At 39.7% G+C, this 66,790-nt stretch overlaps 3 protein-coding genes across 8 annotated transcripts; 1 reads left to right on the forward strand and 2 right to left on the reverse strand.

Annotated features, from left to right (window-relative positions):
- Positions 1-5,910: 5,910 nt before the first annotated feature.
- LOC133744460 (WAT1-related protein At1g25270-like) lies at positions 5,911-8,005 on the forward strand. Its single transcript, XM_062172565.1, has 7 exons — positions 5,911-6,105; positions 6,200-6,262; positions 6,364-6,480; positions 6,572-6,836; positions 6,904-7,077; positions 7,411-7,562; positions 7,701-8,005. The coding sequence occupies exons 1-7, from the start codon at positions 5,942-5,944 to the stop codon at positions 7,801-7,803; spliced, it is 1,038 nt and encodes a 345-aa protein (XP_062028549.1). The 5' UTR covers positions 5,911-5,941; the 3' UTR covers positions 7,804-8,005.
- Positions 8,006-10,445: 2,440 nt separating this feature from the next.
- Positions 10,446-14,326, reverse strand: LOC133745366 (uncharacterized). 6 transcript variants are annotated; one of them, XR_009863560.1, is made up of 7 exons: positions 13,688-14,069; positions 13,494-13,585; positions 12,531-12,682; positions 12,366-12,411; positions 11,971-12,017; positions 11,364-11,605; positions 10,446-11,137 (listed from the first exon to the last, which is right to left on the reverse strand). XR_009863560.1 is itself a non-coding variant. In XM_062173426.1 (7 exons), exons 1-6 carry the CDS (start codon positions 13,741-13,743, stop codon positions 11,544-11,546), a joined length of 450 nt encoding a protein of 149 aa, XP_062029410.1. In that variant the 5' UTR covers positions 13,744-14,072; the 3' UTR covers positions 10,446-11,137; positions 11,364-11,543. The 6 variants fall into 6 exon arrangements, 4 of the variants coding, with proteins under 4 accessions (XP_062029410.1, XP_062029411.1, XP_062029412.1 ...); XR_009863559.1 differs by having other exon boundaries at positions 11,364-11,602; positions 13,688-14,064; XM_062173426.1 differs by having other exon boundaries at positions 12,371-12,411; positions 13,688-14,072.
- A 12,355-nt stretch (positions 14,327-26,681) lies between these two features.
- LOC133744461 (uncharacterized) lies at positions 26,682-33,591 on the reverse strand. Its single transcript, XM_062172566.1, has 4 exons — positions 30,346-33,591; positions 29,187-30,234; positions 28,462-28,660; positions 26,682-27,201 (listed from the first exon to the last, which is right to left on the reverse strand). Exons 1-4 carry the CDS (start codon positions 33,589-33,591, stop codon positions 26,682-26,684), a joined length of 5,013 nt encoding a protein of 1,670 aa, XP_062028550.1.
- Between the last annotated feature and the right edge of the window lie 33,199 nt (positions 33,592-66,790).

Consider the following 66,790-nt stretch of genomic DNA (forward strand, 5'->3'; position numbering starts at 1 on the left):
TTAGGAAGCTTCAGAAGATGGGCCTCTATCCAAATCCCATCTTGGAGAGAGTAGGCCCACGGATGAGAACGAAGGTGGGGTGGCCGGCCTTTGCGTTGGCCTCGACTATGAACTTACCAATGTAGCCAGTCCGTCCAATGAGGAGAATCTTGGACTTGGTTTGCGCTATTGGATCCGGGAATGGGAGTCGTCAGAGAAAGAAAGCGAGAGAAAGCGTTGCAAATCAAAGGAGGACTAGACGAGTGGATGATACTAATACCATGGCTTGGGTTGCAGTGGAGAATTGTGGTGGCAGAAGGATGATGAGGATTTGGGGTCGGAGAGGAAGAAGAGGAAGAACATGAACTAGCAAAGTCGAAGGGAGAAGATGAATATTGAAAGGACAAAAATACCCTTCAAAAGTTAACGGGGTTAACGTTTTTACTGTTGCTAGGTACGAAAATTGGGTCGGGCTTAAATAGCCAGGTACCATTTTGATATTTGAAAAAACATAGGTACAAAAGTTAATAGTCGAGCAAAGTTCAGGTGCTGTTTGGACGTTTCCCTTCTTTTCTTGCACAAGCTATTTTCTACTCATATTGCATCATTTGGTTGCTTTTAGAACAAATTGCTGGACACAGTTATGTATTTCACTATTCAATTTCACCTTCCTTTTTATATTCAGTGCATCCATTTAGTCATTATTCTTCATATGATAAAATAATGAAGTATCGGACTTTCCTATCTATCTAATTGTGTGCATTTTTTTTTTCCTTTGTTAAGAAGTTCAAGCCCCATTGAGCTTGTAATCTTGGATCCGCCTCTGATACATACCGTTTGACAAGCTAAAGATTTGAGTTTCTGAGAATTTGCTGTCATACCAACTTGTATGAAAGGCTGAAAGAAAAGAAAAAAGAAAGGCTTAATAATCAAATCTAGACCCATAAGACATAAGACATTAATATTCTATTTACATATGTTTCTTCTTTATTGGTGAAGATTAAGCCTTTTTGAGTGCAAAAATTCTAGAAGGAATAGGATATAGTCTCAAATGCTTTTAAGAGGTCTAGCATTCCAATATATCATCACAAGTACAGCACACAAAGCTTTATACTGTTCATTGATAGGTAGTAATTAAATCCTAATCAAATTCAGTAAAACCCCGGTATCCTTTTCCACAAGAAAGTAAGTTGAATAATCATAAGCGATTAGCAATTAGATGAACATGAAATTGTCTTTGCTAGTCCCAAATTGAACACAAAATTGAAACAAACAAGATTAATTGAATGTTAGATATATATGAGCTCCGTCAGGCCTCAGTCATGGAGCGATCATCATACATATATCTATATATATATATAGGCCCTTTCAGCAATGTTGCTAAAGTGCGGACGTCAATGCTTCTGCAGCAATCAAGCCTCGACGGCGGTGCGAATCATGCCGGACGGAGGCTAGAGGCATCCCAGACCGCTTCTGGGCAGCGATTGAGGTCGAAGGTTCTGGGCAGTGACCTCACCTGCAACTTCAAGGTTCTGGGTAACGACTGCAAACTAGTAGCCGGAAACTCCACCTGACTGTAGACTTGTCCGGGATGCCCCTGGACTCTGTCCGGCAAGAGGCGTAGTGCCATCGGCGCTTGAACGAAGAGAAATCCCTAACGTCTGCACTTTAGCGACAGTGCGGACGTCCTCTTTAGAACGCCTATATATATATATACAAGACCGATCAAAAGCGGACATCCGCAACCCAGAAAAAGTGTGGACGTCGTTCCTCCGGCCTCGATCAGGTGTCGATGGCTGCGTTTCTGTTGCCGGACAAAGGCTCTGGACATCCCGGAAGGCATAGCCATCAAAACGAAGACGAAGGTGATCAAATTCTCAGCGATGCGCGGCAAGCTCACCTGAAACCATGAAAGCACCATCAAGGTCGACTTCGAACCCTTCATCGACGAGTCCAACAGCAAGAAGAGGGTCGACATGGTGGCCTGGTTTCTTCAGGCACGAGCAGCGCTGCCCGGAGGAGCGACATCCGCACTTTTTCTGGGTTGCAGACGTCCACTTCTGAAGGGCTCTTTATATATATATATATATATATATATATATATATATATATATATATATATATATATATATATATATATATATATATATGAGTTCCGTCTCTCCAATCTCATTCAAAGAAGTTGGTGACGGGCAGAGTCATAAGTTTCTTCCCAGTTTCAACTTACCTAGTGTTCTATACTGATTAGCTACTTTTCATTATAAGTTTCTTCCCAGTTTCAATCTTGATTATAAGGTTAGCTAGTGTCATTAAAGAGAAACAAGAATCATGGTTGGAGCACTACGATGGACTCAAATTTTATAAAATTGAATATAGAAATCGTGGTTGCATGGTGATATGGTGGGAAATTGAACATGAAATTGAAGCAAAAAAGGTTATTTGAGGATGACAGGAAGCAAATAAGGTTAATTGAAGAAAAATTACTAGTGTGTTGTGACATATCCTTCCTCAACGCTCTTCCTCTTCCAAACTTTAGGGTTTTTTCTTAGAACAAAACTAGACAAAACTGGACAAGTTCCTTTCGCTAAAGGGTTTTTCCCGGTGGTGCATCTTGCTTTGTTCGTTTTCTTGTTTTGTACCAGAACAAAACTGGACAAGTTTCTTCCTCTTTTCTTCTCTTCATCTTCTCCTTTTCAATTTAGGGTTTTCTAAATTTTATTGTGAATATGTAATTGAGAATTTTGGAGAAAAAAAAAAGTTTATACATGTTAACGAGTAAACAGGTTACCACTATTGAAAGAGTAGTCAACAAGCCTTTTGTAAAATCTGGAAAAAAACCCTAGCGGCGCTATATATGCAAAGCGCCGAATCCTACGAGCACGGCCGTGGCCGCCGCTCCTCTACCCTCCATAACTGCACACGCATTTGCTTGCCTTCGCTGTTGGCTCATAGGAGGATGCCTCTTGACTTCCTTGTCTCGAGAGATGATCGTTGTTTTGTGGCAAAAGCAATCTTGTACCTCTCCTCAGCAATTTCACTTTGCTTCCACCTGATTTCAGGGATCTTGCCAAGATATGGATGCAGATCATGTTGGTTATTGCTCCAAGAGGCTTGTGGGATCCAGGTCCAAGCAATTTTGCGGTGACTTTCGCTGATAGTACTGGGATTGTCCTGCTACTATTGGTATCAGTGGTGATGTCGGGCGGCGGATTTGGAGTTTTTCTATTGATGGCGTCGTTGCCAGAACTGCAGAAGTCTCCAGAGGAGGAGGCGGTCAGACGTGGCATCTGGGTGTCTGGGTTTGGGTGTTTAGATTGTTGATGTTGCTTGAGTGGGCAAAGACCCGCGGCCACGACGACAATGACAGAATCTCTGGGTTACAATCGACGTTGAAGTGGCAACGGTCACGGCTGGTGTTAGCGTGGAGACGCCGTGTTTGGGTGTGTAATAAAGGTTGGGTGTCTATATCAAATCAGACCACCTCCTTGGGCTGCTTTCGGGCCTAAATCAGGATCCCTCTATTGGGCTTAACTTCTCCAAGGGGCTAGATTTGAGATCCCAGAGAAATGTTGAGTGACATTCTGTTCAATTTTTCTATTATCTCTTCCTTTGGGTGTGCTTATGTTGATTTCAGGTAGATTATTTATTTCTACACTCTATAAAGAGTCCCAGTATAATAGCGCTGTGAGTACCATAATTGCGTGCCTTGGCAAGTAGTGTGCTTTAGGCTGGGACTAGTTTAGATATGATTGGTTTGCCAACTTCTTGCATGCCCGGACTGCAGATTCTGATGGTTTGATCTACAAATCTCAAGGTCGTGACAGTGGTCATATTGTTGGTAATTACCTTGAGGAGGCTGAAGATTTACCTTCAGTTTTTGCTAGTTTTTCTACAAGTGTTTCAGAGCAGGGTTTTATTGTACATGGACAACTTGCTAGTGTAGTACATATTCTGATTTGTGCTATCTTAGGTCTAGGATCTGGCCAGTTTTGGCCTTTGTATGCTCCCCATTGGGATGCCCTTTTAAGCGATTTCTATCGCTAATTCAATGACTTTTCCTTTCAAAAGGTTTCCACTATTGTATATTCTGGACTATCAGATATATTTACATTTTAATTATATTCAACGGTATAAAATATTCAAAAAATGTTGATGTATGACATACATTAACATACACTAGAATTTTCCTTTCAAAAATCCTAATTGAATACCCCTAGATTTTGGTAGAATTTATGAAGTCTTTAAATATCCTAATTGAATACCCTAAGACTTTCATGGACTGCTAAAAGTCTATATTGAATACACCCAAACTTTTAAATTCCATAGATTTCTTTAAAACTTCCACTAATTCTATATACAATACACTCTCCTAAGGTATTTCAACAAACATCAGAAAGTATGGTAAGAAAGAATTAAGGGTAGCCTAAAGTATTTTTTCTGTGAGAACCCTATTGGGGGCTCCAACTTTCACTACCCTCCTCTTTATTCTCGTCCGGCGCCTCCCACACCGAGCTAGGCCTTTGGCCTTGTTGGAGTGCGGTGAGTGTAGATTCGGTTCATCCATTGATTTAATTTAGTTCGATACCTTAACGATCATCAATTTGGCTGAAAATTTGCAGAAATGATCTATGTATTAGGACCTAAAAACTGAACGGTTGAGATGCCGAAATACGATTGAAAAGTGAGTCCCACAAGGACTCCCTTAGTAGAAGGGCCCTATATAAAAATTTGATCTCTTGTTCTACATCCCGTTCTAATTAACTGCCAATTAATAAAAACCTGCATTCTAGAAGGAAGATGAAATTTTCACATAAGAGTGAGAAGCTTACTATAGCCATGGGCAATAACATTAATTCTTACACTGCAATGGGACGTACAATTGAATTAGAACGGAAAGTTTTCATTATTTGTTGGACCCCAAACAAATTCATCCTTTCTTAAAAGAGGAAAAAGGTCTTTCTCAAAAAAAAAAAAAAAAAAAAAAAAAAAAAAAAGAAGAGGAAAAAGGTCTAGGCAAGGAGATAGATCGAATAGATTCTATTATCAATGTCTGAAAACACAATATCATCCAATTTATGTATCATCGGAGCTTTATCAGAAATGAAATCACTAACCAAGTAACCAAAGCATTCATTTATATTTTTAAGAGCAGAGAAAGTAATCTAAACTCATGCTGAAGCATGACATAGACAAAGAGTTACTAAAAGGTAGCAAGTTTTTAGTACTACAATGTCGTCATTCACATATGTTTTATACGTAGATATCTTCTTTAGCAGCTCCACCACATCAAACATTAACTACAAGCTCGATGATCACACACAAAAAATGAATGCAAGATAAAACACTTAAAAAACCTACCTTTATTCTGACGAAGAATATATGATGTGTGAGAAGAGAAGGAACGCCCTAAACTCGGAATTGTCGTCAATTGGTATTAGAGTATGTGTGAGAAAAGAAGAAAACCCAAATGGAACTTTGAGTGGCGTATGCAACCATCTAACTTGAAGCTTCCATATGGTTTCTCAAAATTGATTTACAGAAAAAGAAACCTTTCTTCATTCATAGACATTAATCAGCATTATTAATTAAGAATCTCTCTACATTAATCAATCGTGACCAAACTCCAACAACAATTAATAGAGATAAATATAACATTATAGCTTTCTCAAAATTGATTTACATAAAAGAAACCTTTCTTCATACTACGTACGATACATGACATCGACATTAATAAGTATAATTAATTTGTCCAAAAAAATCAGCGTAATTAATTAAGAATCTTTCTACGGCAATTAACTGTGACCAAAATTTAACAACTCTATGATTTATGACAAATATGAAAAAATTTCAGGTTGAAGGGTATCTCTCTCTCTCTCTCTGCATTTTGAAGCCAGTAATACAAATGGGGCAGCAGGGTGGTATTGAGATTTCTAGCAGTCCTAGAAGTGTAGTGGATGGATTAATGAAGCCAGTGATAACGATGGTGGCAGCTCAGATTGCATATGCAGCAACGGGTATTTTCTACAAACTTGCAGCAGACTCTGGAATGAACCTCAATATTCTCGTTGCCTACCGTCTCATGTTTTCCTCTGCCATTATCGTTCCTCTTGCTCTTATACTCGAAAGGTAAATTTTTTTAATCATATTTTTTTTTTCCGTTTCTTACAATTATCTGATTCAAGAAAAGAAAAGTTCTCTTGCAATTTATATATATTTACAGGAACAGCAGGCCCAAACTTACTCTAGTCGTACTCTTTCAAGCTTTTCTCTGCGGATTATTTGGGTACTGATTCATAATTTCATGACTTGATTAGTAATCTAGCTAGCTAGAACTAATCGACATAACTTGTCGAAGTTAATATTGCACGTCGACCAATATTGCAGGGGATCATTGTCACAAAATTTATTCATAGAGGGACTGGCCTTAACATCACCGACATTTGTTGCAGCCACTGCAAATCTGATTCCGGCGGTTACCTTGATCATGGCCATCTGTTTTAGGTTGGTAAATGGATTACGTTTCCATTTATTTTCATTTTTAATGAATTGATTTGGAAGTATACGTGTGGTTAATTAATGAATTATGTCACAGGTTGGAGAAGTTGACACTAGGAAGCCATGCAGGGAAGGCAAAGCTTGTGGGGACAGTGGTAGGTATTGGTGGTGCTATGATCTTTACCTTCTTCAAAGGACCAGAGCTCTCCATCTGGTCAACTCACGTTGACCTTCTTCGAGGACACCACGCGGCACCATCACCGTCATCGGTCTCTTTACACAGAAGCACCGGTAGTCACTTGCTGGGCTCCTTCTCGGCTATCGGCAGCGCCGTTTCCTATGGAATGTGGCTCACAGTTCAGGTGAGCTTGTTTATGTTGTAATTTTGTGTGGTGTGTTTGCTTTTCGAAATAATGGTTTTGCACAACTTGGATGGAGTTTCAGGCAAAAATGAGCAAGAGATATCCATGCCCTTACTCGAGCACAGCTCTAATGTCAGTGATGGGATCGATTCAGTCGGTAGCTTTTGCACTCTGCGTGGAGAGGGATTGGAGCCGGTGGAACTTGGGTTGGAACATCAAGCTTCTCACAGCTGCATATACGGTAAAATCATCAATCATTAAAAAGAATAACTACATGGGTTTTATATTCGATCTACCTCGTAGGGCTCCCGCTCTGAGCCGTAAACTAAGCAAGTCTATCTACACCGTCCACCATGCGTCAAATAACAAATCTTCAGATACACCGCATTATAGATACTGTCGCACGGTGTATCCGATTGATATAAAGACTAAATATCATAGCTTGATTGGGTAGAAATTCCGTCATTTATGACAATCTACGACAGTTTTGATAGTACTGAGCAATAATGAAAGATTAACAATGTTTATACATTTGTACGAATATAAATTATTGTCATGTGATCAATCGATGTAGGGAATTGTGTCTTCGGGGCTGGTGGTGGTTCTTATCTCGTGGTGTATACGCAAGAGAGGTCCATTGTTCGTGTCAGCTTTCACTCCGCTTTGCCTAGTGATTGTGGCCATTGCTAGTTCTTTGTTGCTCAATGAAAAGTTAAGCCTAGGAAGGTAAGCAGCAAGTTTTTCCATATTGCATATTATGCGTGCATGCCTCAAATAGAAGTAGCTAATGTATGTAAAACCAATTTAAGTAATAAACATGTATTAATGTGTTCTTGCTTGGTTATTGCTGATGATCTATGACAGCATATTAGGAGGGATTCTAATTGTATGTGGGTTATATATGCTGCTATGGGGAAAGAGCAAGGAGATGAAGTCGATTAATAATTTAGACAGTGATCAAGAATAACCAGCTGCATGCAGGCATGCAGCCTCAGTACTACCATCTTGAACAAGACCCCAAGATCCCCAACTCATCGAAATCGTCGCAACAACTCGAGCATTAGACACTAATACCTCCAGGATTAATAAGAAAAACACAAATCTTGGGTCCAGTTAATGCAACTTTAGTATCTACTATTAATTGTATTTGGTAGTTTATCGAAAGAAATATTAGGAGATCATATGAGAGGGAGTGAGAGATCAAGAAGACTGTTCCTGTTTTCTTTCTTTTTTGTTAGGTGATAATCAACTCTGAAATACATGATCCGATTGCTGAAAGTCTATCTCTTTGGTGCGATTTACACTGACGGATTATAGTCATTTTTGTTCTTAATGGATATATATATATATATATATATATATATATATATATATATATATATATATATATATATATATATATATATTGAAAATTACAATTGTGGGTAAAAAGGTTTTCATAAGCAAAAACCACAGTCATTATTCTCATAACCATATCGACATCGAGGTTTTCTTAATGGCTTACAGTACGTCATTTTTGTTCTTAACGGATCTAGGAGTTTGGCTCTATTTTAGAGCAGCGAAATACCGGTTCGATTACGTCATTAATTATTTTCATAACCATATCGACATCGAGGTTGGAGCTCTTGGTTCTGATGAAGTCTGGAGGTTCACGGGTATCTATGGCTTTGGCTCCAATGGAGATCGAGTCCGTACCTGGGATTTACTGAGGGTTTTGGCTGCACAATCCTCTCTTCCAAGGTTGGTAGTCCCAAAATTGTTACCTCTGTTTTGTCCAGAGGATGTGCTAGCTATGCAGTCTCTTCCGTTAGGCTCCCGATTCCCCTCAGATTTTAGATCATTCACCTCAAAAAGTAATTTTTTCAGTGAATAGTGCTTATACTGTGGCTCGACATTTTGTGGTTCAGTGGTTAACCCTTCTACCTCTGCTTGTTCCAATGGATCTCCTATGTTGGATAATTTCTTTGGGAAACGTGCCAAGCAAAGTGAAGATTTGTATGTGGAAGGCACTGAAGAGTTTTATGCCTAGCCGACTCTACCTTATTCAACGTCAAGTCGATATTCAACACACTTGTGTTCTATGTGAGGGAGAAGATGAATCCATTTGTCACCTATTTCGGGATTGCACGGTCGCTCAAGCTAGCTATTCTTACTTCACTTTTGGGTTCTCTAGCTACTGTAAAATATTATTTAGACCTAATATTATCTACATTAAGTAAATAACAAACTGATTAAACTTATTACAATAAATGAGAAATATATGAATTATCTACCTAGACACCTAATGGGCTTTGGTATGTCACTCATATGGTTAGGAATCCATTTATCAAAATGATAAATATCTAATTAGTTGATATGATAATTATAGCATCTTTCAGAAATAACTCATTGGCTAGAATCAATGATTCTTTTATGGGAAGACCTATCTAGCTTGTATATATAGGTGCTTGAAGTCCCTATTCACTATGTGACAAAAACATTCAGTCCTGTCCCATAGAGATGAGTTAAACACATAGTTGAGTAGAAGATTTCTTGCGTGTGGCTGCTTGAAGTTTTGGAGCTCGGGTTATTTGTGTTGAATAGCTGTGTTGCTGCTACTGCTTTTGAAGGAATGGCTGTTGTGCATGAAGCAAGTGATGCAACTCCTCTTGTTGTATTCTAGTTCATATGGTTGTGTTTATGCATTTTGTGAAACGATCTTGGTTTGCTCATTAAGTTAACAAATGGTATCAGAGCCAAATTTCACAATTCATAAATCATTTTTAGAAGATCAATTCATTGTATTTTGAACTGGAGTTTTGTGTTATGTTGAATTGCAAAACGTTTTGGGAAATTAGGGTTTTGGTTAACAGGCCAAGAAAAAAAAAAAAATTCGGATTAAGATCGCTTTTGGGAATTATTGCTTCCGCTAAAATTGTTGCAGAATTGCAGTCGCAAATGTTAGGCCTCACTATGCCAAAAAAGCCTTCAGACGACAGATCATATCTGTCGTCTGATGAAGTAAAAATCTGTTGTCTAAGTGGCTGCCGTCTCTTAGCCACTCAGACGACAGATATTCTCCGTCGTTGATAATGCACTCAGACGACAGATTCAGTTTAAGGTACTGTCGTCTGAAGTACCTAATATTGAAGAATCGGGGTCTTTCTGTCGTCTGAAACACCATACCACTACATATTTATGTTGTTTCTGTCGTCTGATTTGAAGAACAATGACAGTTATATGTCGACTGATTTCGTATGTAACAACATTTATATCGTGAGTTATGTTGTTTGAGATTTCTTTGGACTACAGATAATTGTGATTCTTGTGGTTAGATTTGATTTCCAACTACAGTTTTAGTTTTTTTATGTTGTTTGAATGTCACTTGGAGTATAGTCTTACTCAAATTTCTGTTGTCTGAAGTAGTATTCAATCTCATTTTTCTGTTGTTTGTTTGGACTTTAAACCATTGTTTTAGTTATGTTCTGTTGTTTGAGAATGATTAGAAATATAGTTTTATGTTGTTTGAAGTTGGTAGAAACAACATATCAACCACCTACTTCTGTTGTCTGAGAGCTCTTTGAACTCTACTTTTCTGTTGTTTGAACGTGGTAGAAACAACAGATGATCACTAGAAAGCGTACCCACGCTTTGCTGCGGGAATATAGTCGTTCAAGAAACGATAGAAGAATAATCAAACCCATCAAACAAAATCAGAAACACATGAAGAAGTTAGCCAAAAAATTCAACCAAACTTCAGTTGGAAATGCTGCTCTCTGTATACAAATAATAGAAGTGTTTAGTAATCTATCGAGGGATTAGGTGTCTTGTTGGTCCTGTGGCTTGGGCCAGAAGGGGGGATTTTAGGACGCTTTGACATGAGCATAATCCTGAGAAGCTGCTTCCACCTCGATGGTGCTACAAATCAAATAGCAGCAGTCTGTTCTTCACAGTTGGTGCATTCTTTTGTAAAGCATCTAGGCTTAGTGTTCTGTGATCATTTGGTGCCACCAGGCAAGTTCTAGTTGTTGATGTTATGGCTGCCAAAACTGAGAGAAATCAAAACTTTGATGGTATATAGTGAGGGCAGTAGGACACCATAAATCGAAGTTGTGTGTAAAATAGCATGCATTATGAACATGTGGTTATACTGAAATAAAGCATCACATATATTTGGGAGGGATCAAACCACAAATGAAATTTCATCTCTTTTCCAATAATTTTTTTTTACCTCGACTTCCTTTGATGTAAACACTGGCCTGTAAAGTATTAGAGTTTTCCCAAATGTAATCTTCAGAAACTTGATGAACACTGTTTGGAAGCTGCAACAAATTCAATCAGTTCATGATGAACACAATTATTTGATGCTTATAATCATATGAAATGTTACAGAACAGAGCTATTGGAATTGAGGAAAAAGGAAGATAAACATACCAAGTAAACCAGAACAAAAATGAGGGTTTTTTTCACTATATGTTTCAAGTAAAACATAACAATTACTTGTGCTGCTTAAACTTAACATTGCAATGATCAGCATAGGCTTTGTACCTCTCAAATTAATCTTCGCTCCAAAGTAGAAGTACTGCTGTTTAGCCCTAACCTCTCAAGTTCAGCTTCAAACATTGCCTCTATTTTACTCATCGACTCTGAACTCGTAGAACTCTACGATCATACTTGTCCTTATTCTGTTCAGGAAATTTGTTCTAAATCCAACATCAGTAACTATCATCATGTGATCTTCCAGTGTGCTTTCAGTCTGTAGTGTTTATTTGTTCCAAACAAATAACCTACTAACATGAAAGAAAAAAAATCAGAATTACAGGAGAAACTGAAAATGAATTTAAAAAGCATTTAGCTAATGTTTCCTCTTGAAAACCACTACACATTGGTAAAACTAAATATGTAGTAAAGCACCTGAAATTCAAAATTTGAAGGGGGCAAAAAAGAGCCTGAAATTCAAAAAATTTGAAGAATTTCTGTTTTCCTCTTTGCATATTCACAATATTTGTTTAAACGAAACTTTAAGATAACATCACTTGCCTCAAACTCAGCATGTCCATGCAGCACAACCTTACATGCTACAATGTGGTGCACAACATGCTTCCAATAGACATTGTCTACAACATGTTCTTATATGAAATGAGTTACAACTTACCACTGATGTTGAAGATCTCCATCAGCAAAATTACATAGACAAAGTAGCTGCACACAGATAAATGAAGACAGGTCTCACTAAAAAGGAAGAAAAACCAGAGACCAAAAGTTACATGGCAGCTGGGAAAAGAAGTGACAAATCAGAAAAGCAGGAAGCAATACTTGGGATAAATGGCCAACCGCGTCTATCCTAATTATATCGGAAAAAAAAAATGATAACTATTAACTACTATGATTCATTCCTTATTATTGTCCCAAGCCAACAAAGTAATTTGCCTTTTCGATTTTTGCAAGCTTTATTTGATCCAAATACAAAGACAACAAATTGATATGTAAATCAGATGAATAGTGACTAATAAAACATGGATATGCCTAGCAGTAATAAAGTAAACTGACCCGACCTTCTTGTTAAAAACTGGAGCTGTTTAAAACGCAAAAAGTACTGGATACAAAGCAAACGAAAGACCGATTAGGATAGCTAGAAAACTGCATACAAATAACTAATTCAAGGAAATCAGTTTAAAGTATGTTGGTATTGACTCTACTAAACCAAAATCTTACCAATCTAAGCAAGAGCTTCCCGTCTCTCTCTTCTCCTTCTTTTCGTTCTTGCCTGTTCTCTTGTCTCTCTCTCTCTCTCTCTCTTTTTGTTTCGTCTCGTCCCTTTCTCTGTGTTGGGGGAATAACTAAATCCCAAAAGAAAATACTAATCTCTGCAACCAAAACCCAGAATTAGAAAATCAAATAAAATGCTACTTGTCTTAAACTCAATTTATATTTAACCATTTTCAGTTTATACTCTGATCCTACCTATTCTTTCTGAAACAGAGCGAGAAAATCATAAGGAAAAAAGATTCAAGTCAAGCTCAAATTTTTTAAACAACTATAAGCACTCAGGAAATATATCATGGTAAATATTCACAGTATCAACATAGTTAACAATAACTGAGCAGGCACGCCTGAAGAATTGGATGCATTCCTACAAAATAAAATGATTAAATTCAACTTGGATCCTAGAGAAACAAATAACTTTAGAAAAGTTTCTTTATGTAACAAAGTTTAGATTTTTCAATAGAACTATGGTATGAAGACGGTATCTGCTATGAGTAAAGTACCTAACACCAGTGGTACCAACTCTCCAAGTTTTAGACGGAAGAGCAGATACAGGGGTTAGAATTGGAAACAGAGCAGTGTGTGCGCCTGAACAATTTACAATACACAGATTGAAAAGCATACAGAGCAAGAAGAAGACGATTGCAAATCCCAGATGATGTTAAGGACTACCCAAAATCAAATTTCAAACAGAAACTACAACTATCCATCCACCAATTGAAATCTAATCGCTATATTGCATGGCTGTAGCTTCTGGCTTCCCTCAAAAACCAACTTGTTGTGCTAAATAACCCAATTGAATAAAATTTACAGGAATCAAAGAATAAAAACAAAAGTACCCAATTGAAATCAAGGCTGAAACTTTAGTGTAGAAACCAATGCAAATTTGAAAGGAGAAGAGTGGGTACTGACTCTCTTGGTCCAATTCAATGGCCTTGTACTGGACTCCCAATTTTAGAACGAAGAGCTGCTTCACACAAACACAGTAAGGACAAAGCTTGTTGCTGCGAAACAAAATCTCATTGTCAAATTTCCATATTGGTTCAAAACGATCGACAATTCTATATATATAGACACACAGAAGAAGATGAAATGGTAGAGAGAACCTGAAGATGACTACCGGATTGGACGAGACGAGCTCCTTCACCTTGCCCAACGCCATTTCGAAAACGACGACGCTTTCGATTTCGAAACCCTAAATCCCCAAATCGCTCCCGATTCTGTGATCTCTGTTGGGTGTAGATCCGGACTCGCAGTCGGAAGCATGTGGTGCTGACTTTCGATATCGTTGGATGACGCAGCCTGGGTCAACTAATTGGAGGCCGAAGAGTCCATTGGTAGTGGCGATGTCGCCGGATGATGCTCGGAGGTAGAAGATGGAGAATTGAGAAACCAGATCTACTTTCTCTCTCTTCGTACTGTCTTCTCTCATCTCTACTCTCCAATTTCTATTTCCTTGAAGAACTTGACTTGACCCGGCCGGCTTTGGTTGTTGGTTTGTAGACCGATATGAGAGAGCAACGAGGATGGAAGAGCATCGAAGAAGAGGTGCTACTAGGTTTGGGAGACGGAAAATGAGTTTTCTGATTTTTTTTCACCAAGTGTGGGAAAGCACGGGGCCGGGTCTAGGTCTATTAAAAGATCTGTTTTAGTTCAGCCAAAAATAGGTTTTTGTCCACACAAGAAGAAATAATTTCTTCATTTACTCAGACAACAGAATTCTGTTGTCTGAGTTTTCTAAATTACAACAAACTTGAAAAAATTGATCTAGTATTGATTTTGATACTATTTAGACAACAAAAATAGTTAAAACTGTCGTCTGAAGACGTTCAAAAAAATCAGACAACAGAAAAAACCTCTTCTGTCGTCTGAGGGGTATGGTCTGAAGCATTTTATGGCATAATGCCTTCTAAGAACCATGTTTCGATTCAAAGCTTTAATTCGTTTTCTGTTGAATTACAAGAACACTAGAAGCATTCCCGGCGTGCACCTAGGCTAGAGTAGATGGTGACCGGATGAAATTTAAGTTTTGGTGTGCTTGTGTCTCTGAATTGAATTGAGTTGAATTGAACCGATTTTGTGCTTTCTCTGTGATTGCTTATGGATGGTTGTGCTTAATATTTTGCATTCTGCTAATATATATCTGTGATTGAACATGATTATATGATAAATTGATGAATGTTTGAGTTAAATGTTGTCATATTTTCATTGAGAAAATTGCAGATTGAGTAAAGTTTATTTTCAAGTGCCTTGATGTCTTGAATTGAATTTAGTTAAACTTTATTTAGGTCACAGGTTGTTGCAAATAAAAATGGGCATGTTGCACAAAGCAATTTCTGTTATTATTTACATTTGATCATTAAGATAAAAATGACCTGGAAACTTGTGTTAATTGTTTTCAAACTGTGCTTACTCGTGTCTTCCAAAGAAGTGTTAATATAGCATAGTTTGGTGACAAACAGCTTCACACATGATTTTGAATTCATATTTTGATACTTAAAGACTCTTCTACTGTCATAAGATGTTAATTGTCTTTTTGGATAACTTGAGTTCTCTAATTATGGGGTGAAGATTCAGAAACTTAAGTACATTATGTCTACTGCTACAAAAGTGTTGCCTAATGTGAAATTCAGATTTGGGGTATTTTCATTGACATAGTATCTTGTGGTACTTGTTGCCATTATGGTTGATATTTTTTTTTGGTGTTTTATGTGTTTTTGAACTACTTTTGGAACTAACACATAAATCTGCAGAAATATTGCTAAATTGAAACTTTATATTTTTGCGTTTTGAAACTGAAACTTATAGAATTTTTCTTTTTGACTTTGCTCATTAGGAAGTATTTACATGAACCTCAACAATGTTTTGATGCTCACTGGAACAAACTTTAGAGCCTGGAGAGATTCGGTAGAGCGTTATATGATGATGCATGAGAATATAGACCTAGTCTTTCATGAAGATGAACCTGAGGCATTAACTAAAGATAGTTCAGCTGAGGAGGTTAAGGCATTTAAAGCCTGGCACAGGTCAAATAGAATGACCAAGAACACCATTAGGAACACTATGTTTGACACTATAAGAGGTAGTAGTGTAGAAGAACCTGACTTGGCTACTGACTATATGGAGGCCATTGAGAGAAAATTTAAAGAGAGTAAGAAAGTAGAGGCTGCAAGATTGTCTAAGGCTTTCCATGAGCTGAAGTATGAAGGATCTGGGGGAGTTAGAGAGCACATAATGAAGCTGATCCACATTAATGCTAGGCTCAGGGAGTTACTGATGGGAGTGAATGATAGCCAAGTGGTGCATGTTGCACTGCATTCCTTTTCAAATACCTTCAGTGGGCTTAGAACTAGCTACAATGCTCTAAACGGTACCTGGACCATAGATGAGCTCATATCTATCTATGCTGATGAAGAAGATAGAATTAAGAAAGAGAGAGAGCCTGCAACCTCTGTGAACCTGGTGGAAAAGCCAAAGAAAAAGAAGCTTAAGGTCACCAAAACCACACTAAGCCATCTAGAAACACTGCAGCACCTAACACCACCAAAGCTTTTAAGTTCAAGTGCTATCTTACGAATTCTTTACAGGGATTCACAAAGAAGAGGGCACCAAGAAGTGAGGAAACCAATGTCTGTGTGGGAAATGGCATGAGGGTTGCAGTGAAGGCTATAGGAACCTTAAGACTAGATCTAGGTTTTGGAATTTTTTTAGTTTTGGATGATGTTTATTACATTCCCTCGATTAAGAGGAATTTGCTTTCTATGTCTCTTTTGGTTAAGACTGGTTGCTATTTTTACATTGATTTGGATGGAATAAAAATTTCTAAAGGTTCCTTGTTATATGGTTCTGGTGTTATTTTGGATAATTATATGAAATTGAATTGTTCAATACCTCAACAAGTAATCTCACTTGTTGAAGATAGAAATAACACATTAAGTAACAACACCATCACAGGTTTTAAAAGGACCTTGTTCAATGATAAATCAGCTTACTTGTGGCATAGGAGACTAGGCCACATTTCAAAAGAAAGACTGCAAATATTAGTAAAGAACAAAACACTTCCAGAACTAGACTTTTCAGACCTAGCAGACTGCATTGAATGTTTTAAGGGTAAAATGACAAACTTAAGAAAAAAGATTGCTAGCAGAAGTGAAAAACTGCTAGAGTTAATTCATACAGATATATATGGTCCCTTCAGGCATAGAACAATATGTGGAAATGTTTATTTCATTACATTCATAGATGACTATTCAAGGTACTGTTACATCTACCTATTGTCAAAAAAATCACAGTCACTTGAGGCATTTAAAATTTTCAAAACTGAAGTTGAACATCAACTAGAAATGAAAATTAAGACTGTGAGGTCTGATAGGGGGGGTGAATTTTATGGTAAATATACTGAGCAAGGACAACAAAAGGGTCCATTTGCTTTATATCTGCAGGATGTAGGTATAAAAGCTCAATATACAACAACATACAATCCCCAACAGAATGGTGTTGCAGAGAGAAAGAATAGAACTTGATTTGTTGAATATGGTAAGAAGTATGATGTGTACTTCTGGGTTGCCAAAAATGTTTTGGGGAGAACCTTTAAGAACTGCAAACTATCTTTGCAATAGGTCCCCAAGCAAGTCTGTGGATAAAACACCATTTGAGTCTTGGTGTGGTAGGCAACCTAGTCTGCATCATTGCCATGTATGGGGTTGTAAAGCTGAGGCAAGAATTTACAATCCCAATTTAGGAAAACTTGACCCTAAATCTGTAACTTGTCATTTTATAGGCTATTGTGAAAAATCTAAAGGTTATAAACTCTATGCACCTCACTACTCACCTAGAATTTTTGAAACTCATCAGGTTAAATTTCTGGGGGAGAGTATTTGCAATACAAAATTTGAAGATTTAACTGATGATTTTGAGGAAATTGCAGAAAGTGAGGATACAGAAATAGAAATGCCAAACTTTAAAAATAATGCAGAAACTGAAAGTGAAGTTCACAATGAAGCAGATGGTGACTTAGAACTTGAAAACCAAATGTTGAAGTGGCTGAACCTATACCAGATCAAAATGTTCCTAAACCTCAACAAAATGTAGCTGAACCTAGAAGATCACAAAAAACTAGGAAGCCAACTTTTGGTGGTCAAAATGATATTTATGTTATCTGCAAGAAGTTGAGAGCACTTTAGCAGATGATAATGACCCTGTAAATTTTAAGCAAGCTGCATAAAGTAATGAGTCAAAACAATGGAAGAAAGCCATGGATGCAGAGCTTGAATCCATGTATAATAATGAAGTGTGGGAGCTTGTGAAGCCAGATCCAAATCACAAGCCTATAGGCAGCAAGTGGGTGTTCAAAACTAAGAGAGATGCCAAGGGAAATATTGAGAGACATAAAGCAAGGCTTGTGGCTAAAGGGTTCACACAAAAGGAGGGTATAGATTTTACAGAAACATTTTCACCAGTTTCAACTAAGGACTCTTTTAGAATCATAATGGCTCTTGTAGCTCACTATGATATGGAGTTACATCAAATGGATGTAAAAAACAGCCTTCTTGAATGGTGAATTGGAAGAAGTGATATACATGTCACAACCAGAGGGCTATATTGAAACTGGAAAAGAAAACTTAGTCTGTAAGCTTAAGAAATCTATATATGGACTTAAACAGGCATCTAGGCAATGGTATAGAAAATTTGATTTTGTGGTTGCATCTTTTGGTTTTACTGAAAACCTTGTTGATGAATGTGTTTATCTTAAAATTGTTGGAAACCAGTTTGTCTTTCTTATCCTATATGTAGATGACATTCTCCTTGCTAGCAGTAACATTAAGTTGCTGAAAGATACCAAAATATTTCTGTCGAAAATTTTTGATATGAAGGATCTAGGAGAGGCTTCTTATGTATTAGGAATTGAGATAAAGAGAGACAGAGCACAAGGTTTATTGGGATTATCTCAACAAGCCTACATTTCAAAAATACTTCAGAGATTTGATATGGCTACTTGTGCTCATGGGGAGGTTCCAATATCTAAGGGAGATAAATTAAATAAGGATCAATGCCCTAAAACAAGTGTTGAGAAAAGGGAAATGGAGTCCGTACCATATGCTAGATTAGTTGGCAGTCTCATGTATGGACAAGTGTGCACTAGGCCAGATTTATCCTTTGCAGTTGGCATGTTTGAAGGAATTGTGTCCTAAAACAATCATTTTGATATAATTATTATTGTAATTATTATTAATCAAAAGGGCAAGTTTATTGTTCATTACTTATATTTAATATTTGATTGAACAAGGTCCAAGGAATATGAGTTAAAGAGAAAGTAATCTAAAGAGTTAGATGTGTGAGACCTTTACTCTTTCACACTCTTATCCTAAAAGGTTCCTAGTCATAGGATTATCACTTGGACATTGATAATCCGGAAAGACTAGCACATACTATGTATGCTCAATATGGAGGATGATATGTCTCTTGTCATTTGTGTAGAGACACTAATACAAGTATGTGGGTGCTCTTAACTTAAAGAGTACACTGAACGCGATCATTAGAGTTCTTGTATGGAGTCTTACTTATATGTCAAACTTGAACTCTAAATTGCAATAATACAAATTAGTCCTTTGACCTGAGACACCATAGTTGTCTTATGAGTGAATTGATTATCTCTTGATGATGCAATAATATTGTGTCCCTTAATGGATATAATAGATGCATTCATTGGTATAATCAATTCGGTCATGGAGACATGTGAGTGTACAACAAGGAATCTCTATCCTTAAGTAAATAAGGTGTATGTTCAAAGATGTGATTCAATGAGTCTTTGGCCAAAGCATTGAATGAGATTTAAAAAGGAGTTTTTAATCACATTCTAAGAATCACATAAGAATGAAAATCACATTAGGGGATTGACATATCAATTCCATACCCCGATGATGTGATTTAGAACATCGTGTTAGAGAAGGACCGTATTGTATTGTAATTCCAATTGAATAGGTTCTTTGTCATTCTACATTAACTAGGGTAGTCATGATATGTTGCAAGACGTCACTCATGACTTGTGAAGTCCCCGAGGATTAATAAACATTTATTATCCTAATAACAAGGGAGAATCAAAAATGGAGTTTTTGATTCGTAAACAAAATAGAATGGTTTCTATAAACTTCACTGCCTTGTTAATTAGAACCTAAGAGATCGCACACCATATAAGTGGATCATTGAGATTGTATATGAAGAAGATTAAACAAGAGTTGGTTATGAGCAAATAATTAATTAGATTTATTATTTGAACATAATTAGAATTTTCGGGTAAAACCGAACCTATTGGGCCTAAATGATTGTCGGGTTTTTGGTGTGGACTTGGGCTTCACTAAATGAGATTTAAATGAAAGCCCAAGACACATTTTTAGTGCCCAATAACATGTATGGACCAGCCAAAATATTGGCTTTATGAAAGTCAATATTTTTCTTTTAGTAATTGGAGTTATTTCCTATTATATAAAAGTGAAAGCATGGACAAAGAAATAAGTGTGTCTCCACACTATTATTTTCAGATTAGAGAGAGAGAAAGAGTGTTCTCTCTTGGTCCATTTTTCAGAAATTAAAGGAAAGAAGAACACTTGCATAATTTCTTCTTTTCTTTCATCTTTCTTCATCTCTTGATTCACTTGGTGAAGATCCTTAGAGGCCATATATTTTTGTGGCTTTACTTGTTACATCAAGGAGGAGATTACAAGCACAAGAAGGAGTACAAGAAGGAGTTCTTAATTCAAGGTGCTTCAAGGTGGAGGAAACACACACAAGGAGAGATCAAGGAGAGGAACTTTGGTGGTTCACTTGGATCGGATTAAAATCACGCTCCAAGGGTGAGTAGAACATAAACTCCTTCTTTGTTCTTCCTTACTATGCATGCTATGTTTATATACATATCACAATAAGCCAAGATCATGGGTTAAAGGAATGGATTTTATGTTTAGTTAGTAGTTTAATTGTTAAACTAATTCCGCACTAATTAAAAAGTTTTGAAATCCATCCATTCCTTCAATGTTGTCTAGATTTCAATCTGATCCTGGACACAAGCATTGGACTGTTGGCAAAAAGGATTGAGATACCTACAGAGGACTAAGAGTCACATGCCATGTGTATAAGCGTGTGAAGAAACTTGAACTTGTAGGCTTCACAGACTCAGATTTTGCAGGCCATTATCCTGCATCAATGAAGTCTACTTGTGGTTATGTATATATGTTGGCAAGTGGTGCAGTGGCTTGGAAAACAATGAAACAATCATTGATAGTGTAGATACCTCTACTAGCAAGGCTAGTTTGCTATCTCACCAAGCATAAGTAACACCCTCTTTGGGACACCCACAAGCCATGGTGAGGCCCAACCGCTACTTGCATCTTGTAGCCCTATGTTCAAGCTACGCTACGGTATCTGGAAGTCGCAAATCCGTCGCCGGGAAGCCACCTTTCCGGCCTTGCCAAGTTGCCTCCACAATATGCTCTTCTAGACTAGAATTGTGAGTTTGAGTCCCACATCTAAGAAAATGTAAATGAGGGAGCCTCCTTCCCCTATAAAAGGAGACTCCTTCCCACTTACTCCACATCCCATTACATATCTTGTAATCCCCCTTGTGCCGCAAGGCTCAACACACTAGTATAACATTCAAGTGGACGTAGTCTCCCGCTAAGGCGGGAAACGAACCACTATACTTCGCTTGTGTCGTTCTCTCTCTCTCTCTCTCTCTCTCTAAAGCTAATTAGAAACCCCTCGGATCTCAAACGTTAACATTGGCGCCGTCTGTGGGAAGCCGACACAATGGCTTCGTCACTTACCATGCGTTAAGTCAGCTTAACCGGGCTCAAAGAAATTTTTTTTTTTCCTTGAGTTATTCAAATCCATCGCTCACTGAGCACCTATTTTCTTTAATCTTGGCGGCAACTTATGCCCACCTGTGATCAACATTACCCCAGCGGTAAAACAAAGAAAAACAAAAAAAAAATAATAATAGAATTTTGAGTTTCACTGCTAGTGGTACCAGCCCAGCGGTAAACTCACGTGGCGGTAACAAAAAAAAAAAAAGTATTTGGGTGCCAATTACTCTGGACACCCAGCCTCCTCCCTCCTCCAAGCTTCGATCCGCCGGCGGCCTGTGGAACTTGATCATCCCACCTCCGCTAGGCAGCCTTGATGCACCGCCCATCAGTTTTGACGCACCGCTAAGCCGCCAGCAGACCAGCACACCGGTCCGCTAGCAAAGCTAGCAGCTAGAGCGCCAGCAAGTCACCGCCAAGCCTTACGACGGTAACTGGCATCCAGCAGCCGGCAGCAGCAAGGCGCCAGCGCCAAGCTCCATCATCAACACCTCATTCACCAACATTGAACGCACACTCCAAAGCGTAAAGCACAGGTCACCTCTTATCACTCTGTTCATTGCCATTCAATAATCGAACAAGCTTGACGAAGAATTAAGAGACCGCTGACCAAAGCTCCGCCAACGAGCCCCACTACCACTGGCCGGGCTCCGCTGAGCATCACCGCTGAGTGTCACCGCTGAACTCCGCTGAGCGTCACAGCTGAACTCCGCCGCTGAGCATCACCGCTGAACTCCGCTGAGCACCACCGCTGAACTCCGCCGCTGAGCATCATCTCTGAGCGTCACCGCTGAACTCTGCCGCTGAGCGTCACCGCTAGGCATACTCCGCCAGATAGCCACCACTGGGAAGCCTCCGCCAGGCACGGTACCGCCAAGAAAAGCACCGCCGGTGGCTTGTTAGTCCGCCAAGCGAAGCACTTTCCTTTGGCTCGTTACTTCACCAACAAACAGCAAGCCTAGCGTCAATTGCAGAAACTAATCAACACCACCCATAAATTGATCAGTACATCAAGGCATCAATTGCAGCAGCTGCCCAACACCCTGTCAACGTGAAGTGTGCTGCGAACACTCATGACGCAAACCCACTTGGTCAGCGTCAATGCTTTAGAGGCCATCGATCATCATTCCCATCTTTTGATCATGATCCTCATCTTTTGATCATAGTCAGAGGCCACCATGTGCAGCACAGCTCATCACCTCAGTATAGTCACACTAGCAGGCAGCCAGCGGCCTTCTTCGTTGGCTTACTTGACGCACAAGCACATAACGCACTCAGCTGATCTTTGCTGACGACGAGCACTTACCTTGCGCGGCGGGCATAGCAGCACTTCAAAGCTTTTTGGCTAACAAGAAGATAAGACTTCAAATTTAAATCTCTGTCTCTCATTGTGCAAACCCGAAGCATGCTATATACTGATATACATACATGCCTAGTATAATTATCTAAAGCATGTTCACAATTATCATAGCTGCTACTCTACCGACTACGTGCCATGTTTTCTTCATCACATGACCTGCTATGCTCCCATACAACGACACATATCATACACTTGTTGCATGGGCACGCCTACAGTACACATCCCTCTAACAGCTTTAATACTTGTTCATTATACAAGGCTCATCGCATAGTCAATCTATATGGTTAATATATTCATTACCATGACCGCAGACACCATTCAAAAAACAAGTGCATGGCAGCCCATAATCACGTTGAGCTTTATATTCATAGGATCATCAATATGAATACATGCATGTCTTGGTGTTGTAAACCACTTACTGCTGTTAGACTCAATACACATGTAATTTGACGATTATTGGAGAATGTTCTATTCTAGATAACGTGTCTCTCATTTGTGCAAAGTTTAAGAGAATCCAAATATGGTTTATTCTTTCGGCAAGAATAAGTCAAAATTCTCAAACACTGTCAAATGCCCATGGTATCATGCTAAAATAGTTATGTTTATCTACCATGATTACATTCAAAGTAGATGTATGTCCAGATCATTTGTCAATCAGCATGCCTATTACTTATATATTCTCCTAATTGATACATGGTTATCGTGTTACGGGCGTAAGCATTCCTAAGTGTACAAGCATGCATGCAGCAATTGTTATAGCATGATTGTCTAAACTAATAATTATGTTATATGCAGACTTTGCTACACACACAACCATATGTGTACTATATTGGCCGCATGCCCGTTTAACTTAAAGGCTGTCACTTGACAACATGCTATCTCATCTAAAAATGAATCTGTAAATTTCATTGTCAATTTGAATATCACATTGGAAGCACACAAATGCAACATGTCATTTGTAATCAACTACGTACATCGCTTAAATAACTCATCAAAGTACATATGCAAGATACTAGTGTTGATTTGTTTACATACCCATGTACTAATCACTCATTTTGTTTCAAGGAGACATATCAATCACCTCTCCAATTAACGAAATCATCATCCTTCTACTAAGGAACTTCGCCGGAGCAATGGAGCGTCATGCTTGGACAACTCCAATTCACTCCAAATCGGCATAAGATAAGTAACTATATCTTATCTCTTACACTCTTACAATTAGAGCCTTTGCCATGACTATACATGTCTCCATGACCCTTAAGCATGCCTACAAAGTATTATTAGCAACTTTACTACAATTACATGCTACACACATACATGCTTAAATTCACTTTCATGTGACATGCATTTAGAAGCTTGTGACACTTACGACTTAATTAAACATGCTCGGATAAACGACTTGCTCGGGTTACGACTCTCTTGGGTATCAAGTATGGGCACGACTTGCGCTTGGGCCACGCCTCGCATGCTCGCACAACGCCTACACACTCAACTACACCCAACTTGCTCGAACAACCCAACTTGCTCGATCATGTCCAACATGCTTTACTTAAGCCCCAAGTTCACAAACGCTTCATACGATGTCACCGGGACTACTCCCACAATTTTATATGGACACCCATTACACTTGCCACTATCTATTGTGCGTGTTATATGGCCATAAGATCCACATATACAATTACCAATATTTTACATGTTCATACACATTAATGGAATATTGAATTCTTCTACCATTTGTTGTTCACTACAAATCGAATTCTTTTCGCATTCCATTAATACGAACGGTAACCAATACAACAAGCATTCTACATATGCACGTTTTTGTCTCATTGTGTAGGTTAAATGAGTCCCTTCTTGCTTACGGAGTTCGGGGACTTGTAGGGGCTCCGTGCCGCCCGGTTACTTATGCTTGATGACTTCATGATTATAACTCCCCAACCAAGAAGCTCCTCTTACTTGGGGACTTTGGGGACTTGTAGATACCTCTACTAGCAAGGCTAGTTTGCTATCTCACCAAGCATAAGTAACACCCTCTTTGGGACACCCACAAGCCATGGTGAGGCCCAACCGCTACTTGCATCTTGTAGCCCTATGTTCAAGCTACGCTACGGTATCCGGAAGTCGCAAATCCGTTGCTGGGAAACCACCTTTCCGGCCTTGCCAAGTTGCCTCCACAATATGCTCTTCTAGACTAGAATTGTGACTTTGAGTCCCACATCTAAGAAAATGTAAATGAGGGAGCCTCCTTCCCTTATAAAAGGAGACTCCTTCCCACTTACTCCACATCCCATTACATATCTTGTAATCCCCCTTGTGCCGCAAGGCTCAACACACTAGTATAACATTCAAGTGGACGTAGTCTCCCGCTAAGGCGGGAAACGAACCACTATACTTCGCTTGTGTCGTTCTCTCTCTCTCTCTCTCTCTCTCTCTAAAGCTAATTAGAAACCCCTCGGATCTCAAACGTTAACAGAATGCCACATCCACCATGCAAGCAAAAATTATAGCCATATATGAAGGTGTATGTGAAGGCCTATGGATCAGAAACTTTCTTTTGGAAACAAAGATTTTAAGTAATCTTGTTGATGGAAAGCTGAAAGTTTATTGTGATAATCAAGCTGCTGTGTTCTTCAGTAAGAATAGCAAAAGGTCCAATAATTCAAAACATATAGACTTGAAGTTCTACAGTGTGAGAAAGAGGGTAAAAGATGGAGAGATTGAAATAGCTGTGAAAATACTAGATGGAACAGGTATTGATAAAATATTTTATCTCAATGAAATTAACCAAAGAAAGTGCGATGCGCGACACGAAGATTTGCTAACGCAGTGTAAACCTCTCCACTAAGGAAACTTCACTGCGTGGCTTTTAACGTAGCCAACACTAAAAAAACAATCCAATATTAAACACAAGAGTTTACAGAACACAAGTAGTGTTGTTCATAACAAACACTTTCTCTTAGCAACAAAATGCTAACTTGATTTACAACCGTTCTAACTCTTAATTCAACATTCTAGGCAATCAATCTTCAACCTTCCTTTCTCTCAAATGAATCACTGATCTTGAGAGTGAGTATGAATGATTATGCAATATCACACATGAAACAAGTAAAGAGAGTTTTTAGTAAACGATATGAACAAACCAAGTAGTTCAATAGAAAACAATTTATGCTGTCAAAAACCCCAACTCAAACTTTAGTTTTGAAACCTTTTTATAAGGGAGAAAAACTCCCCCTCAATCAAATCTTTTCTTAATAATTAATTAAGATAAACATGGAAATGTTTAAAACAGTTTTTGAATATGCAATCGACATTTTCCTAAACAAGATCACAAATTGATATGCATGTTAAAAACCACTTTAATGCAAAGAGATTATTGACTCAAAATAACCGATATGCATATCAATTTATACCAACTGATATGGAATGAATACACATTAAACTCAAGATCAGTGACTCGATTTGGCTTGATCTTTTCTTCAAGATCCGATCTTGTAATCTTTCTCTTTGTTTTCTTGAAGCTCCGGTTTCCTTGTCGTAATGGGAAATCATTTGTTGAATGGTAATGGGCCAATATACTTACAATCTCCCCCTTTGGGCATTCCCATTCAACACATGATTTTTCCATCTTTTTGTCCTGCATGTTAGTTTTCACAGATAAACACTAATTACTAAACAAAGGGTGCTACTTGGATTAAGGAATCAGTTTCCATCCTTTTCCAGATCCAAGTTGCCAAAACAAAACAATATTATCTAATAATAGCAAGCATCCAACAACAAATAGTCTGTGCTTATGCACTTACAACCCAACAATAAAAAATTAAACATTGTTTGATAGAAATTAAACTGCAGAAAACATAAATGGCAGAAAAATTAAAAGATTTGTTACTTCTCCCCCTTTGAATGGGAAGGCACGTCAAATTCCTCACAAAGCCTGGTGACGTTGTCTAGAAACTCCTCTTCATCCATGGAATCCAAGCTCTCCTCCAGTGCAACAGGCTCCTGCATGGCGTTGGAAGGACGGGGAGCGTCAAACCCAGGAGGGTGGCGCTGCATGTTCCGGAGTTCCTGTGTGAGGGTGGTCAGAGCATGACGAGTACGAACCAGAAGAGAATGCATGTCGTCCATGTCCGTCGTAAGACAGGCAATTCGCCAGTCAGCCACCAAGATCTGGTCACGAAGAGTCTCCAGAGAGACAGGAGGAGGAGCAGCAGAAGATGTAGTTGAAGAGGATGGGCGAGGAGGAGGACTCCGACTGCGTACACGGTGCATGCCGGGATGGAGAATCCCGGCTCTGGCAGCGGCCTGACGGCCTTCTTCTGGAGGAGGCAGGCGGCGATGACCTCCAAGTCGAGTGGTTTGTTTTGTGCGAACCATGGTGAGAGAAACCAGGTAGTGAATGAACCTGCACACAGAGACAACCAAGAATAAAATCTGAGGGAGACAAGAGAGGCTATATATTGAAGAGTTAGGTTTAGGGAAAACCAAGGAACACACCGATTGGGATAGCGTCTCAATTGAAGAGAGAAGTTATGACAATTTATTTTTCCTAGATATACGCATGCATAGAACGTCTCCCCCTCAACTGAGGCATAATTATTATGGAAATTAAGAGCAGCCAGAGGGCAAGCAAAGAAAGGAAACGAAGAGTCAAAAATATTCCCATAATCTGCAATTATATCACATGATCTTTTCTTTGGCTAAGTATCAAGGCAATGAATGCATGTGTCATATTGAAGAGAGAAAATATAGCATAGTTCAATCACAGAAAGCACAAATCACGTAGTGAAGGGAACTTAGTTCAGAGCACGAAGCATGTTGTATTCTATCAACAAAAAGAATTGGTACTCATATTCAGACCATAAGAAATAACGCTGTGATTAAAGTGAGTATAACCAGTATGTGGGGCTTGGAAATAAGTTTAATGACAGAGAGAAGGAGTGAAGTAGGAAAACTAACCAAGTACACCAAGCTCATGATATTTCCTTTAGAAGGAGGAGGAAACATTGTTCCAAGCACGGATTTGATTTGAGTCATTGATTGCTTTTATTTTGTGACAACTTGAACTCATGTAACAAGAATCTTCTCAGCAACTCCCAGAACAGATGTTCTTAGGGTACTAAACATAACAAGGATGCTCCATGGAGAGAGTCTCGAGTAGTTGTCAGTAATATTTTATTTTACGTGCAAAGATCACTCACCAGCTCGTTTCTTGCAAACCTTAGAAAGTTCACCACAACTAAGGCCTGATTACTCGAAGAGATAGGATATAGTTATCCATTCTCGTTTCTTACAAACCCTAGAAAGTTCACCACAACTAGGACCTGATTACTTTGAGAAGAGGGAATGAATCATTCGAGCATTTTAAGCAGTTCCTCTACTTCACCGAATCTCTTTTGACAGGAAACACAAAGCATGCCCCCACATAGGCTATAAGTGAAGGTGCATAGTAAGGTTGCGTGATTTAGTGACTAAACATGAGTACACAATTTTATTTGTCCAGAATAAGGCATGACAACAAAGTATAGCTGAAAATATGTACAATTCACTAGTAATTGTGGTCAAGGGATACTAGGATCAAAATTTTCTCAATCAATAGTGGACAGTCATTCTTGAGCATCAATGTTTAGAACATATCCCTAGTGCATTTCTCAACATCTCAAACCTAGCAGTGTCAAGAGGCTTAGTAAACAAATCAGCAAGTTGATTCTCAGTGGGTACAAAGCTTAACTCAAGTATGTTTTGTTCAACCAAATCCCTAATAAAATGATATCGAAGATCAATGTGCTTTGTTCGAGAGTGTTGAACAGGATTCTTGGTGATGTTGATAGCACTAGTGTTGTCACAAAAGATAGACAACTTACCTTGAGAGATGCCATAATCATGAAGCATTTGCGTGCAACAACTCCCAGCTGCAACATACTCAGCTTCTGCAGTAGAAAGAGAGATGCAATTTTGTTTCTTGCTGTGCCAGGCAACCAGATTGTTGCCTATGAAGAAACATCCCCCTGAAGTGCTTTTTCTGTCCTTTAAGTTTCCTCCCCAGTCAGCATCAGAATATCCTGCAATTTCTACGTTAGTGTCAAAGGTATAGAAAATGCCACAGTCAATTGTACCTGAGATATATCTGATGATTCTTTTGACAGCTTCCATGTGTGATTCTTTAGGGTTAGCTTGAAAGCGAGCACACACTCCCACACTGTAAGAGATGTCAGGTCTGCTGGCAGTGAGATAGAGCAAACTCCCGATCATACTTCGATAGAGAGTAGGATCAACTGTTTTTCCTTCATGATCTTCGCTTAACTTGACAGTTGTACTCATGGGATTGGTCACTGTCTTTGAATTTCTTGATCAGGTTCTCAGCGTATTTTGATTGAGAGAGAAACAAACCTGTGTCTATCTGCTTTACTTGCAATCCAAGAAAAAATGTTAGTTCACCACACATGCTCATTTCAAATTCACTTTCCATGACAGATTGAAATTCTTTGACAAGATATTTAGAGGTGGAACCAAACACAATGTCATCAACATACACTTGGGCAATGATAAGGTCATTTTTGGTTTGTTTCACAAACAATGTTTTATCTATGGATCCTCTAGTATACCCTTTTCCCAAAAGATGAGTGGATAGCCTCTCATACCAGGCTCTAGGAGCCTGCTTTAGCCCATACAGGGCTTTCTTGAGCCGGTAGACATGATCTAAGTTGTGTGGATCTTGGAAACCGGGGGGCTGTTCTACATAAACTTCCTCTTGAAGAAATCTATTCAGAAAGGCAGTTTTGACATCCATTTGAAACAATTTAAACCTGAGATGACAAGCAATGGATAGGAGTAATCTAACAGATTCCAACCTAGCTACAGGAGCAAATGTCTCGTCAAAGTCAAGTCCTTCAACCTGTGAATATCCCTGAGCAACTAGTCTGGCTTTATTCCTAATCACGTTTCCTTTTTCATCACTTTTATTTCTGAAAATCCACTTAGTTCCTATAACATTGCACTTACTAGGTCGTGGTACTAGGTACCATACATCATTCCTAGTAAACTGATTCAGTTCATCCTGCATAGCGCTAATCCAGTTATCATCCAACAAAGCTGCTTTAATATTTTTTGGTTCAACGATGGACACAAAGCCAAAATGAGATATAATGTTCATGCTTGCCAAATTTTCGGTAATAAAACACAGTAATACATTTTCTTCACTTACCTCGGAGGAACTTACCTGGACTGCAGCCTTTCTCCTTGTTATCGGACCATCAGTTAGATTGCCGATGATATCTTGAGTGGAGTGGTCTTTTTGAACTTGCTTGAACCCTCTTCTTTGGGTGGGAGCTGGTTCAAAAATGTTGTCATGGATTTCCTCTTCCTCTTCCTTAGATGATGTTTCAGTATTCTGTGATGGTGTGACCGAGAAGGGTGAGGTATCTGCAAATGTTACGTCCTATTTCACACATTGATCATAAATAGAAACATTAATGGATTCCATCACAACACGAGTTCTTTTATTGTAAACCCTATAAGCTCTACTGTTCAGAGAATACCCCAAGAACACCCCATCATCACTTCTAGCATCAAACTTACCGAGGTGCTCTCTATCTCGTAGAATGTAGCAAGGACTGCCAAACACATGAAAGTGTCCAACATTTGGCTTCTTACCTTTCCACAGCTCGTAGGCAGTTTGATCAGTACCTGGTCTGAGGAATACTCTATTTATTGTATAGCAAGCAGTGCTAATTGCCTTAGCCCAAAAATTTGTGCTTAAACCTGCAGCATGTAGCATTACTCGAGCCATGTCTAGTAATACCCTATTTTTCCATTCCACTATCCCATTTTGTTGAGGAGTGATTGGAGCTGAGAACTCATGTGACACACCAAGCTCATGACAGTAGTTAGAAAAAGAGGCATTTTTAAATTCAGTACCATTATCTGATCTTATTCTCACTAAGCAGTTATTAGATGACTGTTTCTCAATGATTAATTTTTGACTCAAATTCTTAAAGGACTCAAACGTTTCAGTTTTATCTTTCAAGAAGTTTACCCAGATGTATCTTGAGAAATCATCCACAACCACTAGTATGTAGCTCTTACCTCCAAGACTTTCAGATTGAGCTGGTCCCATGAGATCCATGTGTAATAGCTCCAATACTTGTGTGGTTGTTGCAGAATTTATCACTCTGTGAGGTGCCTTAGTTTGCTTTCCCACCTTGCAGTCTCCACACATCTTGTCAGTTTTACCTTTTAAATTTGGCAAGCCTCGGACACATTGTTTGGAAGATAATTTTAGCAAGTCCTGATAGTTGACATGTCCCATCTTTCTGTGCCAAATTTCAAAGGTTTCCTCTGTGGATTTAACAGACAAACAAGACTGCAAACTAGAAGATTCATTAGCTTGAATGTGATAACAGTTATCGACAGATCTCTTACCTCCCATGATACTTTCTCCTTTCTGATTTAGGACCAAACATCTCTGTTTGTTAAACCAGACATCTTCATAGTCGTCAGCCAAATGGCTGACGCTAATCAGATTTGCAGTTAATCCTTCAACAAATAACACATTTTTAAGGTTAGGTATACCTGGAGTGTTTACTGTACCTCGAGCTAGAATGTTAGCTTTCCTCCCATCTTCAAACGTGACTGATCCAGTGGTATTCTCATCCTCAAATGAAGTAAACCAGGTTTTGTCTCCAGTCATGTGTCTTGAGCAACCACTGTCTACATACCAAAAATCTCGTCGCTTGTCTGCTAATGCAGTTAAAGCTACTAAACAAGTTGCCTCAATGTGAGAGCGTTGATGAGTTTGGCTAGCACAAACAAAAAGACATGTATCATCAGTTTCATTAACAAGGGACCTATGATTTTTGCTTTCAATTTTTCTGGTCCAGACATCTTTTCTTCTTTCCGTTTGAGGATTCTTCTTAGAAACAATTTCAGTTAATTTGTTAATAAGTTCCTTTTGTTCTTTAAGCTCAACCTGTAGGGTTTCAACAGTACATTTTTCTTGAGAGAATTTTAAGTTTGAAAACCGTTCATTACATCTAGGTCTGATATGGCCAATCTTACCACAGTGATGACAAGTAGGAATAAAGATTCTAGGGTTTGCGTACCTGGGTTGACCAGTGGGGGATTCTTGGTCAAGTTTTACCTGAAGGTGTTGGTTTGAATTACCTTCCTTTATATCATTGACATGATCATCAATGGAGACATCTTTCTGCTCTACAGATGGTTTTGAGGCTCGTACGAACTTGGTGCTTTTGGAATTTTCTCTAGTGTATCCTAGCTCATATGTATCATGAGGAGCTTTTCCTGATCCGAGCAACTTGGACAATATGGAAGTGGAACTGATATTGAACTTGAGGTATCTTTCTTGAGTTAATTTTAACTCGTGTTGAAGAGACTCATTTTTCGCCAACAATTCCAAGTTCAAGGCTCTTTGTCCTTTAACATCCAGCTCTAGTAGTTTGATCCTGTTGAGAAACTCATTCTTTTCAGTCTTCCACGTCAGTATCTCTTGGTCACTTTGTGGATCTGCTGATTCACTCAAGAGTTTGCTTTTCTCCATCTTCCATGCAGATTGTGAAGATTCGAATAGATGCTCCACCTTTTCTTTTTCAGTTCTCAGGAAGTCTACTTCTTTTTCCAAGCTCAAGTTTCTAATCAAAGTAGCCTTTGAAGCTTTGTAGAGTCGTTTGCAGCGGATATTTGTTTCATCATCATCAGAGAAATACTCGTCACTTCCAGAATCAGGCAGCAGTGATGATACAAGGGCCACATTTTCAATTTCTTGAGATTCATCATCACTCCAAGTTGAAAGGAGAGACTTGTTGTTGCTGTTTCCAAGCTTCCTATTTCCACAGTCAGTAGATATATGACCAAAACCACCACATTCATAGCACTTTGGTTTTCCTGATTGATTTCCTTTGAAGCTTCCTCTTCCATTCTTACCATTGTAGTCATTGTTGCTACCATTGCCAGTATAGTTATTCCTTCTGGGAGCATTTGCGTTTTTAGAGGAGTTCTTGCTTTTGAGAAAATTTTTGAATTCCTTTGTCAGTAGAGCTAGGTCCAGCGATCCTTCTTCCTCTTCAATTTCTTTCACAGCTTTGAAAGCTACACCCTTGTTTTTCTTCTCAGGTTTTAACCTCATCTCATAGGTTTTCAAATTTCCGATGAGCTCATCAAGTGGATAATCATCTATATCAAAAGAGTCCTCTATGCTAGTGACTTTTGAGTGAAATTTTTCTGGCAGAGCCCTGAGTATCTTTTTGACTATTTTATCTTCATCAAAAGGTGCTCCTAGACTGCGACACTGACCGGAAATCTTAAGAATTCTACCATGGAAGTCGTCCACGGTTTCATCATCTGCCATGGTCATGGTTTCGAATTCAAAAATCAGTGCTTGCAGTTTCTGTGCACGTACCTTTTTATTTCCTTCGTAGGTAGTCTGTAGGAGATCCCATGCCTGCTTGGCAGTATCACAATGACTTATCCTCAGTTTTTCTCGCTCCGATAGGGCTGTGAAGATGCTGTTCTTAGCTTTGAAATCAGCTTGCAAGTCACGAACTTCTTCCTCAGTCCAGTCCTTCCTTGGTTTGGGAGTGGCAGTGGAAGAGCCTTCTTCTTTTGCTTTTGCCATAGGTACATTCCAACCATTTTCTACGATGTTCCACACGTGTTCATCTTGAGCATAGAGGTATGACTTCATGTAAATCTTCCATTGAGTATATTTTTCACATCCACCTTCGAACCATGGAGGACTATTTATAGATCCCCCAGTAGCCCTATCACGTGAATGTTCCATCTTTCCTGGGATCTCTAGAGAGTTCTAGAACCTGCTCTGATGCCAAGTGAAAATACTAGATGGAACAGGTATTGATAAAATATTTTATCTCAATGAAATTAACCAAAGAAAGTGCGATGCGCGACACGAAGATTTGCTAACGCAGTGTAAACCTCTCCACTGAGGAAACTTCACTGCGTGGCTTTTAACGTAGCCAACACGAAAAAAACAATCCAATATTAAACACAAGAGTTTACAGAACACAAGTAGTGTTGTTCATAACAAACACTTTCTCTTAGCAACAAAATGCTAACTTGATTTACAACCGTTCTAACTCTTAATTCAACATTCTAGGCAATCAATCTTCAACCTTCCTTTCTCTCAAATGAATCACTGATCTTGAGAGTGAGTATGAATGATTATGCAATATCACACATGAAACAAGTAAAGAGGGTTTTTAGTAAACGATATGAACAAACCAAGTAGTTCAATAGAAAACAATTTATGCCGTCAAAAACCCCAACTCAAACTTTAGTTTTGAAACCTTTTTATAAGGGAGAAAAACTCCCCCTCAATCAAATCTTTTCTTAATAATTAATTAAGATAAACATGGAAAGGTTTAAAACAGTTTTTGAATATGCAATCGACATTTTCCTAAACAAGATCACAAATTGATATGCATGTTAAAAACCACTTTAATGCAAAGAGATTATTGACTCAAAATAACCGATATGCATATCAATTTATACCAACTGATATGGAATGAATACACATTAAACTCAAGATCAGTGACTCGATTTGGCTTGATCTTTTCTTCAAGATCCGATCTTGTAAATCTTTCTCTTTGTTTTCTTGAAGCTCCGGTTTCCTTGTCGTAATGGGAAATCATTTGTTGAATGGTAATGGGCCAATATACTTACAAGCTGCCATTAGCACAGATGCACAGCTTGCAGACCCTTTTACCAAGGCATTACCAGTTTCAGTTTTCAAGAAGCATGTTGAAGACATGGGAATTCTCTCTAGTTTAGATTCCTGAGTTCAGAAAGAGCAAAAGTCATAAAGATTCTGTTTTCAGTTTCTTAGTTTGAAAGTTTCAATTTTATTTCAGTTTGCAGTTCATGTCAGAAACAATATGTATTCATATTTTGGTCAAATGAATAAAGCTTGAGGTATTTCCAGATATATTGTTTCACAGCTTCATCTTATTTTGAAAATATTTGATTGCTGCTATTTTAGTTTTGTTGATTATCAGGTGGATGTAAATATGCATATATTCAGTAAGAAGCAAACATGCAATCCATTGGTGCTTAAGTAAATAATGTTTGCATTATGATTTTGATATTAAAAATTTTTAGTTGGACTATAATCAAGTGTTTACTGCAGAATGACATACTTTACCACTTGATTTCATCATATCAGTTTTGTAGTTCATGTGAGATGCAGAGGTTATCATTGGTAATTTGGAACAAATATGTTTACATAAGCATGTTTATTTCCAAGTTCTATTTTAGCTGCTGCGTTCTTGACAGAACTGAATGGATCTTGAGAAACCATATATTTCAGTGCACACTTTGGCTATTTCTGGAATGAGTTTTGGTTCAGTTGTTATGTAGACAATATTGGTCCAAAGGGGAGATTGTAAAATATTATTTGGACCTAATATTATCTACATTAAGTAAATAACAAACTGATTAAACTTATTACAATAAATGGGAAATATATGAATTATCTACCTAGACACCTAATGGGCTTTGGTATGTCACTCATATGGTTAGGAATCCATTTTGATAAAGATAAATATCTAATTAGTTGATATGATAATTATAGCATCTTTCAGAAATAACTCATTGGCTAGAATCAAGGATTCTTTTATGGGAAGACCTATCTAGCTTGTATATATAGGTGCTTGAAGTCCCTATTCACTATGTGACAAAAACATTCAGTCCTGCCCCATAGAGATGAGTTAAACACATAGTTGAGTAGAAGATTTCTTGCGTGTGGCTGCTTGAAGTTTTGAAGCTCGGGTTATTTGTGTTGAATAGCTGTGTTGCTGCTATTGCTTTTGAAGGAATGGTTGTTGTGCATGAAGCAGGTGATGCATCTCATCTTGTTGTATTCTAGTTCATATTGTATTGATCATTTGGTTGTGTTTATGCATTTTGTGAAACGATCTTGGTTTGCTCATTAAGTTAACAGCTACTTCTTAAGATCAATTCTTTTCGGACTGGTTGAAAAATTACTCGATACTGCTTCCAATAAATGGAGCTGGATGAAGCTTTTGGTCCTGCTGTTGTTTGTCTGGAAAGGCCGGGATGATATATTATCCAATGAACCCACAACAGATTGCAACAGGGGCGAATTTCATGGCTAATAGTTTCCATGCAACTAATGCTCGTACTTGCTAGCTACCTTCCCCTTCAACATTTTCCTTTCAACCTTTTCCACTCAACAAATAACACATAGATTCCACTACAATCTAAAACTCAATATTTATTACATTGAAAAACATTTTCTATTTTTTCCATGTCTGCCCCTCTAATAAATGTCCCACATTTTTTTCTTTCTTTCTTTTTGTTAAAGGAAAAGCACATTATGTGTCTTTGTCAAATAAACAGACGAAGAGGGAATCAAGGAATTGCAATCACATCACAATCAGTATTTACTATCATTATTGTAATTGATATTAATCGATGTTTTCATCCCTATATAAAGATGCTATGAAATGAAATGAGTAGACCAATTCCAATTCTCATTTTACTTTTACACGTTATCAGCACGCTCAGAGCAAATAGCCAAGAGAAAAAAAAGTCATAGCTTCGAGAAAAAAAAACCCCCTAAAACCCTAGAGAAATATTTCTTTTTTCTGCCGCCACCGTAAACAAAAAAAAAAAAAAATTATTCTTCCCAGTCCAAGACCGGCCCCGTCCAGACCGGCCTTACCTCCCTTCCCGTCTAGCTCCCAGCCAAGCGCCTGCATCACCGACCGACCTGTGCAGCCGGCCAGCCCCCGCGCTTTGTAGCAAATCTCAGCCTTAGGCCACCGGCGCGCACCCCACTACTCACCGGCCTCCTGCCCAGCAGCCAAGCCGGTCAGCCCCCGTGCTTTGCAGCAGACCTCTGCACAACACACCTGCAAACCAGAAGAAAGAAGAAGACGCGAAGGAGGAAGAAGAGAGAAAAGACAAAAAAAAAAAAAAAAAAGAGAAAAAAGGCGACCCGGCCGAAAGAAAAGGACCAGCCCAAAGAGAAAAAAAAGAAGAGAAAAAAAAATTAATAATAATAATAAAAAAAGAGAAAAAAAGAAACCCGACCCAAAAGAAAAATAGCAGGCCTTGCTTGCAGGCCAGAAAAAAAAAACAGAAAAAAAGAGAAAAGAACAAAGAACAAGGCCCCACTGCTGAAAAGAGGAAGCGGCCTAGTTTTCTCAAGCTTTTCTCAAGCCAAAAAACATCGCTACGCACGCCTGCATCAACACGCGCGTGCGTTAGAATTGTTTTATTTTCTCAAAACCAAGTATGTTCTTGTCACGCCCCTGATTTTTAACACAAATAAAAATCGATATATAACCCCATAATTATACATGCGTGAACGTTCAGTCATCAATACCAAATACCTGGAAACTTTTTTTCCTTATACAACATACATATTGATGCCCTGAACCCACTATATCAATATTGACCCGCCCACATAGTCATATATTACAAAAGCTTACGAATTAAATTGCCATCACAAAATAAAACGTAAATACTCCTCAGAGTTCACTACAAGCGGAAGTCATAACACGGTAAAGTCACAAAATGGGCTTCCTACCGTAATGCTGCTAGCACGCCACCTCAGTTTCAGCCACGATTTCCCTGACCTGCAGGATTAACCCCTACACAATTCCATTGAATAGTGCACCGGGTTGCCACACAACAAACCCGGTAAGCTTATGAAGCTCGTATGAGTAAACTCAAAACCACAAAGCAAAACACATTTCTTAAGTCACCTCAACCTAGACACGATATACACATAGCTCACACCTACAGCCATCAATTCCATAATCTTCCATATCGTGTCTACATAAGTCAACTGGTGACTATAACCTCATGCTTAAATCCTCAACTAGCGTCCCATTACACAAATTCAATCAAACAAGACTTCCTCAAGCAATGTTTGATGCCATTCTAATGCCCTACGACGAATCCCAAACCACGCTCATTCCCTCCCCACTAGGAGCCTTTGTCATCAACATGACATCAAAGGTGAAAACAATGAATCACCTTTCTATCCTCACACAGAGCACAATCGTCACCACTATGGTCTTCAAGATAAATCAAGCCAACAATCAATCAAATCAAGAAGAAAACAAGGCAATCACAATTCAAAACAAGCAGAACAATTCATAGTAACCCCTGCATATAATTTAGTTCAGGAAGTCACACTAGTCAAACAATTCAAATCATAGTAAACATCGTAACCTCACACTCTGACGTTCGTAGGTAACCCCTACCATCACAGCAGTCTTCTCGATCATTGTTAACTAAATAGCAATTCAGTTCCGCCACCGAGCAGTCATCACACTGATCATCGCACAGATTCCACCGATCATCACGCAGATAGCCATCATCCTACTGATCATCACACAGATAGCGATCATCCAACTAATCATCACACAGATATCGCCAGTCATCACACAGATAGCGATCATCCAACTAATCATCACACAGATATCGCCAATCATCACACAGATAGCGATCATCCAACTTGTAACGTCCCGTATCTCAATTTACCCGTTTACTAGTCATTCGGATGGTAAACGACACTTACTCTCACTTTTTACTTTGTTTCGATACTTTTAGTGGCCCTAAAAGTTGACTTTTTGTTTGGGTCAAAATTTGAGAAAATTTCCTTCATGAAAGTTGTAGAGGACGTTAAACCGAGCGCGTGCATATGTGGTACGTAAAAATCGGAGTTCGTATGTGAAAGTTATAAGCAAAAAAAGTAAATTTACTGTTCATGGTAATTAATATATATATGGAAAATTACTGTTGGTAGATTTCCATTTTCGGAAATCCACCCCAACTCGGTAACTCTCTCTTCTCCTTCCCCGATTCTTCCTCCTCTTCGGTCCGAATTCTTCCTCCTTCGATTTCTTCCTCCTCCGGCCGACCCACGACGGAATCCGGGCACCTCCAAGCTCGCCTCCTCCCCCTTGTCACGCCTGTGGTGGTGTTTTGCAGTGATTCAGCCGGAGGAGCTCGATTTTGAGCCGTGAAGTCCACTGTAGCAGTTTGAGACTTTCGTCGATTTCCGGCGATTCCGGCCATCTCCGGCCACCAAACCGGCGTCGAAGGTTCGGTTTTTGACATAGATCATTTCCCCTAAGGTCTTTCATTTCAATTTGCAGTGTAGAGGTCGAATTAACAATTTCAATTTCTAGGGTTCTTGGAATTTCTGGAATTTTTTTCACCGGCCGGTTTCGACTGTTTAAAGGTAAAATTGGAACTTGTTGTAGTTGTGAAAAATGTTGGGTCTGTTGAGTAGGTGGTGCTGCTAAAATTTGGTGGCCATCGGAGGTGGTGGCCGCCGGCGCGTGGGGCCCACGCGCTGCCACTGTTGGTGGCGCGTGGAGGCATGTAGGGCAGTGTTTTAATTTCAGTTTTTAGCCCATTAAATTGTATATATGTTGTAGTGCTTGTATGTGAAGTTTGGTGAATTTTGGAGGAGTTTGGAATTGTTTGTGAATTTCCGAAGTTTGAAGTTTTGTGATGGAATTGTGGGAAATCCGGCCGTCGGATTTCCCTCGTTTTCATTGTGGAATACGTAAATTGAGGAATTGGTGTTGTGGAAGAGTTTTGGGTGGAATTTGAGAAGTAATGGAGATAGGGATTTTCGGGTTTCGTTTAGGTTCGTATTTATTTTATTGGATTGCCGTTTACGGAAATATAATTGTGTACAGGGCAATGTTGCGAGCTACGGCTAGATGAAGGAACTCGTTTGCGTGGTCGCCCATTAGTACTATGAGTGGACTTTTGTTTTCAAATAAGTGATGCATGCATTTATTTATTAAAGTATGCTTTATTTATTTAACATATTATTTTCCGAGCATATGAATTGATTTTGGAATTTGATTTCGATTTATCTCGTGAATTTGCTTTCAATATTGATTTTCACGAAGTGATTATGATTTATACCGGTTGTGAATTTCGGATATTAATTTGTTATGCTCGGATTCGAATTTTTAATTGATGTTGATTTTCGACGAATTATTCTTCCGAGGTGATTTCCAGAATTAATTACATTTTTATTCGATGTTTTGAGATTTTTGGAAAGGTTTTCGAAATGGGATTTCGATGAAGTTATTTCTGCTTTATCTATCGACTTTTGGTTTTGGCATTGGGAATGCCTTGTTGATGATCTAATTATTCTTTTAGCGTGTGGGACACGCTGTCGATTTATGTGACTTTCTACGAGAATTTTCGGGTACGGTTGGGAATCGTACCCGTGTTTTCTTTATTCGCGGGACTTATGGGGAAGTCTTACTGATTTTCGATTTTCGTATGACTTTAACCCACCATACCTGGGTCGTCATATTTATTGCTAGCTAGCCTATTAGTACTCCTCCCTGCTTACTATGTGTTTGTGGGTGAGTAAGAGCAGAGCATGGGATGCTCCAGAGTGTGGGACACTCCGACCCGAGCCTGGGAGGCTCCCTTCTTTCGTATGGTGAAACTTCTTCCCCATATTTTATCGTTGCTTGACTAGCGGGGCTAGTCCGATTTTCACTGTAGCCAGCGGGGCTACTCTTATCTTCTTGAGAAACGAGATTTCAGTTTTACGATATATTATTTTCGAATGTTTTGACTAGCGAGGCTAGTCGGTTTATCGTTTTGAAATCCTGGATTTAAAGCTAAATGTGTTTTACCATTTGTGCATGCATCGAGGTTTTTAATGAAATAAATGTGGGAAAGTATGAAATCCTTCTTATTTTAAATTGTTTATTTTTGTCCACTCACGCTAACGTTTTTTGTCTACTTTCCCCTGGGCCTTTCGGTTTCTAATGCCCAGTTTGCAGGCGCTATTAGTTGAGGTCGGGCGTACATGGATCGAGGAATAGTTGACGAATAGCTTCCGCACTTCTTTGTTTGGCTCTGATCTATTGTGGGTTACTATTTTGGGTAGTCCACATTAAGGGTGACTCGACCAGTTCTCGGTAGAGTTATCTCTAAGGTGGGCCCCGCAGGGCCACCTCGGATTTCAGGGTGAAATTCGGGGCGGGTCCTGTCACAACTAATCATCACACAGATATCGCCAGTCATCACACAGATAGCGATCCTCACAGATATTCATCACACAGATATCGCCGGTCATCACATAGATAGCGATCATCACCTAGATTCATTGCTAGTCATCACACAGATAGCAATCATCACACAATTTTTCCTACACAAGCTACACAGATATTTCTACACAAGCTTTACATTACAATTATCACAAAGATTCATCATATTGATGTCATCGATTCATCACACAGATACTCCTACACAAGCCTTACATGACAATCATCACAAAGATTCACCACGAAGCCACTAATACATGAATACATATGTATATATATATATACCCCATAATATATATATATATACACACATAGTCATCCATTCAGAAATGCCACTAATACCATCTATAGTCACAGTTAATCCCATAACTCCAAGACAATATGGTAACTAGGCTCATAACACATATCGCGAGATTTACTCACCTTGAAACTCCCGCTGCGTCTTCAATACAGAACAAAGCAGCCAAACCACCCAGATTAGCTGTCCAAAGAATACCTCGTCACGTACCTAAGGAATTACAGCTCTGATTCAATTAACGAATCACAAAGAATAACGTTCGAAACCCTAAATCAAACCAAAATTCCCAAAGTGACGCCAATTAAGGCGAAACCACATCCGAGACCACCCAATGTCTCTGAAATACTTCCACGATCGATATGTCCAAACCACAAGTCGATCGGAAGCTCGAATCCTCACGGATCGAATAAATTCACCGATATGAAACCGTAAAAATCATAACAATTCCATTCGAACTCCAAAATTTGCATATTATATATCGAAACGCTCGTATCAACGAGTAGAACATATATAATACCAGAAACAGTCCCTTACATGGCCGGAACACCACCGGAACGCCGCCACAAAAGGTGGCGCACCGCCGCCGGCCAAAAACTCATTATTTCACAAAACTCCCAACATCAAAAAGCTTCATCTAAGCATGCTTGTGAATTCTCATAACTAGCTCGAAGTCAGAAAACAAGCATAAAAGGTCGAAAACTACCTCACAAGCCGTGGATTACTGTTCAATCTGAGTTGAACCAACTTCCACATAAATCGATCCAAACAACCACCAAGGATCGATCAAGGAGGCTGCTCTGAGCTCAACCAAGAAGACTTGAAGCCTCGCCGATGTCGGAATAAGGATTTCCGACCGGGTCCGAAATCCTCAAACTGCACCGCCTTGCTGCACTTCCTCCACCACCAATCGCCGCAAGAGGCTGCCACAGAGACGACCGCACGAGAGAGGCGAATCGTTCTGTGCAGGTTTCAAGGCTAGAGGTCGCCGGAGATCGCCGGAAAAACCGGGTCGGATCACCGGGTTCGGGTCGGGTCGAGCACGGGTGATGAGAGAGAACGGAGGATTTCTGATTTCCGGAAATGGTAATTGTGAAAATGGAAATAGTAAGTTTCCGAAAATGGAAACTCCTATTTATAGAACTTTCCCAAAATTTCAAACGCTCATAACTTTCTCATACAAACTCCGATTCTCACGTTCCACATGTCCACGAACTCGTATCGATGCACTCTACGACTTTCGTGAAGGAAGTTTTCGGAGAATCCCAACGTATCAAAAGTCAACCTTTGCGCCCCCCCCTAAATCCACACTTTTCGAATAAAAATTCGTCCGAAACACTTCCGCTCCGTCCACGAGCCATGAAATCGTCCAATAACCATAAAATTAATTCCGGAAAATCATCAGAAAATAATTACGAATTTCCGGGGCATCACAGTTCTCTTTTATTTATTTAATTTCATACTATGGTATATTTAATTGTTTATAATTAGAACTTTTGAGCATGTTTAGTTAGATAATATTATTTATATTTTATTTTTGAGCATGCCATATATATTTTGTTATATATTATTTATGAAATTTTGAGCATGTTTTGTGATTTTTATTTACGTTTATTATTCCTAAGCATGCCTTTATATTATGCTATTGTTTATACTTTTTTTACGCATGATATATTATTGCTATTATTATGTGTAACATATATTTTGTTGTATATTTGTGAAATTTGAGCATGCCATGTAATTTATTTTTATATATGCTATGTTTTATTTATTATTACATGTGCTATATATGGTTATTTTTAGAATGCAATATATAAATTCCGTTTTGCCATGATAATGAAAATTCATGCGCATTATACATACACACTTACCGTGATAAAGCATTTTCACATAGCATCGAAAAATGTGACCATTACGAATCTAGGTCTTGAAATCTAATTTATATTTTTGGAAAATAATTTACGTGGATGTCTTTATGACTGCGTAATTTATATCTTCTCTCTTGTTTATGTAGATGACTGATCCAACTCGACCTGAATTTGACATCTTGGACTCAGAAGGACTTGAGTGCCATCGTTGGGTTTCTGATGTGGAAACTGCCTTTGTGGCAAAAGACTACACTGCCACCATTACCGACCCCAAAGATGATGAACCATCTAATAAAGTGAAAGCATTTGCCTTAATGTTTCTGAGGCGGCATATTGATCCTAGCCTACGCTGGAAGTACCTTCAATTGAAGACACCCAAAGAATTGTGGGATGCCCTTAAAGGACGTTTTGGGAACATTCATGACACCTTGCTCCCAAAACTGACCTTTCAGTGGAATGAAATCCACTTACTTGACCACAAAAGGGACTTCAACAAGGACATGTTGCGCCTAAAGGCACGTCAAAATTTATGTACGGAAAGGAACTCATAGAAGATGATATGATCAAGAAGACTCTTTCTACTTTTCTTACTTCAGCACTTATACTAGCGGACCAGTATAGGCTGGAGTATGACAACAAAAGAATCACAACATTCAATAAGCTAATCAACCTACTGCAAGTGGCTGAGAGGCATAATGAGGTTCTTTTGAACAACAATGCCGGGCCTGTTGGGACAAAGAAAATTCCCGAGGCTAATTATGGCAAAGAAAAAGGTGGAAAGAACCCCAAAGCAAAGGGGGTTGGACGTGCTAATCCCTACCCACGTGGCAACAATACACCACGTGGAAAGGGACATGGGGGTCGTGGTATGGGCCGTGGAGGCCCTCCCAATGTATGGCGTAGAGATGGTGGTTCTGGCCCTAGTGGTCATGGAAACAAGGTGCACAGGGCACCTAAGAACCCTTCAGTCAAACAGGAAAAAGTTGGCAGTGAACCATGCTATAGGTTTGGAGTCATTGGGCATTGGTACAAGAACTGCTAAGCAAGCAAGAGGCTCACTATATGGAAGAAGAAGGCCATGACCTAGACGTCAACCTCACAATTGCAGACTTCAATGGCAACAAGGAACTTGCTCAGTCAATGGATGCTCCAGATTTTGACTGATATGCTTTATTTATCTTATTTTTCCAAAGACAGTTGTGAATGCATAATGCCTCATTTTTAATTAGACTATTGTTTGGTCTTAAAGAATGGTTTGATGAATTAGATTTCTGAACAAGACCTTGATTTGATTATCGTTGGCTTATTAATAAATTTCAAATTTTATTTTGAAGCACTGAATTTATTTACTACACATATTTACATGGTTCGAAATAGCACTATAAAGATGTAAAGCAATACATTTAGAAAAAGAAAAAATTATTTGAATGAAAAGATTATCATTCTACCTAAAATAGAAATACTCTAAAGAATATGAGATATATTTAATGTCACAGACGCTCTGTATGCACTAAGAGCTAATCGAACCTTGTTAAGTTTCAATGATATTCGTGCCAACGGTTATCATGTAAAAACACACTGTGAGAATGGAACTGAATACCTTTATATTATCTCTAATAAATGTGGAAGGAAACGCATTTTAGAGAAACTAATGAGTCAATCTAGTGGACTGTATCTCAATACTATTCGGATAATTGAATCCTATGATGTCACCAACAATGAAATGTGGGACACTGGCTCATACAGACTTTGGCATGACCGCCTAGGGCACCCTGGTCGTGACATGATGATCCGTATTTTAAAGAACTCACACGGACATCCCTTATTTCGAGTGAAAAATAAAATGGGACAAAAATCCGTCACTCTGCAAGGTGTCGGTCCTAGTACTGCTCAAATGCAGCCATTGCCTTTTGAAGTACCAGAAGCACTACCTCCCTCTCATTATGCCTCATTGACTATTTCAAAGGTACATCACTTGTTTTACAAAGCCTACTCTTTAGCAAAAACAGGATCGAGACCTTCCTATGCTAAAGATACAAAACAAAACATTCCATTCTTACAAAGGATACAAGGAGATATCTGTGGACCTATCCATCCAGAATGCAGACCATTCAAGTACTTTATGGTTCTGGTGGGTGCTTCGACACGCTGGTCACATGTCGCTTTATTGTCCACAAGAAATGCTGCATTTGCAAAACTCCTAGCATAGATTATACGTTTAAGGGCTCACCACCCTGATCACCCCATCAAGTCTATAAGGCTTGATAATGCTGGAGAGTTTACATCAAAAGCATTTGATGAATATTGCATGTCTATTAAGATCGATGTAGAGCATCTTGTACCCCATGTGCATACACAAAATGGTCTCGCAGAAGCCACCATCAAAAGGCTACAGATGGTGGCTAGGGCACTGGTTATGCGCACCAACCTGCCTATATCTGTCTGGGGTTATGCAATATTGCACGCAGCTTTACTTATTCGTTTCAGACCCACTGCTAGCTAACCATTTTCTGCGTACCAGTTGGTAACTGGATATGAGCCTGACATTTCACACCTACACATATTTGGTTGTGCAATATATGTGCTTATTGCGCCCCCACAGCGCACAAAAATGGGTCCTCAGAGACGATTAAGTATTTATGTTGGATTCGAATCTCCAACAATTATCCGCTATTTGGAACCCTTGACAGGCGATCTCTTTACCGCTAGATTTGCGGATTGTCACTTTGATGAGACAGTCTTCCTGTCGTTAGGGGGAGATAGGAAAAAGGATTTTTCAAGGGAACGACAGGAATTGTCGTGGTTTGTCCCCACTCTGTCTCATTTTGATCCCAGCACTTCACAATGTGAATAATCGATCTTCAGAATGTAGCAGATTCGATGCCTGATACGTTTACTGATATCGCAAAAGTGACGAGATCACATATACCAGCTGCAAACATGCCTACAAGGTTAGAAGTCCCCAACAAGGGGCACGGCGCCGCAGATAGAGGTGCTGCAACTACACTTAGTGGAGGTGTGGTTGAGGCCGTGGCTCCCCAAAGGAAAAGGGGGAGGCCACTTGGTTCGATTGACACTCACCCAAGCAAGAAGAGGGCGAGTAAGGCACAAACCAATCCATTAATCATCAATGTAGAGAATCCCTCTCATGAGATTGTCTCTTATTATAGTTATGTTCATGAATCATTACTGGAGGACGCTCCGATGTTTGAAATAATTCCAGAGAACAAAGAAATCTTAATGGATTATGAGAGTGCGTATGAGTTGATGGAAAGATCTTCCATACACATTGATGATATATTTGCATATACTGTTGCTCAAGAAATCATAAAGCACGATGATATCGAACCACGCTCTGTTGCAGAATGTCAACAAAGAGCAGATTGGCCTAAATGGAAAGAAGCAATCTAGGCAGAACTAGATTCTCTGACAAAGAGACAGGTATTTGGTCCTGTAGTGCTAACCCCACCAAGTGTAAAGCCTATAGGACATAAATGGGTCTTTGTCAAAAAGCGTAATGAGAAGAATGAAGTCCTGAGGTACAAGGCTCGCCTTGTGGCGCAAGGTTTCTCACAACGCCCTGGAATTGACTATGAAGAGACATACTCTCCCTTAATGGACGTTATAACGTTCCGCTACTTAGTTAGCTTGGTAGTTTCCGAAGGACTGGAAATGCAGCTCATGGATGTGGTTACTACATATCTCTATGGGGATCTTGATTCAGAGATATATATGAAAGTGTCTAATGGCCTTACATTACCCAAGTCAAGTGACTTTAAACCACGGAGTGCGTTTGCAATTAGGTTGAAACGCTCACTTTACGGATTGAAACAATCCGGGCGGATGTGGTATACCCGTCTAAGTGACTACTTGATTGGGAATGGATATAAGAACGATGAATTATGCCCCTGCGTATTCGTAAAGAAAACAAGTTCCGGATTTGCAATTGTAGCTGTATATGTCAATGATATAAACATAATAGGTACACTCTTGATGAAATAAGAGAAACCGCGAGCTACTTGAAATCCGAATTTGAGATGAAGGATCTTGAGAAAACTCGATTCTGTCTAGGCCTTGAACTAGAATATTGAGTTTGTGGAATAGTAATCCACCAGTCTGCGTATGTCCAAAAGATACTCAGGTGATTTAACATGGACAAAGCATATACTGCTAGCACTCCCATGATCGGTCGAAGTTTGGATGCAAAGAAAGATCCATTTCGTCCAAAGGAAGATGACGAAGAGGTGTTGGGAGCTGAAATTCCCTATCTAAGTGGAATAGGCGCATTATTGTACTTAGCCCAATGTACTCGACCAGACATTGCATTCTCAGTGAACTTGTTAGCTAGATTTAGCTCAGCGCCAATGCAACGTCACTGGAATGGTATCAAGAACATTTTCAGATACCTAAAAGGAACCATTGACTTGGGACTGTTCTTTCCCTACAGAGAGACAAGAGGGTCCGCAAATGGAACTGCAATCCCTAAAGTAAATGTTGATGGCGAAAGCGCCACTCACTACACGGAAACTCCAAATGATGTTTTGACTGGTTTTGCTGATGTTGGGTACCTCTCTGACCCACATAAAGATCATTCCCAAACTGGTTATGTACTTACCATTGGAACACGATGATATCTTGGAGATCAACCAAGCAAACCCTTGTGGCTACCTCCTCAAACCACTCAGAGATCATTGCTCTACATAAGGCCGTTCGTGAGTGTGTATGGTTAAGAGCTATCATTTCAGATATTCGAGGGACTAGTGGTTTGAGTTCTACCACTGAAGAGCCTACTTGCATTTATGAAGATAATGCAGCTTGGATCGAACAGATGAAGCTAAAATATATCAAGGGTGATAATACAAAACACATATGGCCAAAGTTTTTCTACAATCAGCAACAACAGGCCCTCCTCAAGATTCAAGTGAATCAAGTAAGGTCTGAGGAGAATGTGGCAGATTTGGTCACCAAATCATTGCCTAAGGCCATATTTGAGAAACATGTGAAAAGCATAGGAATGCGAAGACTTGCCAAGCTCCCTTGATTAATGTAAGGATCAGGGGGAGTCTAGCACACACATGTCATCCTCAAATGTAAAAGGTGCGTTGTGCTCTTTTCCTTCGACCAGGGTGTTTTTTTTGTCCCACAGGGTTTTTATTGTTACTTGGCAAGGTTTTTAGTGAGGCAACAATTCATGCACCATTTCGTCTTTGACTTGGCACAAGGGGGAGTGTTAAAGGAAAATCACATTATGTGCCTTCGTCAAAGAAACAGACGAAGAGGGAATCAATGAATTGCAATCACATCACAATCAGCATTTACTATCATTATTGTAATTGATGTTAATCGATGTTTCCTTTGTAATTCCATCCCTATATAAAGGGGTTATGAAATGAAATGAGTAGACCAATTTCAATTCTCATTTTACTTTTACACTTTTACATTTTTTCCATAAGATGTTTGATAATTTTACATTTCATTTTTCTTAATTAATTTTGCATCTTTAATTGTTATTTTGGGATCTAGGTTGGGGTTTTTTTCTTCTTGAGTTCATCTAGATCAAACTTCCCCACTACCTTCCTTCCCTTTCTCTCAAATTTTTAACTCTTTGTATTTCTCTAGCATCCATTCTGAAATTGATTCTCATTTTTTTTAAAAAGAAGAAGAAAAGAGAATTGATGAATAATAAAGGCAAACTAACAATCACTTCAATTGAGATACATAGGATGATAGGAATTGGGTTTGACTAATAATTTTAATCTTGATTTAGCAATAATTTGATCTCTAAGATTTCTACAAAACTTGAGTTTTGAAAAACAAATGTAGAGTCACTAGAATAGGAACGTAGTAGATTTTTTCCATTCCAGAACAACAATGTCAAGAATTAGCTTAAATTTATGCTTCATTATTTAAAGGTTGAAATAAAAAAATGGTAAGGGGGAGAGAATTTGAGAAGAAGAGAAAACGAATGGAAAAGAAGAGTGTAAAAGTTAAGATCTTTTCATAAATTGTAAAAGATAAATTGCATTAATTATGGGCAAATGCGGAAGAAAACAAAATTGGTTTTCACAACATTGAATTTATAGTTTTGAGTGAAGTCAGAGTACACTTGGCAGACAATGAATGGGGAAGGTTAGAAGTGAAGGCAGGTAGGGGAAGGTTGCTAGCATTCCTTAACCTAGTAGAGCCTGAGCAAAGTGGACGAATAACATTGATTAAATTGAATTTGGAAAACATGTATGTCCAAATTAAGTTAAATTAAATTCTTTCTTATAAATTTTCTTTCCAAATAGCATTGATATATTGAGTTAGGTGACAGGAAATGGGCATCAATTTTTCTTTCCAAATATTAATTAATTTCGTCCAAAAAAATATAGTATTAATAAATTGAATTGGGTAGTTCTAATTGGATCTCCAAATTTGATATTTGAACCTCCATCTTTTTTCAATTATTATCAATAGACTTTGTCAGCTCATATGAAAAGATAAATAAGGACAAATTTCTCTTCTCACCTATATTCATTTTTTTTTTTGGACAATTGCATTAATATAACATTCAAATTTTTTTTTCGAAATTTCCTTATATTACCTATACAACTTTATAATTTACCTAAAACAATTAAGTAAAAATAATTAATTTCTATACATGGCCCCATCATTTGATACAAAAGTTAATTCAAAACAATCTGATTTGAAATTTCCTTAAACTAAATGTATTGAATACTTTGGTGTAGTTACTACTAATTAAGATCCAAGGTAAACTTTTTTTAATTATATTTAATCGATATATATTATTTATTTGAGAACCAAAGGCTTTTCTAGAACCATCCATATTGCAATACAAACACAAAAACTATAATCTTGTTTTAGGAAAACTGAAATAGGGAGAAAATTGAGTTGTACTTTCATTGATAATAAGGGTCTCTTTATATAGAGGATTACAAGCAAAGAATATGCGTCTTACAAGGTAACTGAAACATACAATGATTGAAATATCTCCGTAGATATTGGTAAGACTAACCCTATTACAACTCAGACAAGTAATCAGAGTTTTGGCCAGACACACAAACTAGGTGTCCTTAAACACTCCCCCTTGTGTCACCCAAATGTGGTGCTCCTATGGTTGCCTCGTCAAAAACCTTGCCGAGTAACAAAAACCCAGTGGGACAAAAATAACCTCGGTCGAATGAGAAAAAGAGTTCAACACACCCTTCACGTTTCGAGACCATACATGTAGACATCTCCCCCATATGTCTGCATCTCCCCTTCATGACTACGGTCATGGGAGTTCAGATCACTTCCGTAAACGATGCTACCAACATGTTTCTTGAAAGTGGAATTGGGCAATGACTAACAAGTCTGCCACATTGATCTCAAATCGAACCCAGTTCACTCTGATCTTGAGGAAAGTCTGTTGTTGTTGATTATGCTTGGTGTTGTCGCTTTTGATGTAGCCTTGCTTCATTTGTCTAAAGCAAAGCAGCATTATCCTCATAAATGCTCGTAGGCTAATCTGTGGTAGACTTCTAACACAATTGCTTTGAACATGCGTAATTATGGATCCAATCCATATACATTCACGAACTACTTTGTGAAGAGTAATAATCTCTGCATGGTTTAAAGGTATACCGACTACGGTCGGTTATGTAGACCTCTAAGATATAGTGGTCTTACCCATGGTGAACATTTAACCAGTTTGGGAATGACCTTTGTGTGGATCAGAGAGGTGCCTAGAATCAGCAAAACCTTCCAAAACGCTAATGTCGTTTTGGGACGGGAATAGAGGACGCAGGCCAGTGTTGGTGGCATTCCCGGTATATAATGGGTCTGGATCCATCATCTCTCTGTAGAGATAGAACAAGCCTATATCAATTGTACATCTCAAGTATCGAAATATATCTTTTACACCAGTCCAATGGCATCGCGTTGGCGCAGAGGCATATCTAGCTAACAAGTTCACTGCAAATGAGATGTCTGGTCTTGTGCATTGAGCTAAGTACAATAATGTGCCTATTGTATTCAAGTATGACACCTTTGCCTCTCACACATCTTCGTCATCATCCTTCGGACAAAGAGGATCCTTTTTAGGATCAAGACTACGGACGATCATGGGTGTGCTTGAAGGCTTGACCTTGTCAAAACGCCTAAGCATCCATCAACATGGTGCTTAAGTTCCAAACTAAGACATAATCATGTTCTCCCAATATCCTTTATCTCAAACTTGGATTTCAAGTGTTTCGCTTTTTCCCATAACTCTTTAAGGGCTACCAATGAAGATCATGTCACCAACATGAACAGCGATAGAATCCGGAACTTGTCATAAAAACGCGCTGACATTTACATATCCCTTCCCAATCAAGTAATCACTTTAATGAGCGTTTCAACCTCTTTGCAAATGCGCTCCGTGGTCTAGAACCACTTAACTTGGGTAAATGAAGTTCACCATGAACCTTCATGTATATTCTATATCTACATCCCATAAAGATACGTAGTGACCACATTTATAAGCTGCGTGTTCAGTTATTTGGAAACTACCAAACTGACAAGGTAGTGGAGTGTAATAACATCCATTATGGGAGAATATGTCTCCTCGTAGTCGATTCCAGGGCGTTTTGCGAGAAGTCTTGCGCCATAAGGCGAGATTACCATATCTTTTTCTCATCACGCTTTCTAACGAAGACCCATTAGTCAATAGGTTTTATGTTAAGAGGTGTTGGCATCACTGGCTCTAAAAGCCTTCCTCTTCGTTAGAGAATCCAGCTTAACCTGGATTGCATATTTCCATGTAGGCCAATTTTCTCTACGTTGGCATTCATTCATCAACGAAGCATGGTTTGATTTCATCGGACTCAACAAACTCATGCGCAATGAAATAATACATCATCAATCATGATGGATTTTTTATCCCATGTCTCATGTACACTAGTGTAATTTTCAGAGAGCTCTACATTCTCAGGAATAGGTTCTAACATTGAGGCATCCCCCAACGATAATCATAATCCAAAACATTCTCATGAGACGGATTTTGAGTATCGATGATCAAAGGATTGAGTTGTGCTAAAGTATCCTTCGAACCCATGGGCCTCCCATGCATCCTAGCTGGGGCCATGGCCTATGGCGCTATAGTGCCACTCTCTATGGCGTCGGAGCCATGCCTACCTCCATGTAGGATGGCGTTAGGTCCCTTTGTAGGGACGTCCATCCTTGCAGGCACGTTTGCGGTAAATATGTGTGATCTCGTCACTTTAGCAGGGATCGAGATGAGACAACATCCGTGTTCTTATCTCCCCCTAACGATGGGAATATTGTCTCATCAAATGACAATCTATAAATCTAGTAGTAAAGAGATCACCTAGCAAGGGCATTAAGTGGCGGACGATTGTTGGAGTCTCATATCCAACGTATATGCCTATTCGTCTGTGATGACCCATCTTAGTGCGTTGTGGTGGCGCAATAAGCACATGAATGACACACTCAAATATGCGTAAGTACGAGATATGTGTGCCCAGTCACTAGCTGTAATGCAGAGATAAATTGAGTCGCGGTGGGTCGTAGACGAATAAGCATAGCTGCATGAGATATTACATCACCCCAAGCGGATATAGGAAGATTGGTGGGCATTACCAATGTCCAGGCTACCATCGAAGTCATGTCCGCGAGACCATTTGGGTGTGTACATGGGAATATGATGTCCAACATCAGTCCTAGTGATATGTAATAACCATCGAAAGTCTTCGATGTAAAGTCTATAGCATCGTTAAGTCCAATTGACTGAATGCAATGATCCGGAGAGTGAGCCCGTCATCATATGATATGTGCTAGGAGTATAGTAGAAGCAGCATGACAAGTGGACAATGGCACAACATGTGACCAGCTTGTTTGTGTCTCAACCAACATCATGAAATATTTAAATGTCCGCAAGTTGGTTGAATCGGTCCACAGAATCTCCTTGGATTCTATGTAAGAGCAGAATGAGTATTTTCATATCCTTTGCATAGGATAGTCTCAGTCCTAATTTCCATAAGGAACGAGCTTTGTAGAACGAGCGAGAGGCCTTAGAAGCAACCAATAAAGATTTTGGTTGGGCCTGAGTGTCTGAAACACTATTAGGAGCAAAATTGGTGACTACATCACCTACTATGGCATCATGACCATGGAAAATATCATCCATGGAGTCATGACCATGGGAGACGCCTACCATGACGTCATTAGAGGGGACAGGGGCGGCCCTAAGCTGGCAGTGGACGGCGGTGGCGCTAGAGGCAATGGGTGGCAGTCATACTTAGTCCAGGAATAAACCTTTGATTCTTGCTTCGTTTCGCTCGAAGGAATGGATGTCCATGTGAAGTCTTTAGTAGACAAATCATCATATCATGACTAGGATGACCTATCCTGTCGTGACAAAGCCAATATGTGTCTAAATCCAAGAGATATTCTCTTATAACTTTATTAGATTTAATGGCTCGAATAGTGGTGACATAAAAATCCACTAGAGAGACACATAATTTTCTCTAAGATGCTCCTTTATTGATAATCATTAGAGGAAATGCAAAGGAACTATTTTCCATTCTCTACATGCGTTTTCGCATTGAATTTGTTGGCTAGAATAGCTCAATAGGGTTCGATTTTCCCTAGGTGCGTAGAGATTTTCTATGACAGTAATCAAGGTGCCATTTGGCAAGCGGAATTTGGGCTATTCCATATCCTTGAACTAATCCTGATGGCCTAACCATCATAGTCACAAAGTAATATGCTCAGAATTTCAAATGGAGTCATAGTGAAAAGAACTTTTATTCATAAGCCAATGGTGTACATCATTGTTTCTTAGCAATTAAGAAAATCTAATCCTAAACTAGCTAATGCAAAAAAAAAAAGGCAGAGATGTCGGAGGAGCAAAGCTCGCTTAAGTACCATTTATCTCAAAATCTTCGTAGACATCATACTCACTTTGGATGAGCTTAATTGAAGAAAAACTAAACCAATGGCATTTAGTACAAAATATATGGCAATTGCCTCTTACATTTCTTGGAAAAATAATGACTTATTTAGAATCACCAGTCTCTTGATCTTGGTCGGATTTCAAGTCTTCAACCCTTTGTTTGGGATCACCTTCTTGATCCTCTTGTTCCATGTAGTGAGCTTCTCTTGCTTCACAATATGCTTTGTAGGCGGTGACAATATTTTCACGCACTACTACAAAATGTTAATCACACAACAGAACAGAAATCGTCTGTTGTGTGTTTAAGTAAACTCTATTGTACAACGGTATTAGTGATTTTCTGTTGTGTGAATGTCAACAAAGTGATAATTTTTTTCTCAAAACTACATTGCACAACACAATTAAGTATTGTCCGTTGTCTGAGCCTTAAAAATTTAGCGACAGATTTCCCTCTATTCTCGAGTCTTGGTTGCCTCTTGAAATATGAAATTTGGGCTACTAGGTACAACAGTGCTTGAGATTTCCGTTGTGTGATTGAAAATTGGATGCCAAATTTTAAGGAAGCTTGCTTGAATGTTTTCCACTAGGTAAACCTAGTGCAAGCTGCAGAAATTGCGCAACAGAAGTTATACATTTCTGTTGTGTGAAGTGGGAACATAGTGGCAACATTTTGAGCCAAAATGTTGTAGGCGGCATATTTCCCTCCATGTTTTGACATTTTGATTTTAAGTAGTGCACTCTTACAACAGTTTGTTAGGTTTATGTTGTGTGAGTAACTTCAGAATTTATTAAAATTTAATTGTGCCCCCCACTTAGCCCGAAACAAAATGAAAGCTAAGCCTAACCTCTCTCGAACTCTCTCAGCTCTCGGTTGTGAAACCCCCCCTCCCCCTCCATGAAACCCCTCTCATGAAACCTCTCTCAGTCTCTCGTTCTCTTTGCTTCTATTCTTTATCCCCTGAAATTCAAATATTCTTCAGCGATGGAGGAGATAGAGATTTTATTTTTCTTCGATCCATTCTCTCAATCCTCTCTAGGGTTCTCTCATTCCTCTCTTAGCCTCAACAAAACCCAAGAAGTGAAAGAAGTACGGAACGACCTCCTCGGCTCCTCCTTGAACCCAGCGGGCTAGCGGCACTCCTCCTCTCACTCTTTCCTCGTCCTCTTGTCATCTCACAGAGTCACAGCCTGAGCCTAGGCACTCTCGTTCCCTCCCAAAGTCCCAATCTTTGCTTGTAACTTGTAACTTTGTAAGTCTCCCAATCACCCAATCTGAAATTTGAAGCTTCAAAACTATGAATTGTTTCACTGTTTGAAATTTGAGATTTGGGGCTCTTTTTTTTTTCTTTTTTTTTTTTTTTTTTGTAGCAAAGCCTCGAAGGCTTGAACTTGAAATTTGAAATTGCAGCAAAGCTCGAAGGGTCGAACTTGAAATTTGGATTCTTTCTGCTTCAATTTGATGAGTTGCGAAACAGACCAGCCTCTACTTCAATTTGGTTCTGACTTTTGAAGTTGACATGAGTTGTTTTGTTAATTCACTTAATTGTTGGATTATATTCAACTATTTGACTGATTGTTAGCTGGTTTTGACTGATGGTTGGATTAATTGTTAATTATTAGCATCATTTGCTTACTTTATGTTAACGTTAGTGATCCGTGGGGATCTCTAGTTAGCTATAAATAAAGAAAGAGAGAGAGAGAGAGAGATTGACACAAGATGTATAGTGGTTCGCCTCCGCATGAGCGGGAGACTACGTCCACTTGAAAGCTATACTAGTGTGTCGAGCCTTGCGGCCTAACAAGATTACAAGAGATGTAATGAATGTGTTGAGTTGTGGGAGGAGGCATTCCTTTTATAGATGAAGGAATGCCCTTCCTCTACTTATTCTTCGATGTGGGACAAGTTTCCACATATTTCTAGTCTATTTAACATGCAGAAAGCTATGTTATGGAGGCATCTTGGCAAGGGCGGTGGCGGATTTGCGATTTCCGGATACCGCCGCGTAGCCTGAACATAGGGCTACACGATGCATGTCTCGGTTGGGCCTTGCCATGTCTTGTGGATGTCCCAAAGTGGGTGTTACTTATGCTTGGTGACGTAGTAAATACTCCATATTATTAGAGGTATGTACAAGTCCCCGAAGTCCCCAAGTAAGAGGAGCTTCTTGGTTGGGGAGTTCAAATCATGAAGTCATCAAGCATAAGTAACCGGGCGGTACGGAGCCCCTACAAGTCCCCGAACTCCGTAAGCAAGAAGGGACTCGTTAACCTGCACAACAAAAACAAAAAGCAAGCATACGTAGAATGCTCGTTGTATTGGGCAAAAAATGTGAGTTGCATTGATATGTGTTTGGCATATAGAAACGTATGAGGTGCGTGATACATGTTTGATGTATACACGCGAATGGCGTCGAGTACGATCGATTTAAGACGTACAAACTCGAGAGCGCGTATGGCCGTGTGAGCATATGGATTGCATATGATAAATGGAAGTTGTATGAGCGCTGCGATGGTAAGCGTTTGTTTGGTTGTCGCTTGTATTAATGGAACGCGAAAAGAATTGGATTTGTCGCGGGCGACAAATGGTAGAAAAATTTCATGTTCCATTAACGTGTGGTGTGTCGAGTAGACATGAATGTGAAGATTGGGAATGCCGGGAAGGCGTGAGCGGGAAGCTCGAGGATTGCCGGGAAGGCATGAGCGGGAAGCTCGATGGGTTGCCGGGAAGGCAAGAGCGGAAAGCTCAAGGGGGATGAGCGGAAGCTCAATGGGATGCCGGGAAGGCATGAACGGAAGCTCAATGGGGTGCCGGGAAGGCATGAGCGGAAGCTCAATGGGGATGAGCGGAAGCTCAATGGGATGCCGGGAAGGCATGAGCGGAAGCTCAATGGGGATGAGCGGAAGCTCAATGGGGTGCCGGGAAGGCATGAGCGGAAGCTCAATGGGGATGAGCGGAAGCTCAATGGGATGCCGGGAAGGCATGAGCGGAAGCTCAATGGGGATGAGCGGAAGCTCAATGGGGTGCCGGGAAGGCATGAGCGGAAGCTCAATGGGGATGAGCGGAAGCTCAATGGGATGCCGGGAAGGCATGAGCGGAAGCTCAATGGGGATGAGCGGAAGCTCAATGGGGTGCCGGGAAGGCATGAGCGGAAGCTCAATGGGGATGAATGGGATGCCGGGAAGGCATGAGCGGAAGCTCAATGGGGTGCCGGGAAGGCATGAGCGGAAGCTCAATGGGGATGAGCGGAAGCTCAATGGGGTACCGGGAAGGCATGAGCGGAAGCTCAATGGGGATGAGCGGAAGCTCAATGGGGTGGGCCCCTGCTAGGCCCCACTAGAGAGTCCCCGACTCCCCAGCCATGTTTGTTGAGGGGGAGCTGCACGGAGCAGAGGGTGTTGGGAAGCGATCCCAATCTTTGGTACCCAAGCGTCGGGGTTAACTGCCGGATCAATGGCTGCCGTAGGCTGTGTTAACTAGTCCCTTGCTGCCGGATCAATGGCTATTATGAGGCGTTGCCTGACCGCCTGGCGGTTTTTGGTCGTAGACCGTGGACTCGTAAAGTTTTGTATGTGCACGAAAAAATGACAAAACACACAGAGCAAGCATGTATAGACATGGCATGTGCGGTAGCTCAAATTGCATGAGCGGAAAAGATAAGACATTGTTACTTATCTCGTGCCAATTTGGAGTGAGTTGGAGTTGTCCGAGCATGATGATCCATTGCTTGGCGGATAAAGTACTCCGATAATGTCCGTCAACTCGTAGTTGCGGTTGAATGCTCTATAGAAATAGAGATTTCCTTGAAACAAAATATATGATTAATATGTGGATTTGTAAAATCAACATAACTAATTTGCATATGTATTTTGATAAAGTTGTAAGCAAAATGTAGAAGCAAATGTAGTAGTTGATGACAAATAAGTTGTACATATATATATATATATATTTTGTTGAATAATCGTGTGGTTGACATAGTGGCTATGTTTAATAATTAAAAGTCATGGTCTTGACAATTGTTGTATATTTGCCCGAAGACCTAGGCGAGCATGCCTATGTCCATGATAGCCATGTATTTAAGCAAAAAGATATATAAGCAACGGACATGGTAATGATGCATATTGCCAACATGAGTACAATTGAATATTAATCTGTCATTGGGACAACAATTACTGGTGTACTATCATGATGACTTTATAGCATATATACATATGCATGCATGTACAGGGATCAAATTGATGTGTATGAGGCCTAGTGGGACCTTGGCGGTGGAAGCATATAGCCATATATATCATTGGTCATGCTCTTGAGATAAATGAGAGTAAGGCATAATTAAATGAATGTGATAACACGGGATCCTATTAGATGTCAAGGTTGTGTGGAACAGAGGCATGTGGTGTTCAAAGCTTGGACTGTGCGCAGGTGTATGCACATGATAGTTACTAAGAGAAAGTAGCTGATGCCTTTTAAAGAGTATTCTGTCAGTGGGCACATGGGATGAAAAGACTTGACAGACTAAGGGAGCGTGCATGACAAGTCAATGATGCTTTTTGTCAATGATGCATGCAGGCACATGCGTGAATGTCCAAAGGCATGGTGAGTACTCCCCTCTGATAGCTTGGACATAGATATATGTTTATGTATATATGCTGTAGGTGACAATCCAACTATGCTATACAGATAAGGCTGAATGCATGGGTCCGACCACATATATAGCTGCATGTATGTATATATATAAAAGACCAGAGATGTATGAATGCCATACCGCACCGCTAACACATGCATATATGTATAATTTAGAGCAAGGACTCAGCTTTTCGTGATTCAGAGATTCTGGGTATAGACCCAGGGTGCGGAGAGGTCTGAGGGGTGCCCAGAGAAAATGGCTGGTTGAGCAGATGTTGGTCAGCGGCACAGCGGAGCTGGAGTTCGGCGGAGCTGGAGTGCAGCGGACCTGGAGCTCGGCGGAGGTGTTGCCGCTGGTGGTGGTCAGCGGAGCTGTGGCTAGCTTAGCGGAGGCTGTCCGGGTCATGGCTAGCGGAAAACTCGGGGTCAGCGGTTCTCTTGGCCAGCGGAGGTGCCTGGCGGAGAGATGACAACTGGGGCATGAGCCTGCGAGTCATAGGAGCGGGAGTTGGTCGTTGGCGGAAGACGACCGCTGGGTTGGAGATGGATGGAGTGTGTGCTTAAGAAGCGTTGCAGATGGACTGAAGAGGATAGGAGGATGGCCGGCGGTAAAGCTCAGCAGGAATGCTCGAGCGGAGAAGCAGTGGAGGACCAGAGCGGTTATGTCCGGCGGAGAATCACAGCGGAAGTACTGGCTGGCGGAAGCCTGAGCTCAGCAGGGGTTTTGCTCAGCGATGATCGACCGCCGGAGACGCTGAGGCTGGGAGAGCGGGTCTGGAATCAAAGTGCGGCGGAGCTATTCCCGGCGGAGCACCGGAGCTGCAGAGCTCGGGGCTGGTGAGCGGAAGTCCCCGACGTGGGCGACCGCAGTTTGGCGGAACTCGGAGTTGCCGAGCAGGAGCGCTGCTTGTGGCTGGCGGAGCTTGGTGGAGAGCTAGGCCAGCGGAGGAGCGAAGTGCGGCGGAGAGTCCGAGTGCGGCGGTGCGGCGGCGCTGATGGTGGTGCAAGGTCGGTGGTGTCCGCTTGGCGGAGGAGTTCGCCGGTGCTTGAGCTCAGTGGAGATCAAAGAGTTCGGCGGAGCTGCAGGTTGAAGTGCAGCGGAGATGAAGTCTGGCGGGAAATTTGAAAATTTGAGGGGTGCCCAGAGAAGATTTCTGGGTGTCCAGAGAAAATTTGGCCGCCCAGATTTTTTTTTTTTTTTTTTTTTTTGAGTTGAGTTGGGCGTTGACCATTGACATGGGCGTTGACCACGCTAGCTCGGCGTTGACCAAGCGTTGACCACCCCACATGCTGGTGTTTTGAGCAGTTTCTGCAAGTTTTGACCACTCTATGGGCGTTGACCACGTGTTGACCGGCGTTGACCAGCCATGTTGGGCGTTGACCGGACGCTGACGGGCCAAAGCTTGTGGTAGGTGATGAAGCCATTGTGTTGGCTTCCCACAGACGGCGCCAATGTTAACGTTAGTGATCCGTGGGGATCTCTAGTTAGCTATAAATAAAGAAAGAGAGAGAGAGAGAGAGAGATTGACACAAGATGTATAGTGGTTCGCCTCCGCATGAGCGGGAGACTACGTCCACTTGAAAGCTATACTAGTGTGTCGAGCCTTGCGGCCTAACAAGATTACAAGAGATGTAATGAATGTGTTGAGTTGTGGGAGGAGGCATTCCTTTTATAGATGAAGGAATGCCCTTCCTCTACTTATTCTTCGATGTGGGACAAGTTTCCACATATTTCTAGTCTATTTAACATGCAGAAAGCTATGTTATGGAGGCATCTTGGCAAGGGCGGGAAGGTGGCTTCCCGGTGGCGGATTTGCGACTTCCGGATACCGCCGCGTAGCCTGAACATAGGGCTACACGATGCATGTCTCGGTTGGGGCTTGCCATGTCTTGTGGATGTCCCAAAGTGGGTGTTACTTATGCTTGGTGACGTAGTAAATACTCCATATTATTAGAGGTATGTACACTTTAGTTACTGATTGTTAATTGATTCTTAGTTCTTACTGAGTTCCTGATTGTTTTATATAGAACATAGAAGCATACTTATTTGGTTAGTTTGTTAGTTGAATGCTTGTTCAGTCATGCATCTGTTCTGGATTCTGAACCATGTCATATTATAAATGAGAGTTTTGATTTCAATTGGTAGTGACTTTGCAGTACAATACGAGAATATGTTCTTACTTAACTATTATGTGGATGTAAGCAATTAAATGTAATCCTCTCTACACTCCAGTAGCTCTATTCTTAGTTTATGCTTAATATTTATTAATCGCTTTTCATGTTCATAGGAATTTAAAATACCCCTGTTCTCTTTCTGGAGGATAAGAGATCTGCTCAACTCAGTTTAATATTTTCTATTACAATTTTAGCTTATAAAATCTGTACTCGCATAGGATGAATGGAATATGTTTAGTGACATTGACATATTTTTGGCCCTAATCATTTTTCAGAGCTGAGGAGCTGGAGATAGCATTGATGGAGATGGTTAAGCAGGATAATCGTCGACAAGTGCATGCTAGGGTATTAGATCCAGAAAACTTTTATATGTTGCAGTTTTTTTATACATGTTCCTTTTTTATATGGATCTTGATTGATTGAGGGTGGTGCTTAATTTGCATTCCTTTTCAAATTAATTTGCATACCTTATAACCATTATAAGGTACATGTTTATTTATTGAAAAAGTTTATACATTTTGGAGGCCAGTTGCAAAATTCATTAATTTTTGCAGAGCTGTTAGCATGTAGGAGTGGTTTTGGTGTTGGTTTGATGGGATTATGACAACTTCTTTTCACACTTTGAACTATCCTTTCGACAAATTGGGCTATGAAAAGGGAGGTAATTAATCTTCTTTTGAAGCTTTTGTTTTAGGTTATGTAGTGTTGTAGGCATACATTAGTATCAAGTCCCCATATGTTTATTAACTGAACTATGTTGAACAATACTGATGCAGAAGAAAATCTCAAGTTCATGAATAAATTTTAGTTTTAAGGGCACTGGATATCCAACTTATTTTGTGTTACATCAGAAAATGAATGTGTTTCTTAGTTCCTCATTAAAATTTCATTGTGTTCACTAGTCCACTCACTCACACATGCACATTCTTCTGGTTGACAGCAAGCATGGTTTAGATTTATGTCATTTCTCAGATACCTTAGATTGAAATGAAAAGACTGAGATTCCAGTTTTACATTGCATAGATGTTTTTGGTTACATCGCATAGCATTTTCAATAATGCAAACTTATACAACTTAACCAAGTCCTTATGCTTGGGGTAGATTACTTCCTTTGGGAAAAAGTAAAAAAGAAAAGATGGTAAAAGAAGCAAACCTCATTGGAATTGAATTGATTTATGGGTCATTGTGATGAACTTTGTTATGTATAATTAAGACCCAATTATATATAGAGATGTTGCACTAAGTAGTTTACAGTCTATGGCAACTTGCAGGAGTGCTATTAATTCTTCTTTGTTTAAGCATTGGCGGAAGAACACCGAGAGTAAAAATGGGATTATACACGGCGGTTCCAGTTCTAAGTTAGGTAATTCATTCCATTCATGTGGGTTAATTGATTATGATTTCCTCATTAGTTGACAAAGTTGTACAGTTGTAGAATCTGAAATATGGTTTTAGTAACAGGCTTTTATCGTATCCCTTTAATTGTTTCTAATTCTTTGATTGATATTTTGGGTAAGGGAGTGGATATGTGGAGGAAGCATATAGGTTTTATGAAATTCCAAGCAGATCAATAAACAAACAGGGGATTATACACGGCGGTTCTAGTTCTAAGGAGATTAAAGGTGCAGTCAGCTAAGTGGAGGAAGACCGCTGAGGCAGCTGCTGCTATTTTTTCAACAAGAAACAACGGGAAGTTTGTGAACAGAACAAGTTCTCTTGACAGCCACTACAATCCCTTGAGTTCACCTTATTTAGAAGACTTGGACGATGACTCGCCAAAGACATGTTCAAGAAGATTGGTCTGTTATGGAAGAAGGGCCAAAAGTATATGGAATTATGCCACAGGTTTCTTATCATTGTCTGGTATTGTTATGATGGGTTTTGTATGTTCTTTTATTCCAGGATAATGTGTTCTCTTCCTTTTATTTTATCGTCTCATAACTTTGAACATCAAACTTAGCTTAATTGCCTTTTGTTTTACCAAATTCAGAAATACCCGCAGCATCGCGCAGGGCTTGGTACCTAGTGATAGCTAAACTAGGATAACTAATCAGCATACTTTTATTATGCTCATATTGTGTACATATTTTTACTTGTCAGGTGGAAATCACAGCAGCAAGCATGAAGCAGAGTTAAGCCATGTAGGTACTGTATCATGCTCTTTTGCTACAGTATGTGCTAACTTGTGAAGCTTCACAACAAGCTTGGAGGTGATGCAAATAAGAATATAGTGCACAAGATGCTTGACAAAGTGGCATAGGAAGGTTTTGTTGAAGCGAAAAGATATTATATCATCTTTTGATTGATGTATAGCTAGCTAGGAATGCTTTCTTGTTTGGTACATTATGTAGTTTCTTGAATGTATGGATGTTTGAAAAATGGTAATTGAATGATATGGATTAGAGTACTATTTGTGTGGTAATTATTGTCCAATATTCAGTCATACAATATAATACAAAACAATGTGTTGTATGATTGCAGAAGAGTTCAAAATTAAGGCTTCTCCTACAACAGCCAATTTGATTAGCTGTTGTGTGAACTAACAACCAACAACAAAAGAAACAAAATTCTGTTGTGTGAGATTGATAACACACAACTGAAATAAAATTCTCTCGGTTGTCTGAATGCAATAACAGACAAGGGAGATAATTTCACTTTGGTTGTCTGTTACTTATCATAGACAACAAAGAATGAGTTATATCTGTTGTGTGTTGTGAATCTCAGACAACAAACAATGAGTTATAGCTGTTGTGTGTTATGAATCTCAGACAACAATTAATGAGTTATAGCTGTTGTGTGTTATGTGTCTCAGACAACAAAAGAGAACTATAGATGTTGTGTGTTATTGATCTCAAACAACAAAGAATGAATCATAGCTGTTGTGTGTTATGAATCTCAGACAACAACAAAAATTATCTTCTGTTGTCTAAATGGCCGAGGCATCCCTGCGCATGCCATGGCAGGCACCTGCTGCGCAGAATTCACACAACGGAAAAATAGCTATTCTGTTGAGCCAACTACTGTCAGACAACCGTGGAATTACCGTTGTGTGATTTTTCAATCACACAACACCGACTTAGATAACGGTGGACTTGGTCATCAGACAACAGAAATCCACCGTTGTCTGATTAACTTTTTGTAGTAGTGACGAGCTCTACAAATGTGTGCACAATGACCGGATGCTCCACATCAAAAACATACATCTTTGTGCTCATGCTCCCTTGATTGAGGAACTTTGAAAGCGTCATTAGGATGGCTCTTAGTGTTGGTGGCGCCCCCAACATGGCCAGAGGCGTTGTCTCCCTCTATCTTTCCACGTTGACCTCTTCAGTCCTTGTTCACCTATTTTGACGGTTACCTTCCTCATTAGAGCGAGAATATGGACTAGAACGTCCAGAAATGTCCCTAGATTTAGGGTTTAGCTCTTGGCGCTCTCTTTTAGGGGCGCGACTATAATTGGACTTCGGAATATGCTTTGTTCCCACGGGTCTCGAATTATAGTTCTTCACAAGGATGCTGTCATGCTTTTCAGCAACATTCATGGCTCCAATGAGCTCATGAAACCTTGTGATCTGTCCTGTAGTAACATCGATTTGATAGTTCTTAGCAATCATCAAAGCAAAGACGAAGAAGGTGAGAGAGTCATTTCCATCAACATCGCATATGTGATATCTTTTCCACAGAATTCCATCAAGGATTTAATACGAAGTGCTTCCGAGTTGTAGTCAAGAACTGTCTTGAAATCACAGAAGCGGATATTATGCCATCTCACTTCTAGGTCAGGAAGCAAGGAGTCACGGACGTTGCCAAAGCGTTCTTTGAGTGAGACCCATAGCCTTCTAAGGTCTTCTTCATTCATACACTCATAATGCAGGGAATCATCCATATGACGAGTCATTAAGATGATGGCTTTCGCCTTATTTGCCTCCAAGGCTGCTATATTTGCTTCCAAAGCTTGAGCATGCTCAACAGTTAGCACGTCCTGGCTAGGCTCAAGAATCGTATCCAGGATTTCTTGGGTCTTGAGATGCTGGCGGACATCACAAACCCACTTGTGATATCCAGAGCCTTGTTCCCAATGGAGCGAAGTCCAATTTCTTCAGGTTACTCATCCTGAAAGAGAAAAAGAAAAATGGTTAGTTTCGGAGCGAAAAAAGCTACCACGAAAACAATAGAAATTTCTGAGCATAGTCGCTCCCAAGAAATTAAGAATTTCTGAGTGTAATCACTCCCAATAAATTCGATTCCAAGAGGTATTGGATTAGATCGAAATAAACTCTAAGTTTGGAGGTCTCAACAAGCTCCAAGCTTGGAGATAGCACAAACCCCCACAGTTCGGCTTAGATCTTCCCATGAAAGAAGAAAGGGGAGTGCAAGAAGGGAGGTTAAAAGTCCCCGAGAAAAGAAAAGGAATTGAAAGTACACAAAGTATGAACTTTTAATAATAAAAAATACCTCTTTTTGAAGTCGCCGAAAAAATTGGCCGGAAAAAGGTCATCGGAAGAAATTGCCGGTGGCCGGAGGTGAGGGGTCGTTTAGGGGTCGCTGGCTCTGCCTTATGCATGTTGGGTTGCTGTAAGGGGGCGCTGTGTTTGGACTGCGCCGATGTTCGCGCTGCATTTTCGAGGCTAGGCTAACAATCTGTAGCTGGCGAGGCTAACGCTGGGCGCTGGCTTGCATGCTTACGCGCTGGAGTGCACGAGGTATGCGCGGGGCATGGGGCAGGTTGTGCGGAGCTACTGTGAGGGTTGCTGCGAGGGCTAGGCAGATGTAGGCAGGTGTGTTGTGCACTGGACAAGGCTAACACAGCGCTGGGCGTAGGTGCTAGCGAGGCTATCTGCTTCAGCAACTGCATAGGGCGTGCAGGCGAGGATGTTGGGAACGAAGCGAGGCTAACACTGGCGGTAGGAAAGCGCTAGCTAGGCTAATACTGGCGTAGGAGGGCGCTGAGCTTTGCAGCAGGGAAGGTGAAGTGAGGCTAACCCGGTCGGCTCAGGGGCTTTCCGGCCAGTTCCGGTGGTTTCGCCGCCGGTATCGTACTCCTAGGATCAAGGACTTTAAGGTATGCAGCAGAGGTAGATAGGGTTTGAAGGTTATGATTTTAGGGTTTCAGGGTTAGGGTTTCGTGCTGATAACGTGTTTTAGGAAAACTAAAATTGGGAGAGAACTGAGTTGTACTTTCATTGATAATATAGGCCTCTTTATATAGAGGATTACAAGCAAATAATCTGCGTCTTACAAGGTAACTGAAACATACAATGATAGAAATATCTCCATAGATATCGGTAAGACTAACCCTATTACAACTCAGACAAGTAATCAGAGTTTGGGCCATACACACAAACTAGGTGTCCTTAAACAAATCTGGATTAACAAAAAAATCTTTGTGATTGTCTACTTTTTTGACCCCTCCAAGAGTGACTTTCTAGTTTCTTCACTGAAAATACTCACTCAAAAAATTCTTCGTCGTTGAATTGATAGAGATAAAAAAAAAAATTGTTGAAGATACAGATTTAATTATTTAAGGGTGTTTTGATAAAATTAAGGATGTGTACTTAGCTTTTTAAGTATTAAAAAAAGGGAATTGGAGGTTTAATAAGTACGAGAGGTCCAAATATCAAATTTGGAGGTCCAACTAGAACCACCAACTGAATTTGAAAAATATGTATGTCCAAATTAAGTGGTAAGAAAACATTTTATGTTAGTAGCACTCATTAATTATAATCCACAATCTAAATATAAGTGAAAAATATAAACAAAAAAATAAACTCAAATCTAACGTTCAAACCTTTTTTTTTTTTTTTGACACAGTAATAGAGATTTCATTTAATCCCAAAGCCAGAACGGCACCTACAAATAATCCCCGTATACTTGTACCCTACATTAGTGGTCAAGCAGGTAAGGGAAAACATGTACCATCCACTAGTACATTCTCGCTCACTTATTCAAGAGCCTACACTACTACAACTCTCAGATTACACAAAGAAAGCTACCTCGGATC

This window comes from Rosa rugosa, chromosome 4 (assembly GCF_958449725.1).
Source record: "Rosa rugosa chromosome 4, drRosRugo1.1, whole genome shotgun sequence".
Lineage (NCBI taxonomy): Eukaryota > Viridiplantae > Streptophyta > Magnoliopsida > Rosales > Rosaceae > Rosa > Rosa rugosa.

Excerpts from the sequence above, each read along its gene's own strand:
- LOC133744460 (XM_062172565.1), top strand. The coding sequence starts at position 5,942 with ATGAAGCCAGTGATAACGATGGTGGCAGCTCAGATTGCATATGCAGCA. Across the intron at positions 6,263-6,363 it reads TTTCTCTGCGGATTATTTGG|GGGATCATTGTCACAAAATT; the intron begins GTACTGATTCAT and ends CCAATATTGCAG. Across the intron at positions 7,563-7,700 it reads GAAAAGTTAAGCCTAGGAAG|CATATTAGGAGGGATTCTAA; the intron begins GTAAGCAGCAAG and ends GATCTATGACAG.
- LOC133745366 (XM_062173426.1), bottom strand. The coding sequence starts at position 13,743 with ATGGCGTTGGGCAAGGTGAAGGAGCTCGTCTCGTCCAATCCGGTAGTC. Across the intron at positions 13,586-13,687 it reads AATCCGGTAGTCATCTTCAG|CAACAAGCTTTGTCCTTACT; the intron begins GTTCTCTCTACC and ends TTTGTTTCGCAG. Across the intron at positions 12,412-12,530 it reads GGAAGCTCTTGCTTAGATTG|TACTTTTTGCGTTTTAAACA; the intron begins GTAAGATTTTGG and ends CTTTGTATCCAG.
- LOC133744461 (XM_062172566.1), bottom strand. The coding sequence starts at position 33,591 with ATGGAACATTCACGTGATAGGGCTACTGGGGGATCTATAAATAGTCCT. Across the intron at positions 30,235-30,345 it reads ATGCTAGAAGTGATGATGGG|GACGTAACATTTGCAGATAC; the intron begins GTGTTCTTGGGG and ends TGTGTGAAATAG. Across the intron at positions 27,202-28,461 it reads AAGCCTCTTGACACTGCTAG|GTTCATTCACTACCTGGTTT; the intron begins GTTTGAGATGTT and ends CTCTGTGTGCAG.